Here is a 72089-nt window from a genome sequence, read left to right as displayed (position 1 = left end):
CTAAAAGTGTAACTCAGAAAAGATATTATTGTACTAATGAGACTTCTACTTTTTAATCAATGAATAAATTAAAGCATTTTCAAAAGCATGCCAGCCTCATTAATTAGTTCCATTAAAATATAAAAGATGAGTACATACATTTGCCTCACTTTGAGCTTGCATCTCTTTACCTTAAATATCCTACCATGTATTATTACAGGCTTGGCTGGAAATAACATCTATTATTAATATTCCTTGACACCTCTCATTAGAAGATCCTGCATTCAACTGTTTACAATTTATCTCAATTCTAACTATTTGGGCTGGTATTTTCTCAGTGAGCATTTTAGAGAATTTCAGCCAAAGCATTTCTGCTTTTGCCAAGAATGAGATAAGGGAAAATAAAGTATTTTAGAATTTTATTAGAAATGCTAGCAACTGCTTCTTGACCATTAAAACCCCAAAATTAATCCATTCCAAAAAATACATTTTGAAAAGATTTGACATCTAAGAGAAGGCTACTTCATCCCGTCCCTATTAAAATCCATCAGTGGTTAGGAGGTTATAATCTATTCTGTTTTTCACAAACCAATTTATGCAAAGCTGGATGAAGTCTTTGATCTTCATTCCTTGATTGCACCAAACTAAAAGAAAGAAAGAATGACCATGGGGATACTGCTGACTATCCACTCAGGAACAACTCTCACTATAGGCTCCCTCTTTTACAAGGTTAGGAGCTCCATTTGCTTGTGACAAAGCTCCTATTTCCCCATGCAGAGGGTGACAGAGCACTGGGTAGCTTCTCCTAGCTGAAGTGAGGGAGATCTCTTTGGATTTAGCTATTTCAGCACTTTGAATCAACTGATACCTCCAGTAGATATTAGGATAATGCCTCAGGACAGAATCGCTACATATTCAGGTCTCTCTTCAGAAGCTAGACAATCACTCAAACCAAACACCTATACGCTATTTTCTGAAATGTCTTTGGATGGCCATCACTCAAAAATGAGGAAATGCTAAATTTAAGCTTGTCTCTGTAGCCGTAAGTCATTCCTCTTTTTGTAAGAATTATTTTAGTCTATTTTCCCCATAGGGCCAATTTCATCCAGTGCACAGCAGGAATCACATTGACTAAATGAGCAACAACTCAATAATTCCTCCTTCTGTCACTGTTCATTACTGGTCTAGAGCCTTATTTTTTGCATACTATTTAGACCAAGTCCTAAACCCACCACTGTTTCTGTGTTTGCCACTGCAGTATCAGACCATTTCCAAGACAGTTATTGACTTACTTTCAGTTTCCCTGTGAGATATAGGGGTTTAATATTTGCATTTAGTAGTGGCAAACTAAGGCAGAGTCTTATTTTGTGTGGGGCATAAGTTGAAGGAAGAGTTCTAAAGTAAAAGCCAAATGAGTACAGGAGGAAAGAAAGCCCTATATGTTTAGCTACTGATGACACTCACAAACTGGAGAATTGAATCCATGTCTAACACCACATTTCTACACACAACTAATTGAACCTGCAAAGATGTGGGCCCTGTTCTCTGAAAACACAAGATGCCAATAACACTTGTGCACCAAGGATAAAAGTCTGGTTTGCAAAACTTTAGCAGTTTATGAGGACACATGCTCACTTGTAACAATGAAATGTATTGATGTTACTAAGAGGCAGAATACAGATTATTGCACACGATCTACTACAGCCTCATAGACAGTGGTCTGCCAGCAAACATGCATGAGGCTATTTACCAACCAAGCCCTCAGCTATGCTCCCACCCAAATGGGCACTGGAGTGGTTTGGTCAAAACACTGAGCAACTTGTTCTAGCTCTATCTGCACATTCTAATTCAGGTCATTTTTGAAGGCTGCCCTGGCTGTTAGGACAAGTCTTGCTGCAGCTCCAGAGCCCCTCCTGGCCCATGCAGAAGCACAAGCTGCAGGCAGGGCTGGAGCAGCTGTGCTTTTCATGAGAGGCAATTCCATTAAACTAACAGCTGTGAACGGAGCAAGAATTTACTTTAGTGTGACTCTATTTTCTGTGATTTTATCTACTTATCTTTACTGAATAAAGCAATTTAAGTCTGATTTTATTGTCTCATCGGTCAGACTTAACAGGTGTCCCAGTTGCAAGAGTTACCAATAGATGTGCATTTCCTCTGAAACAGCAGGAATGACTTCAGACCTTTTTGCTTCTATATCAAACAAAGGGATTCTTTAGAAAGGAAGAATCAACAAACAAATGCTTGCTTATTACAGCATTAACATTAGACATTAATCAATAGGCATGGCAAACCCAGGCCATTGTTATTGTAAAGGTAGAAAGTGCATAAAATGGAATTTCTCAGAGCAAGCATATAAAACTCTTTCCTTGTGATACTAAGCCCTAGTCTGTGTGGGCTGACAGTACCACCACATTTACTGCATGCTGACAGCTGAGTTAAGAAGTGTAACACTATGATACAGAGGTGTCAAGATTGCTGAAATTAATACTGGGATGTGTGGTGTTCAGCTTGTTGACTCAGCTGACTTAGGTGTGTTAGAGAAGCAGTATCATATGACAGCAGAGGCACTGCAATTTAGCATAAAGTAAAGCTATTTCATTTTGGAAAGATTTCTGTTGCTTTCTTAGAAAATGTATATTTTATACGAGACTTTTAGCTGAAGATATCAGCTTCCTGCACAGGCATATGTCTGTTATTACAGACGGGGAAAATGTAGCAGAGATGGAGCTACTCAGAAGGAGAGCAGCCAAGTGAATGATTGAGGATTCTGAATTACAATGCTCTACCCCCATTCCCCTGCTCTAACCAAGAGACAGTAAGCCTTAGAAGACAAAGGCTTTTTACTGTTGCAGTAAGTGGTATCTGTTCAGAGCTCCTCCCTGTCACTGAGCTGAACAAGAAGATGACAAAGAACCAGGCTATAAGAATAGATTCCAGAACCACCTTTATTGAGAGCATATGCCTACTGCTTGTTATTATGCACCAGAGCTAATGACAACACTCCCATTAGCTGCTCAAGGACACACTAAGTCATTGTGCAAGTTCTGTATTCAGGGACTCCATGGAATAGGATTCAACTGGAGCAACCAAGAAAACATTGCACAATAGCAAGCGTTTAGGGATGTGCTCTGCTACCATCAGACTGTTGTACCACGCTTACTAATGGAAACTGGGAGAAATTTTGAAGAACTGGAACCACTCTGCAAAACTGCCACTCTCTTACTAGATGGAGAAAACACATTTCACTAAGAAACTCTTAGAATTGCCTCTGAAAAACATCCTTCTGTCATTCTCATTTTCTAAGATGAGCTTGAGTCAAGAATGTAACCATCTAAGGAAAAGATGAGTAGGGCTTGCTCCCACAAAAATTAGGGGGCTACACAGCCTGATCAGGTACATCAGAAATGACAACAGACTTGTTAAACACAGACACATTAACACAGGATGGTTTTTCAGTTAATCTGACATAAGAAGATAAGCGATCAATTTGTTTCTGCTTTATACAGCTAAATACATTATACCATTATACCTTTATATCTATCTATGGCTAGATTTACATATCCCTATCTATATTTAGGTCCAGCTTGGATTTTACTTCTTGGTTTAAAAATATTTCACTGAGCTACCAGTTACAGCAAAAGGATAATTACCAAAAAACCTCAAACATCTGAGGCAGCCACATGTTCAAGCCCATCAGAACATGCATACAGATACTTATTTGCCAGGCTCTGCAACAGTCACATTATGGTTTTAAGGTTGACAGTCATTACAGTCATGTTACCTGAACATCTTGCTTTTTACTAAAGTTTCCATGCACAAGCAATATTAACATCTGTTTTAAGGATCTCTGCTGGAAATGTAGCTTCACACAGCCAAATTGCCTATGCTTCCACTGAGGAAATGGCTATTTATTTTATGCAGCCATCTGGGCTCTAAATAGTATGTTTTGTCATTTGTGGTCTTGTTTTCCAGAATTTCTTGTATGAAATTTGATTCCTTCATAACTTATTTCTTCTGTAAATTACTTTTTTTTTTTAGTAATCAAACTTGTGAATGAATGTTTCATAAGACACTTACAACATCAGTTTCAATTCATAAATATTTTGTATCCAGAGCCAAACCCTAATTGCAACAGCTTTGATGGCCTACATTTATTTTATGTGGAATCATATGTAAAAATAATCTTTACAAAACCCTCTCCCAGTCAGATGAATGACATATGTTGTTACAGAATTTAACACTTCAGGATGATACTGGTCAAGTTGTTCGCAAGATTTGAACATAGACCCTTCAGTCTCAGAGCCCAGGCCCCACCTTTTTAAACAAAGGGACTGACAGTAACAACTATCTGCAAAAATAGGTATTAACAAACCTCCAACTACACTTTACTATTTTTGCTTGGATTATGATAGAAATGCAAATACTTTCCCTCCTCAGATTTCCCCTTAATAGATTTCAGCCTCAGTGCTACATGTCACAATCCAGAAAGTATCAGATATCTTAGAAGGCCACTTATGGAAATGATAAGAAATCCTGAAACACAGATGAGAACAGCTGACTTTCCCAATCCCTGTTTGCTGTAGTCACAAACTGGTTTGTATTACACCACAGAGCTCACTGACTGACACCAGGGAACCAAGAACAGGACTTTGGGCATCCTCAAATCTACACAGATGCTCACCAAACATTGGGAGGAACACAAATTACACCACAAACAAAGAGACTATAGGGAAGCACATGGCTAAGCTAGACAATATAAGCTCATTCAGTTTACTTTCCTCCTCCTAGTCTAATCACCAAGCAGAACAAGCAGCCTGTTCTCTCCCTTCTTCACCAGCTATGCTATATCCACTCCTATAAATCCTAAACATAGGTTTCAAACTTCAGATGACAGAGAAGAGCATACTGCTATCAACTCCCTAGAACTGACAGGTTTGTTCCACTTACCTTGACCATCACTTTTTATTTCTTGTCTTCCTTAAAACCTCTGCATAATCCATACTGCTTCGGGTCTCCTATCTTGTTTACCTTCTTTTCACTCAGGTGCAGGTGGCCTAATCATCAGGTTCATCATCTTCACCTGGATCAGCCCTTAAATGGTAAATGGCTGCTGGCAAATGTTTTCCATGCAGCAATTTCAGTCTCCACCCCCAAGCTATTTCTTCAAACCTCTTCTTTCAAGAAAACTTTCACATAACCATATACCTTCAAAGACAAGGTACCAAGGATTAATACAGAAAACCCGAAGTATGTTATATTCAAACAGAATGCAAAAACGAAGAATGCATTGAGTAACTTAAGATTATACTTAGTATCCAGAAATTCCACAGAAGTCCTTAGATCAGTACTGGCCTTCTCTGAAGCTGTCATGGGGTTTCTTTTTCTACAAAGCACCACTCAGTTTCAAAGTGTACTCTTCTAATCTATCAAACTGCGACCAGGATGGAAGGAAGAGGCTACCACAAACCCAGGGAAATGTATTAATAGTAGCTTTGCCTTACACTGCTGCCAACAGGTCCACAGCATTTGTAAAGAGACAGTAAAATCTGAAAGGAGACAGAACCCTTTTCAGCTGGTTGTCTGAATTAATCAGGAAATAATTATTCTTTCCTCTGAGGCTAAACTCAGATAGACTGGCAGGATTCTCCCCTTGCTCAGCAGAAGTAAATATGAGTAAAACAGGTCTGAGGAGCTTTGCCACTTTAGAAACCTTGGCTGTAGAGGAAGCTCTACCTCCCTTCAATTTAGCCTGTGACATAAACCACAGGTCTCTTAAGTGCCTGAGTCCTTTCATTTAACTGGAGTCATTTTGCTCAGGAAGGTGACAGCTAGGAGGAGGTTAATGTTCAGTGAGCATCTGCGTAGATGGTCTAGTTCACACACTAGAAGACAATTAACAGCTAGGTGCAATGTGAAAGGCACTGGTTGGAGATATATATGACACCTGGTTCAGGCAAGTGCTATTCCCATTCACTGGGAAGCATGAGCAAATTCTCCTAAAATAAAGTAGTGGAGGAGCAAAGACAAGATTCTCTAGCTGACTGCATCTGTAACTTGAGGCCAGGACTAGAAAACAACTTCCCTACCCTGTAATGCCGAGTAAAACCAAATTTTCTTACCAGTTATAGAGGCATATTAAAGCAGTTTGACCACATGATGTACTAAAAATAATTATGGTCTACCCCTCTTATTCACAGCAGTCATTATATTGCTATCTCTAAAACAGGCTTAATAACAAGGTGGAGATCGAACAGGAAAGAAAAAGTTGTATACCTGCCTCACCAGTCACTGTTTCCTATATGACCAGGATACTGATGCGCAGAGAACTGAGTAATGGAGAGAGAATGAAAGTGCAGAAGGTCGTGCTTAAACAAGAGGGGACTGACGTCTGTGCTTACACTACACAAAAGCAGCAGTCTCCTAAGTAAGGTAAATGCATTCAAGGTGGTATAAAAGAAAAAAAAAGAAGAAAATATTTTTATACCATTAATAAAATCAAAAAGAACTAAACCCAGTGTTTATTCCATTATTATTTCATCCTTTGTAAGTTTTTGGTTTTGTGTATGTTTTATTATAAGGTACGTAATATATTCATGCAGTAGCAGGGGCACATGGCTAAAAATATACAGATAGGGGCACATGATAAAAAAGTCTGGAAACCCAAAGGACTGGTCCTGTAGGTAGCACATCATCAACTCTAAAACTAGAAGTAGTGTTGAAACAGCAAAACAGATAGAGCTGATCAATGTTAGAGTAACTTCTGCTTGCACTACTAACACTAGGACCTGAACATCCTGCCCTGAACATCAGCCCATACGGAGATCACAGTAAAATGGACAACTCTCTGGATGATAAAGATACAACCACAAAACAAGGAAAACTCAGTTTCTTGTTATGCTTCTTGCTGCTGTTCCAAATAATTGCATAAATCTGAGATTCATGCTGTAATGACTCTAACCTGTCAAGATGAGCTACAGATGATGTTTTAAACTTACCACAGTATTTCATGCAGACTTTGCAAATTCTAAGTATGTCACAGCATGAAGCAAAGAGAAAACCAATTGTTCTAAGAAAAAAGTTTGTTGAAGAATATAAAAATTGTTGCAGTTGACTATACTTTGGGTTTATCCCTGCATTCTTACAGGAATATATTGCCTAATTGATAGACCATAACAGTTGATTTAGAGCTGTTAGATGTATTATATAAATATGTGGTTAAGAGCTCTTTAATGCCCACCAGTGTCACTGCAGGCCATATCAGCTGCTTTGGGGCTGTCAGCCTAGTTCGTCACAATTTATTTTAGTTTGAACAAAATCTCAACTACTGCATAGTTGCCAAAGCACAATTTAAACTGATGGTTTGGTGCCATAGCTGAGCACTGTTTGAGCATGGGAGGTGAAATACTGAAGCAACTAGGAAGAACAGGCATCACTATCATCAGACAAATCACAGGGGACTCAAATTCAAAGTTAATAACAGAGATGCTTGCCATGTGTTTACAGAGGACAAACAATGAGAAAAGATAGGATGGGAGACATTATTTCTCTGTTTAGCTCTGTACTCAGCTACCTTAAAAACGTATAAGGGATCATTAATGCAACATTTATAGTTAAAAAGCAAAATTTGCTTGTTATCCCACCTTCCCAGCTCAACTGCCTGCTGCCAGAATGCTGGGAAAAGGGGTGCAGCCCAGCTCATCCATTGCAGCAATAAGTTTGGATTTAACCAGCACATTGAGAGCTTCCAGCACAGGAACTCAGTGGAGAGTGATGCCACCTTCTCCTGTCTCTTGGCCTTTTAGCACATAACATTAACTCTCCTCTGCCCTGTAAGGACAGACAAGTGGTTGAGAAGGTCAGATATAGGCACATACTTTTACAGGTAAGAAATGTATGGAGTTCAGGAAGTAAATTTCAATTGTTTTAAAATGTGGGCAAAAGCTAATACAGATGCTCAGAAACCCAGCTAGCTGTCTGTCTCTACCAGTCTCTCTGTTCAGAATGTGATTCTCTGTAATCATGTCAAAGAGACTTTTGCTAAGTACTGAGGGAAAAGTGGCTTCCCTTGGTGAGGGGAGGAAAATGCCTGTTGCTGCAAGCTATCCGTCATCTTAAAGTCCAAGATGTACTAAAGCTCCCTAAATTTTTATTCCCAATAGAGCCAGATAAGACCAGTGTTTTCTTGACAGGCACTCCTCCCATGTCAAAATCTACTTCCCAGTACAGTTTTGCAGACATCCACCTGCCTGCTAAGTTGGATAATAAATAACTGCCCATTGTGTCTTTATTGGAAAAATATTTTTTTCTTGCTGCTTTTTTCTTTTTCCTTGCACATTTGGGGAAAGATGCCCTTCCCCCACCCCCCACCCCTCCAGCTCGGAAATAGCCATTTTGAAGTAAGACCTTAAAATTGATGATTTTGAAAGTTTTCCCTATTGCCATGCTGTTCTGCTCCTGCATTCCTGTGGTGCCAACAGATGAAGTTGTAAGCCTGCTCGCCTCCCTGCATCTAATCCTGATACTACTCAGCAGCAGGGAAGGTGGGCAAATGTTCACTAGCAGTTGTTGGCAAAGAAACACAGCAGGATTTAAACTGGATGATGCCACTGCATGTGTAAAACAACCATTTGAGCAAATGCTTCTAGTAGCATCCTCAACCAGTAAAACAGAATTTGCTGTTAACCTTTTGCTTCCTACCTAGCTGCACTGATGAGTTTCGATTAATTGTAGTCATGCTTCATTTAAAAACAAAAACCAAAACCAAAATAAATAAAACCACAATAAAACCAAAACAAGCTATTGATAAAAACATACAATAAATGCTTGCAGCAGTTCCTGCGACAGGCTTTCAGGCTGGTCATACATGGTCACATACAACAAAAATAAATTGCAAAAGCCAAATGAAAGTAAGATTCTATTGCATTCTGGTAAAACGCTCCATGTCTTTTTCACAAGGTTATTTTTCCCATGATCTCCCTTCTCTTCCTTTCCAGCTTGCACAGCCTGGTCTTTAGTTGATGTACCCCAGCCCCAGATGTTTCACGGTTTAAAGCATAGTTGTTTTATAGCATTCTAGGACTGTTATGAATGAGGAAGACCATAACAGTGATTTGTCATGCTTATCCACTATTTAAAAGCTAGATCTCAATCACCTACTGTGTCATCAAAATAACTGGTCAGCACCATCCCGATAACTGTTTTCCCCCAGGCTCTCAGGTTTCCTTGCTTCTGATAACTGTTCATATAGACCGTGAGAGCTCCCCCTCCTTCAAACTGAACTCTATCATTCCTTAAAGCTATCAGTTTTGCATCTGAAAAAAAAAAAAAACAACCTAGAAATATCAGCTAACAATGCACCCAATGTTAGGAACAGGAATTAACTTTTTCCTGCCCTTCCTTGAAGAACATGGGAAAAGATGCATCACATAGCCAACCACAATTCTTATATGCTTAGCTACTGCAATTTGCAAGGACATGTTTAATTGAAGAAATTGCTTTTCAATAATACCTACCTGGAGCATTTAACTGAAGCAGGGCTCCCGGAACAAGTAATGTACGCAGAAGCATTTTGTATGCATATTATCTCCTCAGATCTCCTAGCTGTCCAGCAACTACTAAGCACAGGATGTTTGTTATCTGTACTCTTTTTGTTGCGTTAGTTCCTCCATCCCACATTTAGATCATGTGTATTAGTGCTGGATCAAGTACCTCAACTAAGGAAATGGTAAAAGCTTGGAAAGCCAGTAAAAAGCTTAACAGGAGGCTGTGCAGAAGTGCAGTGCTAAATGGCAAGCCAAGCAGATGCATCAGAAAATTCCTTTTCTAAAAGTTCTTTTATCAGTTCACTTCAACTCAGCTGATGAGCTGCACTAGATGGAATATTGAACAGCTCCAGCCTTACAGACTCAAAAAATCATATACTTGAAAATCAGGGGGATGGGATGCAGCAGGATGGTAACACTCGTAGCCATGCTCCCTCTTAGAGGGCAGCTTTTTGTAGAATTGCCATCATCCTCCCCACATTGCCTGAGTGCCACTTGACACTACCAAACCCACAAAGCTACCAGGATAGCGACGGTGGTGGATATTACAGAGACAGGGCTGCTGTAGAGTGAAGCTCTATTCCACTTACCTGTACACAGAACACACACACATGCTCAAAAGATTTATCTTCTTGGATGGGAGATATACATAGGATAGTGGATTCTGTGAAGAGACAGTGTAGTAAGAAACATGCCTTTTGGGAAGACACTTGGAAACGGTACAGTGGAATGCAGAAGGAGAGTACAGCTGTGGACAGTTTTTCACTTTCATGTAGCAAAAACATTTTTTATTCCTTCCAATTTTTTGTGATAACAAAAATGTTTTGGAGCACAAAGATCAGAAGCAAAACTGAGCTTGACAGAGCCAGCCGCTCCACTGGGACCTGGCAGGAGAGCATGAAACACTTCCTCCAGGGAGACCTTTGCATTTCATTTTAGCCATGCATCCAAGCTTAGGTCGGCAAAGGATCAGAAGAACCATAAAGTTTCAAAATTGCATCCTTTACACGGAGACAAGCTGGGAAAATATTTGTTGAGCAATGAAGTACATTCTCCTTCTGTATCTGCACAATCTTGCATTGCATGAATCTCAGCTGGGTAAAATAGGCCTCAGAACTGAACCTCAAGCCTTCAAAAAACATGAGGCAAATCCCCAGTCACAGGGATTTTGCTCAAATACAAATCTGTATTTGGGTCTGGATTCTTGAGCTTTATGGTTCAAGTCTGTTCTCTCACTATAACTCTGAAGTTTGGGTTTATTCTATTGTGTTTATTTTTTCAGTTCAATTCTCATGACTTTGAAAGCTTTCTAAAGGTCAGACCAAAAGAAGTACCAGATATTGCCACAATTGCCTGCAGTGCAATGCTAGCATTTCATATTGCTTTAAAGCTTTCCAAAACCATCTCTTAGTTTTACAGACTGTGGTTACAGGTGCGAGTTAGGTTTCAGAAGGAACAGAAAATGAGACAAACCTTTTGGCATCAGACATGGTGCAGGCTCCGGGTGGTGTGATGAAAGAGCTGTACTACTGCCGAAGCACTACCACAGCTCCTGGCTCTAGAGTAGCAGCATCCGCTCTCAGACACAGCTATTGTGCATTGGGGTGGGTTGTTTAGCCTTGTATTTATTTAATCTTTGTGAAGATAAAGCGGGATGCTCCACTGAGAGCTCTTCTGTTTCAATGTGTATCAGTTCAATAGGAGGGAGAACAGATCTAAAGCCACCAGCAACAGTTTGTATACTTTGCAAGTCTTCTAAAGCCTTGGCACCATATGCTGTATTATGTTGTCTTTTTTCCTGAGTGACCATTGCTCTGTTGTACACTATCTGCCTTTCTGTGACTTGATGAACCACATTGTAAAAGGTAGAAATCAGTAACACTCTCCAGAAACCAAAACCACTGAGGGAAAAAGATTTTCCTGCAGCACCATCTTGTGGTCCCTGATTTTAGTACTGAAGGTGTCTCTATGTGGGACTGAGGGTGGAAGGTTTCTGCTTTGTGGACTTGGGAACAGCACCCAGCTGTGAGCAGCTTCTCTCAGTATCCACAAAGGCACTGTGAGAAGCCTTATAAGAATGCTTGTGCCTTCTTGCAGCTGACCTGGGGCCCTAATTGAGATCTTTGAAGGGATGGAAAGGACAAAGGAAAATTGAGTTTGGCTCAGCAACATGCAGTTTGGTAGAGAAGATACACACCAGCAGTTTAAGCACTGGGGAGACTACATGCTCCAGGTAGATGTGGGGTAATGCCATGCTCAAATTGTTCTGTAGTATGCTAAAGTGCAAGATTAAGGAAAATAAACCAAATATTATGAAAGGGATCTGGATCAAAACATCCACATTTATGTGAATCTCGGTACAGTTAGCATCACAAACAGGCCTGTGAATGAATATCTGTGATTTGATCCCAAGGTGATAATCTTGACCTGCAATCATAGTGAAACACCTATTACAACATCTGAGGCACAGACAGCAGTTATTTATGCAGTACGCATGCCTGACAGCTGTTGATTCAAGGAACTGTCTAGCTACTATAGAAATTAAAATTTAAAATCAGAGCTTTTGTCTTCTCCAACTGAAAAGCAAGACTTCCAGCTTTTTAGAATATCTTTATAACAAAACTGCTACATGGAAAAGGGACAGGGCCCAAGTCCACGCACAATGCTCTTGACTACTGTCTCACTAGGGGAAATATAAACTCTCGCTTTTCCTTCTCCTCTTACAGTGCATATATTTTGCTTATGCTCATCGTGTTCTGGTGCTGCCAGATACAGTTACTGCAGATGCATTGATTGCTTACTGTTAAATACCGTTGTTTTACCAGTATGCATCCCTTTGTCAGAAGGTTATGTGACACTGAAAGCAGTTGTGCTGTCAATGACACGGAAACAGAAGGAATTTATTACCCTTCAAATCAAAATCATGAAGCACCATATGAAAGCCTAACTTTCTCCAGAGCACAAAACTCTCTCCATAATCACTATCAGCCATGAGGATCTGTGTGGTTTATAACATGCACATTTCAGTTGTGACAGTGCCCCTAAATTCATGTAGCAGGAAACTGGTTTTATCTGTGTCAAAATGTCTATATGCATACTTCACCATTCCTAAAAATAGTATCAAGGAACAGTAAATACATATCAGACTTGGAAGGCAAACAGAGCCCTATTCAGCTTCCATCATTCTGCTGCTCCACATTAAAAACATCATAATACATGTGCTTCCAAAATTATAACCAAATTATTTGTCATGCTACTGTCAATGGTTGCAATATCAGGCTTTAAAGCTCCTGCATATAGCTATGTCTGATCATCAGTAAGTATTCCAACAACTATATGAGACTGCCCATGTGCATATCCCACCCATATTATGCTTGGATTTTAAGTGATGCTATTTTTGGGGACTGATGAAGCAAAGAAAAAAATTCATTTAATGGGGAATCCTGGAAGTACACAGAGCTTCAAAGAGTCACTCATTTTATTTAAGCTCCACCTTAGGAGCACAGCTCCATTCCTCCCAGTTGTAGCTCTTGGAAATTCCGCTACATGGAGTTCAGAGACCCAAAGAAAAATTACCAGTGATTGCATTATTATGGGCAACACTGATTTCAACTGACATTCTTTTAGATGCTCATTTTTATTTTGCATCCATCTGCTGAGAACTGTTACATGTTTGTTTCTGTTATTTTTGTTACACTACAGGGAAACTGAGAGAAATTGCATTTGGAAATCACCTACCTTGGGAGGCAGGCCATTCAAAGCTCACAAAGTCTTGAGGTGCAGTGATATACCATGTAGAGAAACAGTGCCAGAGAAAACACTAACAGTTTCCTTGAGTACTTTGTATTTTTGCCAGATGTACCTTTAAAGCAACTGCCCAACAATGGGATTCCCAAGTCCTCTGCAGCCTGGTAGCGAATTAGCCATTCTCCTCAGCAAGAGCAGCACTACTGTGCTATGGCGCCATCCAATACAGATGAGTGAAACAGTAAGATTGCCACTTGCTACCAATTTAATGAATGACAACATTCTCCTCTTAATCCAGATACTATTCTAAGACTGACCACTAAATGGAAACAGGCAATTAACTGGTATTTTTATCTCCCTCCACTGTGATGTTGTATCAATTAGACAAAATAGGCTTTATTATTCAAGACTTTCACGAGCAGTTTTGCTTTTCAGTGTTATTAGCTTTTTTTGTACAGGAGATAAAGAATAAACATACAAGAATTAAAAATTAAGACCTTCTCTTGCAAAAATCAATAGTGTTATCAAGGGTTGACAACATTGTATTACTTTGATACTAAGCCAAAACATCTTTCTTACGACATACTCAAGTAATCCTGTTGTCCTGCTTGAGATCTTCAAGATCAGCTGGATGTTCCTCTACAACAAAGTGGATAAAAACCCCTATTACCAAACATCATTGTAACTACGTTTAGTGACATTTTACATTTTTGTCAAATAAATACTCTTCCCAAAATATTTTCTTATTGTATAATGACCTCATTGACATTTTCTTATTTCATTGTTGTCTTTAGTAGGCCATAGTTTGGCACGTTCATGTGAAGCAAATAGCATTTCACACTCAGATTACATTTATTTCAGTAGTCAACTGCTTTTCAGCATTGAGGAAGAATGCCAAGATGTAGAGCTGTGCAAGTATGTCAGCTGTAAAATATCCCTATCTCTACAGAAGGACAGATCTCTTACTGGCTGTAAATGGATCTGCATCTCCTGAATGTGGCAAAACTTTGCTTTTCCACTTTCTGATGAGACACAGTTTGCACATAGGAAAAGGAACACTGAAATGGCAGAGGACTCAAGTCTAGGACTGTAATATTGCCCATGGCTTGCTCTGCTGTCATTCATCATCCTGGGTCAGCAATCAATCAGTACTTCTCCCACAACACCAACTGAAGGTGGTCCCTGATAAACAGTGCCTTTTGATAAAGCCTACTGGACTGGGAGGCAACAGGCATTTAGTAATGCATACATTTAATATTCTATACAGAACTGATAGAAGAATCCTAAACTGAAAGAATGGAAAAAACCTCCAAGGTTAGTTTACCTTTTTGTTTTTGTTGCTGTTCTTATGGTCCTTATTTCTTAAGTCAATCTTGTAGAAGGCCACGAAGCTCTTCAGTATGTGCTCTTCCCTTCACAAATTTCACTACTCTGCTGTTTGCCCATCGTAAATGATTGAGACATTGGCTGCAACATATTAAAACAGCTGAAACTGGCTGACTTCCAAAAAAGGACTTTAGAGGAGATCACCTAGATTTTAGCTGTGAAATCGTAGCTCAATGAAAAAACCCACAAAGCTACAGTTGATTACAAGGGCCATCACAAGATTTCACCTCTAGAACATGGGCAGATTAAAGCTAGAGAAAAGCTTATTGAAATGCTTTTCCATCTCTTACATTTTCATCATGAATTTCAGCTCACCTTCCAATTCATATAATGCAACCATGACCAGAAATTTCCCCAGTAACTACTAAAGCAAATTCTACGGCCTGCTTCCCACAGCTGTACTAGGAATTCGGCCAAAGGAAATGAAGACTTCTCTAAGTCTCATTTTTTAAAAGACCTACGTAACCTTATTCAAATACAGCATTAGTGATGTGCACCTGCATTTTCCTAACCTTCAGTATCTTAACCGACCCACCACTGCATGCTAATGAAGACTAACACAACAGAAAAAACTTAGTGTAGCACAGTTACAGACGTAGCAAAAGCACCAGAGAGCCCAGCTCAAGAAAAGAGATGTTATGTTGACAGCACACAAGAGAAGCTGCCAACTTCAGGGAATGCGCATGTGCGGACTGCTTTCTGCACAAAAGATACCATTGGAAGGAGACAAATACACAACTCATCAGTGGGGTGCGGAATTAACAAAGCCTCAGTAACCCAAGAAATTACTAGTGCTGATCAAGTATGGCAAGGCGAGGAGTACTCCACTCTTGATCAATTTTACAGGAATTCCATGCCTCTACATGTCCTTAATCTGGCCATGTTACGGAATTACCTCTGCTATCCTAGTCCTGAGCATCTCTTAACAAACAGCCAACAGCCACCCCTAACACAAGTGCCTGTAAAAACTTTCCAGTTGCCCAAGTTTGGCCTCTCTCCCTTCATCTTTTATATATATATATATATATATATATATATATATATATATATATATACACACACACATACACACACAAATGAATATAGATAAAATTAATTTAGAAAAAATATATTATTTTATATGTATATTTTATATTATTATGTACTTTAAATGTATATAATTCATATACATTTATATTAAAATTATGTATTTTATATAAATTCAGATAAATACAAATACAGGATCCTATGGGAAACCTTGGAATTTGCTCTAGAAGAAGCACAGTGAAACTAATCAATTATCCCTCTTGTTTATTGATAACTCTAGAGAACAATTTTTACTTTTGTGTACATCCACTGCAGTACAGTTTTGGCATCATATGTAGCACCCTCTCAACGAGAACTGTACAACACTGAAGTTAAAAGAATTTCCATCCAGGGAGAAGGTTTGAGGCTCATTAAAGGAATGCTTTTCAAAGCCATATCATCTATCAGCTGTCTCTAAAACTCGTAAAACTCGAAAGTTACACTCTTATAGGACTGGTCCTTTCCTCGAATTCAAATATATGGTGTTGCAAATTAAAACCATTCAGCATCTGGTTAATCACTGCATTGAAAAGACAAAGCAAAACCCAAGTCATAGCAGAACAGCAATATTGCTAATTTCCATAGCTATGAAAAAAACCACAGAAATGATAATTTAAACATTAATGTGAATTCTCTCAAAACGAACACATATTAATTCATTTTCCAGAAAATTTATGATAATTTCATGTTAATTCTTTGCCTCCTGTTTTCAGAGTCACTGATGACTCAGTGCAGCTATCTGTATGCTGAACATCAGCTGTTGAGCACAGCGTAAGATGTAATGTGGAGATTTTCACAGCAGGTTTTGTCTAAATGTGGAACTCCACAGCAAATAGCCATCTGCTAGTCAGCCACATTAGTAAAGTCTATGTGTGTGCGTGTACGTGTATGTATATGTTCCCACACAGACTACTAATGCCTTAGCAAAGCAAAAGTTCAACAGGAGAAAAAAATCTTTACAAAAAAGACGTATTTATATATAGCTTGTATAATATATGTCATATTTACCAAGCTACAGCATTAGTTATTCAATATCAACTACCACCTTAGAAAAACAAAGCACAATTTCAGTTCAATAATTTTGATGTTGTGGAGCTTACATTTTTCCATTATCATAACATATACACATGCCAAAACTCTTCACAACATCAAACACGTAACTCCATTGCACTCACAGGCTGTAATGTGCCCCATACATTGAAAAAGATGCACTGCACATTAGAAGCATCAGAGATAGTTAATTCGCTTTTCTCCCAGGCATGCTCCCAGCCCACCTCTTGTACTCTTTTTAGGCCTACTAGTTTGTTCATTCCTTCTGTGTCTTACTGCATAACTCCAGGTCTATTCCACAATGACACATTTCTACTGACTGTTCTTTACAAACTGCTTTTCCACATTCATTTCTTCCCTGTTACCTTTTGGGTAACTCATTCCTTGTGCATGTCACTTTGAAGAAGTGCCTTAGAAGGCAGTGGTTAAAGGACCATTTTTGTCTCCCTCCTCCCTATGATTTTTGAGGGCTAAGACAAGGGGCAGAATGTTTTCTCACTGGTTTGTTTAAATGTACATTACAACACAAAATTGACTTTTCCTCAAAACTTCCTTTTTTTTTTTTTCTCATTTTTCTCTTTTTTTCTCTGATGTTCTGGGTTTTCTTTACACTCAGGACACAGTGTCCTACAAACGTATTCTGTTTGAACAGGTTGGGCTGCATGCAGTGTTGTGAGCTGCCCAACAGCTTGATTTGCTCTTAACTCTCATTTGCCAACTTTTTTGCCCACACCTGCCAGTTGCTGGTGTTGCTTTCAAACAGAAGAAAATGGAAAACAGCTTCCACTAACACGGATATACTAGCCTTTGGTGGGAAACAGGGGCAGAAAGTGGTGGAAAATATAGGAGAGTCAAGGGAGCAAAAGCCAAGTCTTCCATACCTCAGGATATTGGCCTTCATGGTTTACATGCAACTTCTCAATCCAGGGAAGTAAGATTAAGTCTAATTCCTTTATAACTGGGTCTTTAGAAAGAGTACTGGGGCAGTAACAAGCTTTTTTTCTTAAGCCTAACTGATGCTGTTTCATGTAGCTTCAAAATCAAAGGACTCGATTATGTTTGCACATTAGTTTCTTGCCTTTTTTTTTCCCCGTCTTTTATCCCCTGACTTCAAATACATCAGTTATCCATATTTTCTGTGTTTAGCAGCAGTACATTAGAAATTTGATCTGGTCGTGCTCTCATGCTTACCATTTCTGCAAAATGGCACAGCAACAGAGTGGTAGACACCCCATAATTATAAATCCTCCTGCCACAAGCGCAATCAGTCGAAATGTCAGTTGCATATCTGTAGAGTCAGCAGAGGCTTGCATTAGATGAGAATCATTCCATATATACCGGATGTGAATCATTCCAATATATACCAGATATATATTGACATATAGATGACAGAGATTAACCTCGAAAACAGATATGCATATATCTCACCCAACAACACAACGAAAAAAAGCAGGTCTTAGAAATGAGCTCAGGTGAGAAAGATCAAGTCTCAAATTTGACACATTTGAACAGCCCAAGTTTGCTTAGTTTCAGAAGCAACTAGGTTTTCAGTGAGCCCTGGGCATAGGGGTGGGGGGATAACACAGTCCTTCAGAAACTTCTTTGCATACTTAGGAACAGAGACAAAATTGTGCAAATGAATGCTATCTACCTACTTCAGTTCACAACTTTTGCAGCATTTTCTTAAAGCTTTTTATTCCTAGTGAAATTCAAGATAAAACTCCCAGATGAGAACCGTTTGAATATGCAGCCTGTGACCATGTTACAGAAACACAAGTGCCATGAGTTTAATATCTGCTAAGCACTTCTGTTTTGTCAACAGATTGCTACGAGACAAACAGCATGTGCTCCAAGGGCAGTAAATGTCTGTACTTTCTTTGGACATATGTTGTACATACAGGAGCACTCTAGTAGCTAATTAATCTATGAGCAAATAATTCTGTAAAATAGTCAGCCCTTGATATTTATGTCCAAACAATAAAAGCTTAACTGGAATGAGGAATCAAGTAGTCACAACTGAATAAGCATGTTTAATTTTAACATGTGCTTGAGTGTGTGCCCTTCAAATGAGCAGAAGAGCTGTAATTTTCACTGTACAGCTTTCCTTCTTGCTATAGTACAGCCCCTGGGAAACCTGTTGCAGCTGAACCTGCTTGAGCAGGGAGGATTGGACTGTATGTTCTTGAGAGGTCCCTTCAACACCAATAATTCTGTGCCTAATAAAGGGCCTCTAACTTCCTTGTATTTTTCAGTTTGCTGAAGCAACTTCACTGTGAAAAGCAACTGTCTCTACCAAGCTGTATAAACAGGAAAAATGTTAAGATTTGATACATCCCTTACAGTGAAGCAGAAATTACCACAGTTATGTGCAAAGGTAGGACATACAAAAAGTTTGCTGCATTCTTTCATCTGAGACAGAAGAAAACCCATGTACACCAAACCTATGCTCAAACTAAAAAAAAAAAAACAAGGTAAAATACTATGTTAAGGCGCTAGAATTTGAGAACAGAGCCACAAAAAGTGTTAGCTGTAAGAGTTTTCTGCAGATCTTGGTTGATCAACCTTCTTCCTGAAGCAAGGTTACCAACAAAATGAGGTCAAGTTGTGCCTTTGCCTAGCCAGGTCTTGGAAAACCCTCCAAGGATGGAGACTCCAGAACCTTTCTTATTACTTCTGATTGTTCTAGAGTTGCACTACTTTCCTGAAGAATTTTTTCCCCCACCTAATGTCCAAGCTAAATTTCCCAAAAAACAATTAGCGGTAATTCCCGCTTATCATCTGGTTCTACCAAGCATCTGTGGCTTGCTCATCTTAGAAACTGCATTATTAAACAGGCTTCAGTACCTATTAAGCAACCAATTAGCCTCCTCTTCCCCAAATTAAATACATCCAATTCCCCCACCTTTTCTTGATAGCACTTTCACAGAGCCACTACTACTTTGAATTAATCCCCCCTTTCCACAAATAGTCTTCATTCTTTACACTAACATATTTTACTAGGTTTATTTGCATCACATTCTTTGCTTGTGCTGGGGTTGACAAGATATCCAGCTAATTCTTTGAATCAATTATTTTCTGTCTTAATATACATGCTCAGAAATAAATGCAAGCTTACACTTACACTGAAGAGAGCGGCGACGTGAGAAACTTAAGGGAGAAACAGAAATGAAAAATCACATTGTCTGACCAGAAGCAGCATTTGGCTATGAGGTAGTTACCTACAGAAGTATACTTACTGTCTTTGAATGGCATATAACAAATTGGTTCATAGCTGGTTTGGAAAGGACAACAGTTATTTTCCAAGCATTTGGTTGTGTTAAGGCCAGCTCCTACAGGACAAGGAATTAAGGTTTGTCCTTCTCTGTGACGGCATGCTTTAAAGAAAAAGAAATAATACGTAAGATCTCTATTCTAGGAGCAATGCTCAGAGGGAAGTTAACATTTTCATGACCCTAGTATGTTTTCATAAGATAAATCTGCCTGAAAAAAAATTATCATTGATTTTCATGTATGCTTTTTCCCCAGAACTAATCTTTATATTAAATTTAACAGGAAAGCTAAAATGTCTTCCAAAATCCTCTGTAATTTGCTCTTCTTATGAAACATTTACAAACCCCAGTCTAAGCATCATTGTACAGCTTTTTTGTATTTAGGTTTGCAAAATCAGTAGGAGAGACAAGCAATTTTCTGACAGGACTGTTTAATTAAAAAAAAAAATCTTAAATTTGTTTTTTGATTTTTTTTTTTAAGGGGCCAGCAAGCATAGGATACATTGCAGCAAACCATCTCTGGTCGACACTAATTGCATGTTTCTATAGGCACCTGAAAATCAGCTTGTAGGACCAAATGCCCAAGATATTTAATCAGTTACTGATGGTCTCAAACCTATCACCCTGTATAGCAGATGGTTTTTCACTCTCCCAGCCTTTGCCTTTACTATTTGGGTGGTGTGGCTGGAGCATTTGCTGGTGAAGACCAGTACAAAAAAAGTCATTGAGTACCTTAGCTTTCCCCATGTCCTGAATAATCACATCTCCCATTTCCTTCTGGAGAGGGCCCACATTTTCCCCTCATCTTCCTTTCATCTGTAGAAGCTTTTCTTGTTGCCCTTGACATCCCTGGCAGATTTAATTCTATCAAGGCTTCAGCTTTCCTAACATGATCCCTGGCTGACTGGACAATTTCTCTATACTCTTCTCAGGCTACCTTTGTTTCACCCTCTGTAGGCTTCCCTTCTGTGCTGCACTTTGTCCAGGAGCTCCCTGTTTATCCATGCAGGCCTCCTGGTATTCTTTCCCACAACCTCCTTTGTTGGTATGCATCATTCCTGATGTTAGAGGCAATCCTTGAATATTAACCAGCTTTCTCAAGCTCCCTGTCCCTTACCAGGGCTTTATCCCATGGTACTCTACCACACAGATCCCTTAAGAGACCAAAGCCTGATCTCCCAAAGACCAGTTTAGACAGCTTGCTATGCACCCTCCTTACCACCCTGAAGATCGCAAACTCCACCATATCTCCGCTTCTCCTTTCTATCTGTGATCCGATTACAGATCTTGCAATCTTTATACATGCCAAACCCTTTCTCTATTCGAAGATATCTTTCTTACTGATATTAGCAAATCCGCATTGCATTTTCTGTCTCAATTTTATGAAATAATGTAGTTCTTGGCATTTAACTTCAGTAGTCCAGTCTAAGCTGGACTGGAGCCTTCCCTAGCCAACAGTGAGCACCATGGTGCAGAATCCTTCTCTCATTTAGGATGTGCCGAATTGCTCTTTTTGTCCTATGTGTATGTGGGAAGACTAGAGAAGTAGTTTAGATCAAAGGTGGATCCTACAGCAAACTGTCCAGCATTTCTAGTGCAATTACATCACTGACAAAGAAGGGATTTGTAGGAGGGTAGTAAAGCAGCAGAAGCAAAATTTAATTGCTCCAAAGGACCATGTAACAATACCGTTTTGAAGAGATCTAGTGAGTTCTACAGTATCAGATTGGGGGTTTTAAAAACATTAAATGCTGCCAGGTAGAATTGGAAGGGTGAACTAGAAGCAAGACACAAGAAAGGGAAAGGGACAAGAGAAACAATGCTGCAGTGATGAAGTGACACTTACTCACTGGCCTGAAGAATCTTAAGAAAGGCTCAAATGCATCTTTCAGTTTCGTAAGTACATGGGGTGCCACTTCACTCTTTTCTAACGCATGCTGAGGTGGTGGTGCAAAGCCTGAAAGCTCATAAGGATTAGCTCATTACCATCAAAATATCCATAATTAATTAAATGCAATGACATTTTCATACTCATTATCTTTCATTATGAAGGCATTTATAGTCATTATAAATCATGACTACAGAAGGCTAGCAAGGTTAAGCATAGATGTCTTTTTGTTGCATTCACTTCTATTACTTCAAATTGCTTCATGAACCACAATGAGTAAAGAACTAAAGCTATGAAACTTTGATTAAAGAATCCATTCAGATAGAAACTGTCAAAGTAAAAAGCCCTACTGTTCACATACAAGGTGCAGGTTACATGAAAACCATATTGTACCTATAGAGGTATTTCTCTTACATAGGCAAGCAGAGATTTTAGCCTTTGCTTTAAAGATCATTCTCCAATTGAAACACAAAACATTGGGAAAGGTAGCTTTAATCAGATACAGCCAAACGTGCTTCTATACCAACATCTTGTTTCAGACAGCAATCTACAACATTTAGGTAAGAGCAAAACATCCCTGAATATAGAGGTACCGGAGTATTTTCCCAAACCCTGGTGATCTGTGGCTCTGGGATGGCTCAATTGCCTTTTATTTTTACTTTCAGAAAAAAAATGGCCTTAGTAAACCTTGCTGCCTCACTATCTCTTTTTCATTAAACCAAAAGTGCAAATCACAGTGGGACTCCACTGGCAATCAACCATTGCACAATGAGGGAAAAAGAAACCAAGAAACCCAGTATTCCTATTTGCTTGCCTTTTTTTCTCTCAATGAGAAACTTACACCATCACAACTTTAACAGATTTCAGTGATGAAGATTACTGAAAGCCATTTCACGGTTTAATAGCTCCCGCAAACAGAAGTGAGATCATGGCCTAACTAAAAACTAACGGTGTTGAGCAACTTCAGTCTTTGGATTATTCTTCAGCTAGCAGCGTCAGGAGCATGAATTCTCTATCCTGGGGCACAAATTGCCTCTGCTGTGCCATACAAAACTGCCTTGGGGAAAAAAAAAAGGCATCAGAATAGGAAGAATTTAATCTATGTCAAATAGAGAATCTGAAACTCGGTGTAACAGAAATGTGACCAGCAAAGTTCACACTTTCACAGTCCCCCTGTAATCAAGAGAGGAACAGAAAATTTTAAAGATTTTGTAATGATTTCTCAGGAAGTTCATAAGATGAGGTATCGCACAATCAGTTAGGTAAGAATCATGTGAAAATATTACCACAGTTGTCTTGCACATGATTCTAAGTTTAAAGTGATAAAAGCCCCACACACAGGTTTGATGGAACACTGACAATCAGCATCAGCTGCACCACATACTTATGAATCACATTTATACCTACATTAGAGCTCACACATAAACACACCCCATGAAAATATTTCGCTTTGCAGCAACCCAGAGCCTTTCACCAAGATCTGAAAAGGTAGTCTCTGAAGTCTGGTTTCTCAATGCATAAAGGATCAACTGCAAGCTTAATGTGTGGGCTGATCCTTTACACACATGTCAGATGACCAAATTTAGCTTCTGGTGTGAGCGCAATTTATCAGCCCAAAATCTTTGCTAACACTTTCAAGCCACCTGCTGCAGTAAGCAAATACATCAAAATCCAACAGATTGAAAGAACACCCTTAACTGTATGTGAGAGATAAAAAAAAAAAGAAGAGGGAAAACCCAGAAGAACCTATAATCAAAGGTAAAATAAAAGGAAGATACACGGCCAGGGATCAAAAAAGCAGCATGTGTTTCTCATACAGATGCACAAAGAGGGAAACAGACACTGTAGCTGGATAAAAGAAAACCATGCTTTGCTGTATTTAAGTGTCAGGACTGATCAATCCCATCTGAAGTAATTAACTAATATTTTTCAGTATTTTCCAATCATTACCAAAAGAAGAATATTGTAAACTTCTTGCTACTAAAATTAGTTGCTGCTTCTGTGAAAATGCATTTCCCCTTGCAATACTCACTTGAATTGATGTTATAAAGCAGTATCAGTACCATATAGTTCCACGCTAAACCGGTGCAAATTAGCAGCATTACTGCAATAAAACCAACAGTAATAATGAGGTTATGCATTAAAAAAATTATTGCTCTTAACTTCTTACTCATGGATTAGATAATGCCAACAGACTGCTGTACAGAGCAGGACTCCCTTCTTTTGCACTAAGGAGGCCAAACCCAGTTAAATCTTTTTTTTGCAAAAAGTGATTTTAAGGAAATTACTCATAAGAGCTTAAAGGAAACATCCGGTTAGGAGACAGCAGCCAAAAAACCCTCTCTCTGAAATGTCTGAGATATAAACACCTGGCACCCTAAAAATATCAATTTCAGCTAAAAAATTTAATTCAGGTTTTATGAACAGAATCAAAATTGAAGAACTAAAAACTGTTAGAAGCTTACAACTGAATTCTAGTTTAGCTTGTCGAAATAGAAATCAGAACATATGAGATTCTCTGGGTAAGAGTTTATAAAGGTGGTTCAAAGTGATATTATGGATAAAAACTTTTAGAAATTCCCAGTATATGCACAGTAATTTAACAGCAGGTTTAAACTGGGATTTTGGTTTTTTTACCTCCAACCAACCCCCAAAGATTGCTTTGCCAGATGCTATATTCCACTTTGCCTGCTGCTCCTGCTGTTACCTCTAGAAAGATCTTCTTTTTATTATTATCATGCGTATTTAGTTAAGACAGTTTAAACCTAGAGATTATTTTGCTAGTATTGGTGAAGGAGAGCAACCCCACTTTCTGAAGTGCTACACAAGGAAAAAGATGACATTTTACAAAGGTATTAGTCTTTAAGGGGTCTGATTCCTCTCACTCCTGATAACTGAGGAAAACTTTCCTGCCATTAGAAGGTACCTGTTCTCCAAAGCAAGATACAGACACATTCTGTCCCACAGAGCAACTTTGCTTTGGTAAGTAAATGTGAAATGATTTCTGTCCTCTTAAGAAACAATATTTGCCAAGACACCTATTAACATCTAATGCCATACAGGACAACACCTAATGGGAGAAATAAAACAAGGGAGATAAAGAGACAATTAAAGTTTTCCCCATTACATACTACTTTTGCTGTTGTCTCTGCTACTGTTGGAACAGGAAGACTACAGCTATCCAGAATACTACAACTACAGACTTGTTCCGCAGAACATGGAATCAAAGCTCATCACAATGAGCTCCCTGTTACTATGACGCAGCTCAGAATCAACAGTACAGATGTGATAAATGCATCAACAACCAGACCAGAAAAAAGCTGTACAGAGTTTCAAATAAATCAGCCCCCCTTCCTTCCCAAGATAGTTAAGTCTCTTAATCTTTTAATTCACTAAATTTAAACTAAGTTTATGCTATTACCTATCACATTTCAGTGTGCAAACACTATTCAGTTGTGCAGGCCAGGCAGCAGATACCTCAGGACATGAAAATACACTCACTCCTCAGAACAAGATTCGGTTAAGAGATCTTAACTTAGCTTCCCAATAATTTATTAAACATTAAATAATTAGGTAATGGGATCACCCCACAGGCTCACCAAATATCACCACAACCTAACACAAAGCTGTAATATTTCCATTCCTTTTCTTGAGGCTCTTTGCACAACCTAGGAACAAGGTTTTACAAATACAGAAACCTAAAGTAAACTCAGATGCCCTAAAAAACAGCAGTTCTCCTAGAACTGCCTAGAACAACTTCTGTTTCAGAAAGGAAGTATCCTATAAGAGCCATTTGATCTGATAAGAAACCTTAACAAAAGGCTATTTTTTTGCTATGCATTCACTATATATTCACATGTAAATGTTGTGGTTGGTTTTTTTTTTCTTTGAATAGTGAATTTAAAGGGTGATTCCTTTTAACCTAATTTGCATGCAGCATTAGCTCACCAATATAACGTGTCCTCAATTTGTTTCATTCTATATGCAGACTAGACACAGCCACTCTCAACAGCACCAGTAAGAAGATACTTAGAAACGTGCCTCATACAGAACAAACATTCTTCATTTTCTGAAGCATATGATTTCACATACAAGTAAGATCTCCCATATTGCTTCCTCTCTTGGAACACTGCATATAGTGTGATGTATTTTTGATACACAAATACAGGACATTTCAGACTGCCAAGACTCTAAGAAAATTGGCCCCCACATTGACCACTCGATTTTCTTTTTATTACCTTTTGGACTGGTTACTCTCCTTGTTTTAACTAGTCTATGCCTAAGGCTCAGCTTAAGTCCACTAGCCAAAAAAAGAAAGCACATCAAGTAACCCAAATCTCCCTAAACGATTCTGTTACATCCTTTCTGCAGCAGAGTCGAGTTCTTGGTCCTTTATACAGACTATGTTAATGGGATTTTTTTTTCTTTGCTTTAAATTAACTGCTTCCATGGGAAATTGGTTTCTTCTATTCTGTGCAAAAAAAAAAATTAAGAAACTCTTGTTCTACTGAACCCTGAGCAGAAACACAAACCAATCACCTATGGGTAAGTTCTTCCCTGTGAGGGTGGTGAGGCAGTGGCATAGGCTGCCTGGAAAAGCTGTGCCTGCCCCATCCCTGGCAGCATTCAAGGCCAGATTGGACAGGACTTGGAGCAACCTGCTGCAGTGGAATTGTCCCTGCCTGTGGCAGGGGGCTGGAACAGGATGACCTTTAAGATCCCTTCCAACCCAAACCATTCTGTGATTGCTGATCTTCTTTATTACCCACTTCTATATAGCACTCAAAGCACACAAAAATTACTACTTTGAAGTCTACTGCAAAGAAACTTTCAGCAACATGAAGTGGTAACTATTTTTATTTATGGATTAGTAGAAATTATTTACCTTCATCACAAACTGCTCAAGATTGATGACCTCCATAATCATGAAAGCAGGACACGTGGGATACATTTTGAAAAACTGTTAAAAGCAGTAAAGAAGATCCATCCCTTCATGCATGCCAAAGATCCAGAGTCTGCTGCAGCAGACTCAAACTGTCGAAAATTAAAGAGGTATTATAGTACCACACTTAAGCCTAGTCAAACTCTGGGAAGGAGAACTTTGCAGATCAAACTGGAATCTATTCCGAACCCAACTCTGAAGAACTAACCCCACTGCTCATAACATAGATAAAGCTGACTTACACTGTCAAGGCATTAAAAGCTCTAGTCACCCTGACTATTATGGATGTGAACACAGACGGAAAAGACCTTGACTAGCATCACTTAGGATGAAAACCAAAGTACTGATCTTTAAAGTACCCACCAAAAATAGCATCATCATCTCCCCCCATCAGGTATTCCACTAAAAATCTTACTGCTTCTGGAAATATACAAAATCTTAAAAAATACACAGCATAACAAAATTTGAGATCCACCTTTCCTCTTGCAGATTAATACCAAATGCCACTTACCGTAATTATACGGCAGGGTTCCTGAAGTGACTGAGGAACTCTCACTGGAACCTAATTAATCTATTGCCTTTTAATGTCAACACTGGAGGGTTCTGCAGGGAAACATACTGTAGTTCAGGAAAACAAGTTATTTTTCACAATAAGTCCTCCCACAAAGAACACACAGCCCATGCTTAGTGTCATACAGTGCTCAATTTTGTTTCTGGATTGTTGAAAACAAGCATGGTGTATGGTACTTAATATTATAGACACAAATGGCTGAAAAAGCTGATATAGAGCTAAGTAATTTAAATAAGTTCTATATTCAAGAAACTAAACTTAGTTGCTTCTTGAGCTCATGAATGTTCATAGAGATTTTTATCTATGTTCCAAAGCTGTATACAAAGATTATTTATTTTCCCCCTTGCCAAGGTTTTATACCAACTCTGAAAAATCTTAACTTCCCACCTTCACTGACAAAAACACATTTAGTACAGAAAGAAAACACAAACTTCCTATTTCTGTAAGTATTTGCTAATTTATAAGCTTTGAGCTTAACACTACTGAATTTAGACTTTGGCATCATCCACAAATACCTCTCAATCTTTTGAAAGTACTTTATTTTAAAAATAATTTTAATTCATTAGACCATACTTTATAAGTTACCAATAGGATGAACCTGAACTTAAGCATCAGACATTTGTTGCACTTTCAAGTTTTGTAACAACATGACTTTTCAAAATAAGATTGTACATTTAGATTCACAGTTTAATTTGTTGAAATTTAATAACATTTAAAACCACTGCAATATGAACTGAAAGGGATACATGTTAAGCACACAAATACTGAAGGTCATAACCCCAAAATGCGTTTGAAAATGGAATGCAGCGAATGAGTCAGACTAGTTTAGTAACTTCACATTTTAACCTAGTTAGCACCTTAGTAAACTCAACCACTGAATGTGAGAAATACAGTGCACGTAGTGTGACAACTCAACAGGTACTGTAGCATTTCATCATGAGATTGTGTTTTCTTGAGCGTTATGTGCCATAGTTTTGAAAACTGGTAATATTTTAAAAGCCTTCTGAAATGTGTAAATAAACAATGGCTGCCATTAAAGTCTAAATAAAGAAATACTTTTTTCTACTTTCTGTAAGTTGAGATTTTTAAAAGCAATCATTTATAAGGATTGCATCAACATCAGTTAGCAGAGGAAGATCAAACTTTATTGAAACTGCTTGCATACAAAATATATTGCACTATAACCAAACAAATGTCAACATAAAATCCGATCTGTTGTAGCTAATATGTACAGAGAATATTGCCCAAGAGCAGTTACATTACAAGGTCAATCTACCTTGGTTAATTATCTACAGTATTTTAAACCAAACAGCTTACAGATGATGTGTGCAAGGTACCAATTTCTGTTTTCAAATACTATACATTCCCAAAATAAATAACTAGAAATCAACATTAATGTTTGGCAATACTTTTTAAGACATTTTTATATTTGTTAAATCATGTGCAGTTCTTTGCCATTTTTAGTATGCTCACCTGTATGCAAGAAAAAAAAAGAATGAAAAAACCAAAGAAACAAAACTCACAAAATACATCAGATCAAGTTTGTACAAGTCTGTACATAAACAGCGGCTCTCCTTCTGGAGCAATCTGAATAAAAATGGATTAAAATAAAGGTCCTTATACAGTTTTGCTCAGTAAGTTAATGTATGATCCAAAATAAAAGAAAGCACAGCTTCCCCCACCACTTCCCAGGTGTACAACTGTACTTTGGATCAAATACCATGACACCTTAGAATGGGCTGGTAATTCAGACCTTGTACCTCAAAATATGATGACTTTTTTTTCTACCTCCAGTATCTCCAACTACTGTATCTGTACTTTCCAGGGCATTACACGTGGTCATTTTCTTCCTACCTCTCCTGAGATGGCCCCTGAACTAAAATAAGCAATTCAAAAAAATCTGGGAGGATGAAAAACATCAGTGCTTTGAACTGGTCATCTGGCCAAATAGCAGGCACACATTACTAGCTTGTGAACACATTACACTTGTTCCCTCAGTAACAATGAGTTTTCTTTTTTTTTTTTTTAGTTTTCCACAGTGGAAAGGGGTTTTTTATTATTTTTTAAGAAAAAAAGAGAAAAGCTCCTGTACTGCCTACAAAGGAAAAAAATTACAACCTTTTTTCAATAACACTATTTGCCAAATCTTCAGTGCAAAATAAACTTCCTATTCTTATAACTGCCTAACTCAATGTTTATGCAAGGAAAAATTATGGAAAGCATGCACTTGTCTATAAAGTACTAACGTCTGACAAGGATTGCTACATATATTTTACATTTAGTGTTACCAACTCATCTTCCCTGATTTCTGCATCCAAATATAATATTCCTACCTGCCAAGATATAAAAAAGGCACAGATCATACAACTTTTTTGCTAATGAAAATGACAATTGTTACATCACACATATTTCAGGGTCCACTAAAATATTGAAAAAGGTGGACCAGAATGTGAACTGACACAGGACATAAAACGACATAGCATTTCATGAAGAACTTGTAAGTTAGATTGAAAACAGAAGCCAATTTGATTACTGCAAACACTATTTATTCTGAAAATTGAAATTGAGCAGTGAATTTGACCCGATGTGTTAAAACAGTACAACTGAACAGAAAGTTTACCAATGCACAGCTCAGTATTTTTAAAACAAACAAAAAAGAATCTTTCATTGTTTGAACTGCAATATGTACTTGAAAGCGATTTTCAGAAATTCAGATATTTTTATGCAAATATTTGAATAACTTCTTATTCTGAAAAGAACTGCATACTGTTGATGTTAAAAAAGGCTAACAGAGAACATATGTTCATTTCATGCCCTGCGCCATCTTGCCTACTATTTGTCTTTGGCCTAACAAGTTTCTCTAACATGGAATAGGAATTACTGAAACAGTATAGGAAATGTGACTTCAGGATTCTGCAGTTTAGGGGACGCCATTCACCAGCGGCTGTTGACCATCTGCGCTGTCCGTTTTCTCTTTCTTCTGATTACGTTCTTTACCCGTGCGCAGCCGACTACCTTCATTGGAGGTATTCTGTAATGTTTTAGTGTGGACACTCCTTTCATTATTGCAGTCAATTCTGATCTGGAACAAGTTAGAGTTACATAAAGCCCCCTCTTCCTTTCATCTACCCCTTCTGCGTTTGCTACCTGAGCAGCCTGGGAGCAGCACTATTCATTAGTCAAGAGGCATAACTAGTAGTGCACTCTTACGGCTGTGCAGAATGTATCCAGCTGAAACGGAGAGTGCACCAATTCTTCTCTGCTCAAAACTGCCACATACTTCACCTAAAAAAAACCCCAAAAACTTCCTGTCTACCTTGCCTTGGGAGCTAAATTTTTTTTCCCTGTGCATCTGCGCAAGATGAAGAATTAACAGCAGATGAACTTGCTACTTGTCCTATACATTTTTCTAGGGGACAAAACCAATGTCAAAAAAAACCCCAAAACAAACCCAAACACAACAAAAACCCCCAAACCAAAACCATAGAAAAGCTGCCATTAAACAATACTAACACCCCCCCCCCCCAAAAGTAAATCTGTTCAGCCACCTTATGAATCTGAAATTTAATCCACCCCAAAAAACTTCTGCGGCTTTTTTTAAGTGGTTGTAGAAAAATTCAAAAGAATATTTTGAAAGCAAAATTTTTATGTTTGGAAAGGGGAGTAAGCCTTAATTCCTTATTCTCCACTGTCTACTGCAAACAGAAGTTCATTACTAATTGGCTATAAATGTTGTGCGACCATAAAAATTTTCTTTTTGCATATTACTTGTTTGCATTTCAGATGCATATTCAGGTACTACACCTTCAGGCTCAGGCTGGAAAATTAAGCATTTGGTCACTTGTTCCATTTTTTTATCTCCTCTTTTCTTAAACAGGCTTTCTAAAACCAGACCAAAAGTCATCTCCACCTCCCTTTGGAACCATGACTCCCAGTACCACACAGAAGGTAGCAGCTTACAGTTACTTATTATTTCTTCCTCCCAACATAACTCATCCTATGCAGCTAAAATTGGTAGGTTTGTACACATTATCATTGAAGCAAGAACAGTTTCCACGTGGGGAAACTTTAAATATATACATAAAATATCATCCTGAATAAATATATGCAACAAAACGTACTTGCATTAAGAATTCTCCTTCCTCAGATATATAGGCAACATAAAAACACAAAAAACACAAAGAAATAAAAGCTAAAACCAAAAAGCTAGTAAGAACAAAGACTGAAATCAAACTGGCTAGTAAATCCTTAGGACTCCGAGTTCTAAACCAAAGAGCTAAGATCACATCACAAAGCTGCATCATTACACAGCCTGATATGCTCAAATTCCTAGATGTAAGTTACAAAAATGACACAGAACTCTTGTAGATCTGATCAGGGAATTAGGGAATAAGGAACCACAAGGCTACTGTGTCAGCTAGGTCTTTGAAGATTCTAATGTCAGCATAGGACACATGCATTTTTTAACACTGCAGATATCCAGTAAGAGAAGAATTACCTCAAGAGATCCATCTGTGGTTCTCCCTTTTGCATCTCTGGAGTTACGCTGACGATTATCTGATCGTGACTGTTCATCATTTCCTGTAAGAAGAATTAACTTACTAAGTTGCTTGACAAGGGCGTATCTTATTCTACTTAAGATTTATGCAAGCATAATATGGAATGACTTGAAAATTTTCACGCTAAGGAGCATTAAATATTCTTAACATAACAGTTCTGAAACTATGGGCCAAGAATCATTACCAAAATGTTCTCAGGTGTAACCAAAGGAGACAAATCCAAGTGTTTAAAACCACCACAGTGTAAAAGTGACTATCTACTGACCTCTCAAAATCGTTAACCACAGAAAAGAACACAGTCAATTTCAGTAAGGTTTAACGTGTTCACACGGTTTCTAACGGCTTCTTTGCTCTCTCAATTCCACATTACCTTTTTTTTAGAAAAGGTCTTACTGAAAAAAACATTTCAAGAAATAAGCAGAGTTGTAGACAATCTTTGAACAAGTAAGTGTAATATATTTTCACATTATGTAACGTATGTATTAAGCTTGCTTATTCTCACATCTTACTTTTGCATGATGCTTTCCACTGAACACAAATTACAACCTTATGCTATCCTGTTGCATGAAAATCAAATACAAGATGATTGGAATACAGACAGATGAACTAGTAACACATCAGAAAAATGTTTTATACGTCCACTGACAAACTACAACTTGGTTTCTTGACCTCTATGTGTGAAGGCACAGCCCACAAACTTGAGACAAGATGCATATTAGGAAAGCAAAAGATTAAGAATGCTATCCAAATTTATATTTGGAAGAGTGGCTTTACATAATCTATAAAGAGACACTGGTATGGAATGCCTCCTCAGCAATTCTGCATATGACACCAAACTGTGGGAAGTTGTTTGATACACAGAAGGTCAGGGCCACTAATCACAAGGACCTCAACAAGCTGAAGGAATGGGTCGACAGAAGACTCATTAGCTTTATAGATGAATCCCAAGTCCCATAGCTTCAACAAGATAACTCCAGGCAACAGCACACACTGTGGATTGATTGTATGCAATAGCTCCACAAAAAAGGAACTGTCCTGGTGGACAACTTGAGTAAGATAAGAGCATGCTGTTGCAACAATGACAGCCAACTAATGGATTGTGTTAGAGTGTGGCCAGAAGGTCAAAAGGGGTTATTTCCCTCTGTTAACATTCAACACATCTGAAACTAAATACTCAATTTGAGAAATTGACAAAGTGGTGAGAAATCGAAGCAGCCACTGGGACAGAGCAGACTACAAAACAGGAGTGACTTTGTGTATGGATTCCAACACTGACCTCTTCTTCAAAATGAGGTCTACATTTACCTTTGAATCCTCCACGCCCCCTCCCTCCTTGCCCTCTTGCACCACCTCCACGTCTCCGTCCATCTCCTCTACGAAGGTAGTTGTCTCGCTCTTCTTCTGCTGGGGCTGCTGACCAATCGCTAAGTTCATCTCTGTGATCAGATTCTGTTTCAGAAGCATTTGATGCTTCAGAATTAGTTCCTATCAAGAGGATAAAAAAAAAATCCAAACATGCCAGTGTAGCTTAGCATGAAAATACTAGAGTAGATTGAAAAAAAGTATGCATTTAAAAAACTACTTTTTTTTCGTTAATACACGGTTCTGAGATTTTATTTTGCCTCCCAACCTCTATATCACAGATAACACGGAAATTTGTGTTATATATATAACTTCAAAAAAAAAAAATCAAGACAGATATAAGTAAAAGAAGTGTGTTTAAGGTTAAATAATCTTGCCCTATGTTTATAGTTACTTTGTGTTATCAGCCTATCAATATATTATTGGTATGTATTAAGTCTTGTAAAGCGTAAGGCTCATAGCCTAAACTTCGTCGTATTTCTAAAACCTAGGTCTGAATATAACCTGTCCTGTCTGCCCTCACCACAATTCCTCTATCAAAAGAAAAAGTTCCATCATGAAACAGGCTGTAACACACTGCAAAAGCAGAAAACAAAGTCAGAATGCTAGAAATGTAACAAATTCAAAGTAAAAGTCCATTACAGTTTTTCCAGTTAATAGATCACCTTCACTCATAAAAACTGGGTCTTTTCCCAAATGCATGCCCCCCCCCATAACTCTGTTATTAGCCAGGTGAGCTCTCATCTTCTAAAAACAGCAAAATGGCTTCAGCAAAGACATTAATTTTATTATGTAGCTGTCTTATTAAGCTCATGCCTCAGGCCTTTCAGTCAGGACAAACACCAGCTGACCTATGTTATAGACAGCAGTAACAGATTGCTCTAAAGAAGCACAATCCTGAAAGCCATTCATTAATGAATTATACAGGGTTTTACAGAGGAACACTATTTCAGTGACTATGCCCTTCCAGTAAAAACATACAAGTTCATTTTAATATGAGAAAAACAGTTTTCCTGCACATAGAGCTACATAGCACCACTTACAAACATTTACATTAAGATAGTCTCTTATAGGCTCAATTGAAAACTGTAGCTTTATAATTAAGACCTGTTCAAAACCGATAAAAATCCTTGTCTTAAGAGTTCATAATGCAGAAGACATAAGCATGCTGTAAGAGACAGGAACTGCATGGTAATAAGCATAGATGACATATAAGCACTACATTTTACTAAGAATATTATCTGTAGCATAAATATCTATGTAATCTTCAAATATTAATACTCAAGTCAACTACCAAGACTTGCGCAGTTCACTGACTGTTATCCACTGCTGTTGTTCCATGTGGGCACCAGAAATACTGCCAGGAGCAGTCAGAAGAGTATCAAGAATTGTTACAGAGGCCTAGGAATGGTGGTAAGGGATTCAAGCACAGGCATTTCCTCATCAATCCTACTCAAAGAGTAGGGGTTTGAAAAGGCCACACAAATCTGGTGAATCATGGAATGGTTACAGGACCCCTGTAACACAACCAGGGGTTGACCTATTTAGACTGTGGGACTTTTGAGAAACCTGGCCTACGGAGGTCTGATGTGGTCCATCTGTCAGACTGGACCGAGAGCAGCCCCAAGGAAAAAGACTTGAGATGATTGATGAGAAGCTCAATATGAGCTTGCAGTACATGCTTGCAGCTCAGAAAGCTGACTGTATGCTGGGCTGCATCAAAAGAAATGAGGGAAGTGATGCTCTCCATTCTCATTAGACCCCACCTGTAGTACTGTGTGCAGTTGTGGTGCCTCCCAACATAAGAGGGGCATCGACCTGCTTGAACAAGTCCAGAGGCCATAAAAATGATCAGAGGAGCACCTCTGCTATGGAGACAGGCTGAGAGAGAGCTGTGCTTGTTCAGTCTGGAGAGAAGGCAGCTCCAGGGAGACATTACAGCAGCCTCCCAGTACCTAAAGGAGGCCCTACAGGAAAACTGGAGAGGAGCTTTTGACAAGGGAGAATGGCTTTAAACTGACAGTGTAGATTTAGATTAGGTATTAGGAAGAAGGTCTTTACTGTGAGGGTGGTGTGGCCCTGGCAGAGGTTGCCTGGAAAAGCTGTGGCTGCCCCATTCACTGCAGTGTTCAAGGCCAGGCTGGACAGGGCTTGGAGCAATCTGGTCTAGTGGAAGGTGTCCCCACCCATGGCGGGCATTTGGAACTTGTCCTGGGCTCAGCAGTAGCAGTCATTTTTTTCCTTCTTCCTAGCTGCTGCAAAGCTGTGTTTTTGACTTTCAGCCTGAGAATGCTGATAACACTGATGTTTTTAGTTATTGCTAAGTAATGTTTACTCTGACCAAGGTGAACTTTAAAGGTCCTTCCCAACCCATATCATTCTATTATTCAGTATTAACTGAACTTGTTTTAACAGCTCTGTTTCCAAGTTCAGCCTTTTTTCAAGAAATGAGAAGTCCAATAGGCTGCTTTTAAAACTGTCAGTGTACTTCCAGTTACCTACCTGAAGCATAACCTGGACCACGTCTGCTATGCCCCCTGTTTCTGTAAGGTCGACTACCACGTCCAAGTCCTGGACCATCATCAGCCATGTACCCTTTTTCCTTATCTGTACGATTTGGTAGTGGCCTAGAAGTAGCTCCAATCTGTCGAAGCTGCTCATCAATTTGCAATCTTTCCAAACGCAGCTGGTCCACTTCCTACACAAACACAAGCATAGCAAGTCATGCATAACCACTACTTAATCATCTAAATGCGCAGACATGCAGTTTTCAAAGAGCACTTATATGTTGATATGATCTACTTAATACATCAGTAGCTTGGCTTTGAGAATAATCAGTTTATGGAAAAAAAAACAAACCAACAAAACAAACCAAAACAACCCACAACTTTCAAATGTTCAAATATTTTGCTATCAATATAACTGGCAAAGTTGGCAAGTTTAGGTTTGTTTATAATAGATCTATCAAGAAACATCATTTAGAGTTCAGGAGATACAGTTAACTAGACTTCAGTATTAAATTTATGAAATCTTTAGGCTTAAGTTAAACATTATTTAACCAGAGAAATGAACACAACTTTATTTCTGAAGACAGTAATATCATCCATTTATAGCATTCTATCCATGGCATAATTTAAACTGTCTAGATTCCAACACAAGCACGCAACAAATATCAAAGTTATTAAACAATTAAGATGTAGTTTATTAAACTGCTGTTTAATAAAAAGGCTAGAGGCTACACTGCTGTTAAATTCTACTAAATTATAATAAATAATATAATGAGTAATATTAGTAATGTGAGGAAGCATAGAGAGCAAAGTGCTTTAATTCTGCCATAGAAGAACAGCCAGCACACAAAATTGTTCCCACTCACAACCACTAAAGGAAATAGACACAAACAACAATTATTCAGTTACACATATTCAGAAAGTATTCTTCTCAGTCTGAGATGCTGTCTAGCTAACACCAAAAAGTGGCAACCACTTCTTTTTTTCCCCTTAGCCATTTATGGAATTTTCAACAGGACGTTGGAAGGGACCTCTTGAGATCACATTGTCCAGCCAGGACTTTCACAAGATCCCGTGGCACTCAGGGCTGCATCTCATCAGGCCCTGCTTGTGTATATCCCTTCTTGTGTATATCCCTTTTTGTGTTATTAATCTACATGTTCCCTAGCTCAATCCTCCTTTAGTAAGTATGTCTTTATTAGTCCAGACCCTCTCAATGATTTAAGGGGCCTGCTATTCTGTAGGATAAATTTTAACAATTAAAAAAAGTGAAGGACAAGGTACTGAATGCTATTCTTTGTGACCAAGTTCCCGACTCCATTCAGCAGCAGGCCTGCGTTTTCTCTAATCGCTCTTTTGCTGCCAATATACCTGCAGAAGCCCTTCCTGTTGCCCTTCACATCCCTTGCCATATTCAACTCCAGATGGACTTTGACTTTCCCAAACTCATCCCTGCAAATTCAGATTGTGTCTTTATGTTTCTCCCGGGTCACCTGTCCTTACTTCCACTTCTTGTATGCTTCCTTTTTGTATATGAATTTTGCCACAAGCTCCTTGATCTTCCATGCAGGCCTCCTGTTACTTTTGTGTGACTGCCAGCATATCAAGATGGACTATTCTTGAACTTGGGAGTTCAAGCTAGCTCTCCTGGGCCTGTTATTCTTTCCAGGAATGCATGTCATATGATTCTTCCAAGCAGATCCCTGAACAGGCCAGTCTACTTCCCTGAAGTCTGGGGCTGTGATCCTGGTATTAGTTTTTCTCCTTCCTCTCAGAATCTCACTACATTAAGAGTTGCTCCAGACAAGTCTGCTTTATTCTTTCACAGAAAAAAAGAAAGACAAACACCAATTTGATATTGATGCCTTATTCTGTATCTTACAGAAAGTTTCTTTAGTAAACTTTGCTTGGAGTCAGTTCCACTTCCTGTCAGTGAGCTGGAGGACATGATTCTGAAACTGAACCACAGGGCAAGAGGCCACTGAGATGATTAAAATTCTGTGTGTGTATATATGTTAACTGAGATTAGAATGCCAGGATAAAAACCTCTGAAATCATAATCTATTCTCCAGTTGTTATACAGACTGATGAACACTTATATCTGCCTTTCTGTTCAGAAAAGTTACAAGGACAATACTAAGAAAAAGTGACCCTAATTGACAGTGAAATTAAGAACCTAAAAAAAAATATAATAAAAAATGCTGGGCTATTAAGCACTTTCCACTCATGTCATTGCCCATCTAACTACTGACTCATATGCAAGTACTCATTTAAGGCAGCTGAAGAAGTTAAACCAGAAATATCTTCCAAAATAATAACGAGCATGCAAGAAATGTGCTTGATATTCAGTAACAGTTTTCAAATGGTCCTTCTGGGCCTCCATTACCCGATAGCTGCAGAGCTGCTTTATATCTTCTCCAAAACACTGATAAATCCAAGGACTTTGCAAGCAGGATTAAAAGGTATAGTTAGTGAGCAGGAAACAAAAGTAATTTCTTCTTCTAGCTGCTCTGATATCTGTTGTGAAAAGTTTCCTTTAGCTATGTACAGAAAGTTTAGCATTCTCAAAGATTGACTTACAGCTACAGCACAGACAGGACATGTATCAAGTTAATGGTTTGGAGGTTTCAAAAGAAATGAAAGAATATATTTAAAAGAACTCCAAGTAGTCCTTACTATTACCATCTGGCCCTGCCATCAAAGATGGGATACCTGGCCATAATAACTATAATCAAAAGTAACTGTAAGCAATAATGTGGAATATTTTTTGCTCCCCACACAAAAGACAAGTACTGCTGACTACTAGAGAAGTGATAAAGCCTAGAGGCAAACGCAGCTTATAAAGCCGAATTGCCTCTAAAACATCCACAAGTATGAAATGTCAATTAACTACAGAAAAAGAAATTTAGGGTTTTCAAATAAAATGCCCACTGTACACAAGATCTCTGCATAGAACACCGTTTGCTTTGCAGTTGCATGAGAATTTAACTATTTCTTGCATATAAAGTTGTCAGCAGTTTTAGATAGATTTTTTTCATATTCCATTTTGCATTCTGATAAAAACTGTGTTTCCCCCATACTGCACATAAATTATTCTTTTAATAGAAGGTGACTTCTACAAGAAGCCTTTTACAGTGAAAACCTGCTGAGGCCTAAACAGATTTTGGTCATCATCTTGTTACCATATTAAGCATTAATAGAAAAAGTTCAGTGGCAAAGTCATTTTCCTCACCTTTAAATAATTAAGATGATAATCCAGAAGAACAGTTGCATTAGTGATGCTGTCCTTGGTTCCCACAAACACAAATGGTACCATTCCCTAAAACACAGCAACAGCAGCCTTATGGTTATTAAGCATCAAATATAAATGAGAATCTAACATTACTATAAAACTTCAAAACAATTCTTACAACATGGATAAGCATAAATTAAAATAAATGAGGCAACAGTATATTTAAATTTCAATGTTGGCTCCATCACGTAAATTAATTCCCTTTATGCAAAGAGCTTTTTTTTAAATACGAAAACTTAAGATCATGTGCATTACAATACCAACAATTCTAATAAATTTTAAGAGGGGCAATTCAAAAGATTTCAGGTTTCCTCCCTTCAAAATTAACACCACCTTTGTTGATCACACTCCTGCCCTCTCATACCAGGTTCTTTCAATCTATGTCAGTAAAGAAACCTTTGATTTTTTTAAAAAGCAAAATCAATACCAATCCTTCTTGAAGATATCTCAATTTGTAAAAGGCAAACAAAAAATATTTAAGAAAGAGTTAGTACTTCAGATAGCAATTACTAAGTTACATTTCTTTTACCTTTCAAGCATTTTGTAGAGCTAGAAATCCTAATGCTCAAAATTAACACTTGGAGAAAAAAAATCTAAAGACTTAGATGGGCAAAGCATGCCAAGATACATACCTAAAAGGGCCCCCCTAAGTGCAGAAAACAACTTTAAACAGATACAAGGATAATTTCCAAACCAAAACTCCCAACACTAAAATAGGTCTGTGCAGCCTTTCAGAGGTGTGATTGCAGCCCACATGGACTCAGTGAGCCAGCTTCAAACTACTCGATTCTTGTACCAGCTGCACCCTCACCATATCAGTATAAGCTTCACTGTGGACTGCAAAAGTCAACCTGAAAGCCTCAAACACAGCAGCCTTAATCTTAACTGTACACACACCCTTGACAGGACTGCATTCCAAAGGAGAGTTAATTACCAAGAGTGGACTGAGACACAAACATCTTAAAAAAAATAAATGCACAGTATGCTGATGTTCCCCAAGAGTGGCACGTTTGTAATTTGATTCTTTTTCTCCCCTCTTTCTTTCACATACAAAACACTTGCTAGATCTTACACATTTGCATTAAACAACAAAGAAGAAAAAAAACATTACGCAGTCCTATAATCGTAAGAAGCCTCAACAGTAACTTTCATGAGCATTATAAACACTTTTGGCCACAGGCACTGTTGATTGAAATGTTTTATTATCTGGGGAAATTTAAGTTTTATAAATATTTAATACAACCTGATAAACAGCAATTAAATTACTACTGAACTGGCATTAACTAGTATGTAGAATCAATTTTTAGAAGATCACAAGACTATTGACTTGAAAAGGGATTTAAGGAAATGGCATTTAACAGTGGATTCTAGGTATAGCAATGCCAACTACGAAGAATATGAGCTGGTAACAAAGTCAAGCAATTTTAGCCATACAAAAGCATCAAAGTGCTTATTTGTTGAACTTCATTTCTGTCATGAAAGCAAAAGTACCAATCTTCAACCTGGTTTCAGTGGTGAAGGCTGAGCAGACCTTACATGAATAAGAAATAAAAATGTATACTACTCTAACAAGCAGTACCTATCATTTTAAAAAGATGAAAAAACCTAAAGAGCCTGTTATAAAATTATGGGATTTATGAAATTGCACCTGAAATTTATGGGTGGTATTAAAAATCTCAGTCATATGAAAAAGAACCCAATGCTGTATTAAAATTTCAAACTTAACTACTGTTCTTTTTTTGTAAAGAAGAGCTGCTAATATCAAAGTTAACACATGGGAGGATTAATGTACACTTATTTCAAATATGAAATACAAATAAACTTACAACAACTAATTCTTAACTGCCAAGATTTGATCTCAGGTTTCTGTGTTGCTCCTGGCATGACATAACTAACAGGTGAAGCTGTACAAGCAATGCCAGTGTTAGCAGTGTCATTAACAGGGAAAACAGAGGTGTGAATGCAGAACTTGCCAGGTAAAAAAAAAAAGCCTTTCAAGTTTATCCTTAAAAGCAGAGTTTTGGATTGAAGAACATCAAATAATAAGCTATTTCAAGCCTGAAGAAAAAAAGAAAACCTAACATACTAATTGAAGCCATGACTATTTGTTCTTTTATCCTTCTATTACTCTGTAGTCTAACACATTAAAATGTTGAAAGTTTTGGCCTGCAGCAATAATAGCACCTTCTCGCTTATTAAGCTAGTTCAAGAATTTTATGCTGCAAAAATTTATCATCAGTAATTAAATATGACATAGCATTGAATCCTTTAAATCTAAACATTGACCATTTTATTTTTTCAAATAGATTTGAAACAAGTAGTAAAAAAAAAAAATCCAAAATTTAATTGCTTAGCCATCATTTACAGAAAGGTGGAAATTCTAGGTCTTCCATAAGTTTTACAGTGATAAAAGAGTAAGTAAATAAGCAAGAACATAAGGGTTCCAGAAAAGCATTTAATGTCTTATTCAAAGTAGCAAAGGCTTCTTATTTGGCACATATTTAGATTTCCAGGTAAAATAATGGCAATTCAGTTTTCTTTAAGCACATTTCACATTTGAAATTGCAAGAAATCTTTTTGCATTGAGATATTGATAGCTTCATGTGTGAATCTCTCCTTGCAAACCTGCAACCTTTCCCCTCAACACAGCTCCACATAGAAGTGCCTCCAATTACAAGGTTCAAGACTTCGTAAGCTGACAACCCTCCTGTGCAAACCTGGAGCTTCACATTGATCATGCTTGATTTTATTTCGGTTTACATTTTTATAGGCTACTGTAAATTCAGACAATACTTAAAAAAAAATAAGGGTTTATACATAATGTACACGCTTCTAATTACATTATGAGAAATTACTAATAAATTAAAACAGGTAAAATCTTAAGAGATCAAGCTCAAAACAATGAGTGAAAACACTAAGTTCCTACATACTGATTTATAGGTTAACAAGCCCTGGCAAAGTGTCACTGCTTGTAACAGGAATAAAATGAAATCTCTAAGAAGATGCATCAACCAAAATATTTCTGAAAGCGTTTTTCAGAACCAGGTAACAAGCCAAATTTATATAAAAATGCCCCTCAACATTAATAAGGAAATATAGATTCCATCAGAAAAAATCACACATTAATCAAAACTTTATCTTACTACTATGAAGGCACAAGGAAGAATTAAGTTTATCACTGCATAGACTATAACAACCAATGAACACCTACAGAAATCACATTAACTGAAAAACATACCTCTTCTTGTGGAATATTTTTATCATTTTCAGCCTCAATTCTCACTCTTACAACACCAGATTTGTCCACTATCTCCTGAATCAGTTTTCCATTTTTTCCTATTACTTTTCCTACAGAGAAAAAAAACCAAACAGATATAACATTACACATTTAAAGTTTTCCCTCCAAACCTGAGAGCATTACTGTTCTCTAAGTAAACAAGAGTAATGAGTACCAGTGCAAGAACTTGTCAAAAATGACTTAATACTCCACAACAAATATTTAGTTAATGAGCCATGAACTAAAACGTCCAAGTTTGTGGTCTTAACTTTGGTAATGTTCCAAAGCAACCACTGCAGCATACAGGAAGAGAGGTACTTTATTATGAAAGTTTAAATGGGTATATTTTGTCTCTTTTTCAAAGCTCCCGTAGGAGAAGAAAGGAAATTCAACCACAAATGCCTTACCTTTGTATATAACTGAAATTAGGTTATTGATTATAAAAACATTAAGTATCCTATATAATTTGGTTTTGCTTTGGTAGGTTTAAAGTAACTTTAGTGATTTACAAATAAACATTGCTGACTGCACTTAAAAAAAAAACCAACCCAAAATCCACCAATTCCAAAACCCCTTTTACAATAACAGAATCAACCAGGTTGGCAAAGATCTTTAAGATCATTAAGTGTGACCATTACTCCAGGACTGCCAAGTCCACCACTAAACCATGTCATTAACTGTGCTTACATTTGCTGTAACTACCTTTTGGGTAGAGAACAAAGCAAAACTGAGTTCGTTCACAAAAAATTTAGTTGAATCAGGTGAAGTTAATGTTAATTTTGTTCCAAAAAAATGTTAATTTTGTGTTCCAATTTTTCTACCATGAATTTTTAAAACTTATTTTGTAAAAAACATGACAAAAAGATGGCAAAAACATTCTTCATCGATGATAAAGGCTGGTCTGACACTCAAAAACTTCTTCAAGTACTTTATTCCATTACACTTTGCTGTAAAATGTAACAGCAGCTTTCTAAGAAATATAAAAAAGCATTGGTAGTGATTTTAAATAAATAAATAAAAACAGAAGAAAATCCTGCATAGGTTTTAGTTAGCATTTGGCAACATATATAAAATACTAAAAAGTAGTAAAGGACAGGATGTGAATGTTCTCAGCCTATGTTTCAGGTTATTAATTTCCAGGCAGCCTTGAAAAAAGGCTGCGTCTTGGGTAGTGGGTTTTATTTTTTCTTTTTTGTTGATGTTTGGTTTAAAATTTTTTAAAGAATAATTAAGTAGAAAAAGCCAGATGCATTCTCTTTATACAAAGATTCAGCTTATCAATACTGTATTAAAAGAAAAAAAGGCTTCTGCCTTTTTAAAGCAAATTATTAGTTTTCTGGTTAATTATTAGGAGTTTAAAAAAGCAAATTATCTAACATAGTTTATTTTGGATCGAACATATGGTTCAGCCAGTTTCATATTCTAAAGGATCTAGGCCAAGAAGCATAGTTCTAATGAAACAGAAATAACTGCAAAGTTCTAAACAGAAAACAAAGAAATTAAAACCTCTAGTTAAGCAGAAATAAGTTGCCATCATTATTTTATCACCAGTACCATCAGGGGGGAGTGAAGAAGGGAAAACTACCGATTTTAAATCGGCTTCAGAACTGAAGTAATTCAAAATATATTATTAAAATGCAAGACTGAAGATTCATCTGCTGTACAGCCGAACTAATATCTGGACATCTTCGGAGGAAGTAATTTAATTCTCTGGCTCAATGCAGAATCTTTTCTACCTGGTATTTAAACATCATCACATTGCTTCTAGTTTAAGATATCCCTGAACTGCAAATCAGAAGGTAATTTCTTACAATGTACTGAAGGCAGATGTGTCCGTAAGAACTCTGCATGAAGCTGGAAAACAAAGCAACAGAGCCCCACACCCTAACACTTTGTACCACCAAGAACCTTCTCACAATGAGAACTTCTTCAAACTTGTACCCTGCCACCATTCTAAAAGAAAAACCAGTTCTCAGAAAGCGTTTTTCCCTACTATCACACAGCCTCCAGAACTGACATACCTACTAAATTCCTTGGAACTTGTATGACGTCTTCAGCAAATTCAAGGTAACTTCTTGCCTTTTTCACTGCATCTTGATCCTAAAATAGACAGATATATGACAGAAACAAGATGCATTTTCCCAAGTGTGGTTTTTCTGAAGAGCTAAAGAAGGTAACTTACCTCTCCATAAATATGGAATGTGCAAGTATCCTCATCAAGATCAATGGCAGTTACTCCAGGGACTTTTCTGGCTTGCTGAATATTAGCACCGTGAGTGCCAATGGCCAGACCCATCAGGTCTTCACGTACAACAAACTGTTCATGAAATCGTGATGCAAGTTGTCTAGAGCTCTGATGAAAAAGATAATGTTAGCTTACTTTAATTTTTAATAAACTGGAGAGAAAAATCAACATAAATTTAGAGCCACTTCTTTTATCAGGTACTTAACCTAATTTTATTTTAATCAATCCTTTAACAGCACTTACTTATTTTCACTTCAAGAGCACTGAAGTTTCTTCTTCACAAGTCCTAATATCACCTTTTCAACATTAACATAAGGCTAGCCTCCAGCTGCACTGACACCTCTGTATTTTGAATTGCCACAGAGTATCTACAGGTTTTAAGTGTTACTAGGTAAGACAACATTCATGTAAGTTAATAAAATAGTAGCTGTGTTAATTATTCAAGCAAACCTAATGATCTTTGCAAAAAAACCCAAAACAACCAACCCTGCACCCATTTCAACAGGTAGTGGGAAACATCAGTAACTCAATCACTGGACACAAAAACTACATAAAAAAACATCGCAACTGTGGGTATTTACTGCACTTAAAAAATAAAATGAAGAATCCATGCCTATGCAAAACAAATGAAATTTACAGTGTTACTGCAACAGTGCTTGAATTTAGGGAACAAGTATGTTAAGAATTTCATCCAGGAATCACACTTGTACCAAGACAGAAGGGTCAATCTGAGAATTTAAGATTTGTCACATAATAGATTACCACAGTTAGAAATTCAATAGCAAGTAAACCAGAAAGAGTATTTTATAAAAAAGGAATAATTTAAAAACAAAGATCTGTTATCTTTCTAGAGCAAAGATCTACAATCCTACACGATTCTGCATCACAAAGCTGTAACTACTGTGAAGACATATACAAGCACACATTAAATTAGTAGTTTCACCTCAGCAATGTAATCCAGCAGAGGTTGAGAAAACATCAGGAAAGTGCCCACAATAAGCCCTATTCTGTCCCAGCTAAACTGCTACTGTTACCTGACCTGCTCCTGCTTAAAGTTGTTGATAAATATCCTGTGCTAAATCACAGTCACAGAGAACTGGCTACAGTAAATAACAGTGCAAGTATCCAAGTGTCATGAAATGCTTCATATAGACAGAGAGCTCTATCAAGTACTTTATTAACTAGATTACAGACAACTCAGAAAGCAAACATTATTTTAAATGCTCACAGATCCACATTCTAATAGATCTGAATCTAATAGGTTTGGATTGGCATGCAAATGCCAGTTTACCAGTTGACACCTGCTATAGACTGCACACACGCGAGTGGAGAACAGGCTGATCAAGTCAATGACTGGTTAACACTGTCATCTACAATATGTAGAAAAGATGAAGCTACATCATCACTGGGGACTTTGGCTGTGATAGTCAACCTGTAGTTACATTACTTATAGAAAAGCTAATATTTTAGTGCAAGTTACGCAGTACTACAAGATAGGTCTTTAAACATAAGAAATAAATTACTCTGCTTACTTCCAATAAATTAGTTACAAACAACTATGTAAATAATGTATCCCTACCTACTTAGAGACCAGGACTGAACTTCATTTAAACAGAATAAAATACAAACCAGAATGCAAAAGTACACTTGTAAATTCAAGCTTTTTATAGCATGTCAAAAAACAACCCACCACAAGTAAGTCACAGCTACTGGCAAACAAAAACCCATTTGTTATTTTACTTGATACTCTAAAAGCCAGGTTGGAAAACCATGCAAGTCAAGCTAATATGCAGAAAAGAAGGTACAAGATACAACAAATGGAAAGAAGAAAAAAAAAAAAAAAAATCAAGCAAAAAGAAGCTGGTCCAGTGATTATGGCCCAGAAAGTTAAAACTGCTAGAAGGAAAAAAAAAAAAAGGCAGACATAAAAAAAAAGGCAGTATTAAACACAGAAAAGAGATTGATGGAAACAATGAACTATTAATAATAATGCAGTAAAGCCCTAAGCATTCACGAAGTATGTCCTCTGCAGATGGGCTTCTGCTGCCTGTTTGTATGTCAGGGTCTCAAAGAAATCATGAAGTATGACTTTTACTACCTGAAGCTTTTCAGGTTTGGTTGAAATTGACTATGTATTTATTTTAAACGCAGGAAAAAAATGCCAGCATGAAAGATAGCCAGCCAACTTCTGTCATGCAAATTATAATCATATATATTTATCTCATAATCTTCACATAAGTACTGCTCAGGTAGAAACTAAAGTCCAATAATGGTTTTATAGTGAGAACCAAATTAAGTTCTTGAGTCCTTCACAGGAGCAGAAAGGTTCATCCTTACAATGACAGCAAGAATCAAAGATTAGTTTGGGAAAGGAATCAATGACAACAGCTGTTGGTGCATGCATTTGTGGGGGCATGTAAAGAGAATTAGCTCTAAGGAGACTGTTGCTCTTCCCACCCCCAAAATAACACTTTGCACTTCAAGAGGTAAACTACCCACACAATTGTCAGTTCTGGAGGAAGACAGAAGAATGGATTGCTGAAGAGCTACAGTGGAGTGTTCAAAAAGGAACACCGATAAGAAGAAACTGCTCCTTTCTTGGTCTTGAGAAAAATCAGGAACAGATCAAACTTGAATTACAGCTCTGGAATATAGAAAACAATAGACTAAAAAGAGAAAAAAAAAAGAAGAGAGCTTCATGTAACAATGAGTGCACTTACTGGATACAAGAGGCCTGAACTACTACACCACATCCCACTTCAAGTTAGGGCCAAACAGAGGTAACACTTGGGGTGTAGGGGTGGGGAATGAAACCTGGTTCTGAAGTAACAGAACTGCTGTACACCCATGTAAAACAATTAAAATAGTTTGAGCAAGTACTTCTAGCTCTTGACACTGAACCTAAAAAGAAGTTTTCAGAAATGCTATTTTTTCTGATTTGTAGATAGGAGAAAAACCATGAAGAAATGTTAATTCTACTGTACAAAGATCCCCTTATTTCCTAGCCTACACTTTTTCTTTCTTTTTTTTTTTCCCATGGACAAGTATGAGTCAAGCTCCTTGCCAGTCAACACCCACTCTCCAGTCACAGGAATATCAGAAGCTGTATCTGCTGTAAGATGATTTCCTAACATTTTATCTATAGACAAACCCATGCCTTCGAACATTCTACCAACATCAGTCTTAGCCCTTCCATCGTCCATTTTCATTGTGTTGTTCTGCAAGATCCAGTCCTAGTCCCTCTCAGTATTGTGTTATATTCACTCCCATCCATTTTTACAAATGGTAATGAAAAGCTACTGAACACATGGCACTCTTCATGCAACAATGGCTAGCTATTTTATGCTTTGAACTATTGAAGACATACATGTATGTATATATACATGAAGACATGTATACACACACACACACATCTCTTACATATATATGTATTTGTATTTAATCCCCCACAAAATCCTGCCAAATAAAATGCGAGCGGATAAAAATGAGCCTTTGTAAGAACAGGCCCTTTAACAATAAACAACTTCATTAGATTCCATCTTCATCTGCCTCTTTTTAGCACTAACAACAGCATCAGTACATAATTACTTTCACCCTAATGCAAGTCCTAACAGCTAAGAAATGCACAAGTATTTTTTATTTTGTTTGTTTTTTTTTTTTAAACTCAAAATACTTCAAGAAAAATAAGCAACATACCTCCAGCTGCTTGCTTGCTTCTTCATTTCTCAGGATCAGGGATAACTTGGTACGAAGACTTCGAAAGTGCATATCAATCAGCATATTTGCCCGCTTTGTTGTTACATCATTGATTGACTAAATTATTAGTAAGAAGAAAGAAAACACAGAGGTTTACACTGAACTTTTGAAACAAACCACTACCAATGATATGGCTAGACAGTGGTACTTACCAAAATAATAAGCTGGTGGTTTTCAGAATCGTATGTTACAGAAAAAGCTCCAACTGCCTTTTTGAAGTCCTTATGTGCAGACTCTTTGGCACACCTAGAAATAATAATACAAAGCTAAAAATAATAACCACTGCATTTATGGTTCACAGCCAGAAAGATTAATTTATTAATACAAAGAATATAAATATATCCTGTTGTTTTTTAGTACAGATAATATTCTATTATCATTTTATTAATTTTTCTTTCATTTTCACAAGTAGGATTAGAAACATTTCTGAAATTTTCACTGTGTTTAACTATGAAATCCCAAACCAGTTACGCAAGACTACGCTAAAAAGCTGTAACTGTTAAAATCAGCAAGTCCAAAATTCCAAATACACCATTAATCAGAATGATGCGTGACTTCACTGTAACTACTTCAGCAATCTAATGCTAAGTTTTGCTTCACCAGACTTCTGTCCGCTTGCTATAGTGAACTTGATTACAATAACATTAACTTTAGAATCTTAGTATAAACCGAATTCATAGCTTGTTACGTGTTGAGGCAATATATGTACCTCAAAGCAGAAAGTGATATGAAGGTAAAAAGTGGAAGTCAGTATTAATCTGAGTTTTAGAGCTATATTTACAAGAGAACAACATTTCAGATTCTGCAAGAAAATCACCTGTTTCTGTATCTTACTTTGGGAGGTTTGATTATTTTACAATATTCCCACAGCCATCATCAAAATGCATTATGCCTTACAATATAAGACAGTATTTTCTTTTGTTATTAAATATCAACTTGCACAGATTTCCAAATACTCTGTCAATGAAAGAGAGACCACCTGAAATTAATAAAGTTGACAAAGAATGGATGCAAATTAATCTGTGAACATCACTGAAGAGCTGGAAGAATAAAAATCTTACCCTGTACTGCACACAACCCTTAAAACCTTGAAGAAAGTATTCCCTCTCCAGGGTTCTTTGAAAATCATCCTCTCAATTTCTGAATTATGAGCATGTCCATATTTGTATTTTCTACCCTCTTACGTGAAAATTTTAAAAACTAATTTAGAGCAATAAAAAGCTTTTTCTTTTTCCTTCCTGTCTCAGGCTTGAGACGTTACCTTAAATAAACCTTAAGTAAGTTATAAAGAATTACATGTACTTACATTTGCCTTAAATCTTCTGGAACTGCCAGCTTGATTTTATGAAAAGTATCTTTTGTTGCAGGTTTATTGGGGTTCACAGATCTCAAACGCTCAATTGTGACGATTTCATTGTAGGTAGCATCACAGGCTGCATATTCTATTACGTAGAACTGATATAAAAACAATAAAATCATCCAAGCCACACATTTTATGACAAGAGCAAGTATTACACTATTAAGTACAAGGCCCTTTTGTTAACTATGTCAATTTTGAACTTTTCAGGTTGAGGTTAATAGTAATTACAACAGCCCTAATCAAGAAACTCTTTGAAAATGAAGAGGGACAAGTTTAAAACACCATGCACATAAATGCTTAGAAAATAAGATAAAGTATAAGTAAATATAAAATAGATATACATATGCATATTCCTACCTCACCCTTTATCATTCTCACTTTAGCCAACCACCAACAGCAGGGTTCTTTTTCATTTGCCCTGGAATAAACCTAAACAAAATAAATAGATTACATATCTGTAGCATTTTTAGAAGACACTGCAAAAGCTGACATTAATATGATGAGGAGCTCTGCTATAGGAACAAAATCCAGCTAAATATATTCGTACATAAAGTCTCTAAGTACTACTCAGCAAGCACCTAACAGCTGAAATGTCTACTGCAAATACAGGTAGTATGTAGTTATGTGTATAAGATTGTACAAATAAATAATATTGTGCCCAGTAACTAATGGGCATTAGTTACTTCAGTCTTGCATACAGTCAGGGGAAAAAAAAATAAATCAGCCTTTTATACCTGTTAATACTTAATCAACAATATTTCTACTTGTTATAGGTCTGATGAGGTCCCAAGAGTGGGTGAAAGTGCAAGGACACATCCACACTTCTTCAGCACGTATATGTGGCACATCCACTCTAAAGAAGTTTAGTGTTTTTCTTAACTTTGAAATAAAAATTAACTTTAAACAGTGTGCAAACAAATTGTAAATCTTTTAAAGTAATTACACGAATCAACTTCATTTTGTAAAGTAAGGAAGTTTCAGGAATGTGCTGCAGTAAAGCCACTCCCACTTTACATACAAGTATTCACATACTCACATGTATTTTCATATTTTACATACATACACCTGTAATACAGATTATCTCATTCAGCTTGATATTTTGGTAATAGAGGCTTTACTGACTTGTAGCTGAAGAACTGCAGCATGGCCTCTATTTCTAGACTAATTCGGTTCTGATAAAGAACTGATCTGTAATCAAGCCCTGATCATGTTCGTAAATCAGCACAGAGGTCACAGCACATGGAATTCCACAATGGCTGTAGGTCATAATCTTTTTGTTGACATGCTTGACATTGTGTGTTATGTAGTACTTGGAATCAAAAAAGGTGACATCACATAACATGGAAGCAAACCTTCCTCTGGCCTGGCTGACCATTTTTCATCCAGTGTTCTCTCACTTCCCAGCACAAATTTTGTAAAAGGATCAAACATACCTCTACTTCATCACTTTCGTTTATGTCTTTATTATAGCCCGCAGGTGGTGGAAACCTCACATCATGGAATGGTATTTGTCTCTCTGGTTGCCAGCTACAAATAAAAATACAGTGAATGGCCTTTAACATTTTTACCTTCTTTGTAAACAGATATTAAATATTTTCAATCCATTCATTTTATGTTTTTAAATTCTGTGGCATTTTTGTGCCTCTATGTATTAAAGTTCCAATGCATACATGAGGAAAAATGCACCAAAATTACCATTATGCACCTTAAGTGAATCCCTCATGCTACCTACACTGTTATGAAACCTGACAGCAGCAGTTTTTACTCTATTTACATTTACAGGTTTAACCTCAACATACGTTAAAAACCATTTCTTAACACATTTGGGCACTTCCTTCAAAACAAGCCTGTTTCTTCTTTTTTTCATGGACCTACTATATGCTATGAAAACTTGATCATGATTCAGCCTGAACAGAGTATTAGTTTTCAGTTTCTTTAACAGAGACTGCATAAACTGAGCATAACAAGAAAAGATTATCTTTAAAGAAAACAGAATATAATTTCCCAACTACAACAGATGATGCTATAATAAAGAACTCACAACAAAAAGTGGATAGCAATGTATTCTTTCCTTCCTGAAGGAAATGAAGCCTGAACTAAACGGTATAATGGAAGGTTGACTTTTTATGCCCTGGAATGATGGGAAAGGAACATAATTTCATTTCTAACTTAGACAACAGGTATTTATTATCTCTTACCTATAGAACAAATTCTGTAATAACAAAATCTATTATATCTAAAATAAGACATCAACATGAGAGAGGCAGTCATGTACCACTGCTGGTTTATTTGCACATGGGTTGTCTTCATGTAAATTCAATAATATGCCTATCATGCCAACATAACCCATGTTACTATATTTTGTACTTAAATATATTTGAATTATTAAAAACAGTTATACAGAAATGTCACAACATAGTAAATATCAAACATAATTCTAAAACATGCTAGCAGCAAGCTTGGATTATCTAAAAGATACTACTTTACATTATTAAGTTACATTTGGGTTAATTAAAGGCAAGGTCAATACTCGACATTTATAGGTATAACAGAAGCAATACACTTACTTGTTTTCAAATGCAACTGTTATGGAATCTTCATGCACATCCTTTACAAATGCCTGTGTAGAAAAAAAGGCATAATTATGGTAGGTTTACAGATATTAAAAAAAATTAAACCTGTACAACACCTTCCTTTTACAGATACTGATTAAACTTAAAATTTAAGTATGCTTTCAAGTCAGCCTTTTAAATTTTGCAACAGACTTATATAAAACTGATGGCCGATAACCACCTTGGTTTCATGACTGCCAGCATACTGACTGTCTGAACTCAGTATGCTGACAGACAGACAGAACATCCGAGCTATACATGAATTCTTCCTACTATTTACAAGTAACGAGAAATAAAGGTTAAAATGATTGACTCTGTATAAGTACTTAAAAAAAAAAAGCACACATTAAAAATCCTGTCTTTACCTCAAAGTAAATGTGAGCATCACACTAACAAAATTCCCTATTCCCATTCCATACAGCCATTTCACCAGCAGCTTTCCCCTTATTTACTTCATCACACTTCACTTCTGCAGTGCACAAACTTCAGATAAATGCCCTGCAGCCTTCCCTCACTTTTCTTCTGCGGGACAGATAGAGTTGTGCCAAGTCTCCCATGCAACCAAAGTGGATACAAAACTAAGATTCAATACAAAGAAGGCTTTTTCTGCCTTATGTTCTCACCTGAGGTTTAACCAATTTTCAGCTTTGAGCCCAAAATGTCACAAAATGTCATTCCCCCCCCATTTACAGAACAGCAAGATCAACACCCAAAAATCTTCAGGATTTATCAATGAAAATATTTTTTACAGCCTCAAATAATAGAGGTCACAGGGAAACCAGGGATTAAAAGATTAGTTTGGGTGGGGTTTTTTTGTTTCTTTTTAAAAAAAAATGTCTATGAAGTTCTAAAATAATAAAAATTGAAGTACTAAATAATCCACCAGTATTTGTCCATCTGTAGTATATCCTTGCAATACAGGTAGATAAAAGCCCATGAGCAAGACTGAGTATAAAGGTTTGTTCTACCAATGGAGATCCGTCTCAACAGATTGAAAAATTCCCAGTAAATTGAAACCAATTTTGCAATAGCTACTGCTTCTGAAGAAGCATTAGTTAATGAACTGTGGAACACTTATCTCTCCTTGCATTTCAAGTTTCCAAGACAGTTAACAGCTCTTGTATCTTACAAGAAGTTAACAGTTTCTTTCTTGTATGGAATCTAAACAAAAGGTTTTAAAAAGTCTTTCAGTATTATTCCTTTAAAAAGTACTACAACATATTTCCTGAGTTGCAGCAGTATCTTGGTAGCAAAGGAAAGCAATACTTGATGACATACAGAGCTCCCAAGAACTGGTCATACTAAAGATCAGCAGTAGTTGTACAGTTGTGTCATTACTAAAAGACATTCATCACAAGAAAGAAGTGCAAAACTAGTTAATAATCACAAAACAACTAATGCCACCTTGAAGTCAAAGCAAAGCCACAACAACAATAGCAAACCATGGTTTTATACCTTGCTCACCTCTCAATACTGTAAGAATAAGGTGACTGGAAAGTTTATTACTGCTAGCAACCGAAGGAGATTTGAAACACTCTTTAATAGTATTTACATACTTACATATTTCAAAATCCCAAGATATTCCCTTCCAAGAGGATTACAAGCATAGTTGTTATTTTAATTGACATGATACAAAACAGATTTAAGACCACATCTTGGGATGATGATGATAGTAGTGCAGAAATGCTATTTACATGAAAAGGCAACAGAACACCCAGTTGATCATTATGGTTACTGAACACATAATGTTTCATATTGCTGTGTGTTCCATAATCAGAACTAGATACACACTTGACAAGTACTATGGTAGTCCTGACTCATTTCACAACATTACACACATCACCTGCAAAGGCTCCACCCACATTTCTTCCAGCATTTGCCATGTGCAGCTCTGAAGCACCTATCCTTACAGAGGCAGCAGAAATTGATGCCTTTAATATCTCAAAAGGACTATAATCACTACCAAGTATTTTGACGACTCCTTCATGCCAAAGACTGGAAAAGGATAGGACTTTGTATTATTAGTAACACCGGAGGCAGGCAAAAGCAGAGACTGTTTTATAAAGTAAATCCAATAGAAATTACACCAAGAAGGAACACTTCATGGCCTTAAAGAAAACAGGTAAAAGTAACACAAAGCTATGCCCTGAGAAAGACTTCGTTGACACATTTTCTCATGAATTTTCTCATAGTCATAAAACAGAAAAAACAAAAACACACAGAAAAAAACAACCAAAAAACCCCACAACTACCCCCCAAAAAACCCACAACCAAATAAAAAACAACACTTCTGCTATGAAAGATCTGTAAATATTATAGAAAATGACAGAAAAATACACCAAGTCATCTTGAGTAGAATCCTAGTGAATACAGCAATATAACTAGCTAGTGTTAATAATACCAAAACTTACCATTATTAAGTAAACTAGATGGTGATACAAATAAATCTAAGTTATCAAGTTAAAGACTAGCCTAGGAACTGTAAAAAGTCTAGTACTTAAGTTATCTGGAAAAAGTAAAATTTGGGACACATTGCTAGATGAAAAGAGTATTAAACTATGCTCTCTTTAAAACTGATCTTCAACATTGCTTTGGTCACAACACAGAAACCTGAAGGATCCTGAATCAGGAACATTAAGGATGACGGTTGACCATACACAGGTAGCAGCAATACAGACATTGCTAGAGAAAATTATAAAACTGCTGTAATTTCCTTATGACAAATTCAGAACCCTCAACCACAGAAACAGATGGAGTACCTGATTTTCACTCCAGCTTGGCCAAAAAAGTTGATGTCATAACACTGCTGTTTGCCTTTTAATTTCCAGTCAAAATAATGAAAAAAAAAAAATCACTGTAATAACTACAAAGTGAACCATGCATTGCCAGGTAACTGATTTCCAGCGTGCAATATACACAATACTTCTGCCTCCCTCCATCTGAGAGTTACACTTAAAAAACAATTAACCAGACAAAATATACTAACAGCCTAAATACTTGGCTGTCTAGCCCCATCTACCCATAGAAAGGTGGTTTTCCTGGTCCTCCAATTTCTTGTGACACGGAAAAACATCAGATACTTAACTCATCAGTTTTTCATAGTCTGCGTCATAGCAGCATGTCAATTTTCCTCCAGCATAAACATATATGTAGAAAGTAAAACATACTTGGCCTCAGAAGTACAAATAAAAAATGTTTTGAAACATTTATAAGCTTTCATGAAAAAAATTAATACTTAACAATTAATGCCTTTGGAAAACCAAAATACAACCTTATCAGAACTTCTGTTTTCTTTATTCTGTAATATGTGTAAAATTATATACAATGCTAAAAATGAGACTTTTAACACTATAAGCAGAATGCACAGACATAGGACAAGGCAGCCCTTGTGTCAGTAAAGCCAAAGAAGTAGCACTGATTTCACACAGAATTATGAAAAGTACAACAAGCATTCATAGGTCATTTCTGAAACAGAGTATAAGATAGGTTTGAAAATTCAAACATTAAAGTGCATATATGCGAGTTTGAAATGCACACCCAAAAAGGGACAGAACACTGGCTATGGTGAATGTGAAATAGATGAAAAGCATTAAAGCATAAATGAGAAGTATTAAAAACACAGTGAAACTAAATGGAAGTAAAATGAGGGAATGGGACAGTGAAAGGCGATAGCAGCTATCACTATCACTAATAGCAGAGATACCAAAAAAGAGCACACAAAAAGAAATCTGAATCTATGACAAAAAAGTTTGCTTGCACTTCTGTGAACAGAAGCGCATATTGCAATGGCTAAGGTTGATTCTCCTTCACTAGTGGGGGGGAATACTAATAAAAAAAATTTAAAAAAAAATCACATGCTGTAATTTTTCTAAATTTGACTTTCAAATAAGCCATTAACTTCTCTCTCCATGCTTCAGGCATAAGTAAAAAGTTTACAATACAGTAACGGAATGTCATTTCTCAAACACATGATCATTCCCATTCTAAAGGCTTACATGCAGAAGATATGGGCTCAATTTTACAAGTTTTTTGATACAAAGTAAGAATTTCTGGAAACACCAGTATATTTGGTTGTTGGATTTTTTTGTGCTAAATGGAATGACAGATACTTCAAAGGAACAAATAAAGGCTCTAACTGCCATGAATTCTGCTGCTTTAGTCTGCTCACATCAGATGTGAGCACTGTCTACCATTTTAATAAAGGAGGATAATTAACTGTAAGAAGTGAAGGTAGAGAAAATATGCTTTTTAAGATTTAAAAAATGTTGATGCAAATGTGCATTTAGTGTTAGTGTGACAGCTATGTTACATTTCATACCTGTTGGAAGGAGAAAGTCAAAGGGGAACTCATGTGGCTAATCAAATCTGAGAAAGGCAGGCCATACAAAGAAATAGGGAAGGAAGAAAGAGTCACAGAATGGTAATGGAACAGGCTATCATCCTCAGAGGACTGAGCTTGTGAACATACAAAGAAACTGGAGATATTTTTGTAGTCTTGTATGGAAAAGTGAAAGGAAAGAAAAAAAAATTATATGGAATGCAACAGGAGGCCAAAGGAACTGTAGAACTAGAGAAAATTAATGATTTTGTCAATTGTTGCTTCTGTGAAGAAGAAGAAAAAGAAAAGTGAAGTACCTATAAAACCAAGGAAAAAACAGCAAAGTGCTGAAACTACCAGGGTAAGAAGTAGAAGATTTTTAACATTATAGAGCAAGTAGTGGCAAAAACTGGTCACAGAGAACATACAGGTATCAACAGCAAACATCACTCCAACCTGTCTGCGTCATGAACAGGATGATTTCCATTATTTAGCAGAGGATACAAGAGAGAATCACTCCCAAACTGGAGAAGAAAAATCAGTCCCATCCTGTAACAGCATCCAGTATGTCCCCTTTTCCAGGGAAATATCTAAACTAGTTGTGGAAAGATGAGACAAAGGACTGCCTATTAGTCCTCCAAGAATGATGCAAGAACTTCAAAAACCAATTTACTACACCTGTGTAAGAAAAGATGTGAAAAATATATGCCCAAATAGTGCACATCTTCAAGATTCAGCTACTTTACTTGTGAACTGTTAAAAGGCAGTTCCCTCCCCGCAGGATTCACATTTGGTGGTTTGCTGGACCTTCTTAAAATGAAGAAGGGAATCTACCCCTTTCCTTCCAAGAATTCTGGGCCCAGCAACATATCAAATCATGACTAAGCATCTCTAGGTAGATTGTCCATTATCCCTGAATCATGCTCATTGACTGCACTGCACTTATCATGGAATAATTCATCTTAGCCAATGAGAAAAAAAAGTCATGAAAGTACAATACATTCACCAAGAGATATTTTAATTCCATTCAGAAAGAGCTGAATTGCTCCACTACAGCAATCACACCAACACACTCCAGTACTCTGTGAAATGTAGTGCACCTGACCAGTATGACATTTTAATTCAACCCTTCTATCCTCAAGACATCTCCTAGGTTTTTGTGTGGAACATGATCCCTCTAGCTGTACCTCTGAATGTGCTCTGGATCAGGTCCCACAAGTAACACAAGCAGAGAAAAGACTGTTTTATTACTCTCAGTAGGGCTTAAGTGACAACTAGGCACCAGTTTTGTACTGTCAAGATCAAGATGCTGCTGGGAACACTCAAAACCAAAACTAAGTGCTTACAGACTTGCATTTATAAAGCTCTCAAAGAGAGCTACAAGGAAGATACAAAAACCTCAAGTGGTGACTGGGTGCCTACTTTTGCCATTTAGTCCCTTTATGACTCCAGCAAGCTCATACTCCTTCACCCTCTGTGTCTTAATATTAAGATAGATGCATGTTTTTCCAAAACATTTACATATTCTGATGAAAATCTTGAGAATTATCCAAAGCCAAAAAAAAATTATCACAACTTATTTGCAAACCATGAGATTGAATAAATGAATTGGTTTGCTTTTGGCTTGTTTGCAGTGTTACTGCTGTACAACATTTCTCACATGGCTGCTTAAACTTTTTAACTTAAAAAAATTAAATCATCTTACAATTAAATCCACACTTGACATCATCACACACCTCTTGTTTAGCCAAGTCAACTGATTCATTTTGTAAACAAATTTCCCATCCTCAAGATGGGCATAGAACTCCCAAGAAAATATTTCAATAAATTATTTAATAGCAGAGTGATACTCGGACACCACGATGAAAAATAACCTGTGCTCAATACTCAAGTAAATTAGGCTAGACAATAATTTCTGATTTATACTGAGCAATCTTACAGGAAGGTTTAAAAAAAACCCCACAACCCAAACAAAACAAAAAAAAAATAAAAAAACTCCAAAATTTCTTTAATAATAATAAAAAAATCATGTTTAAATTTCTTAAAGTTAAAAGGCAAGCGTAATATGCAACTTGGAAGCAACATTTGTATTAAAACCTGGATATACTAAATCATAATTAATGAAAAAGCTCCCATGAACGTACCCTCAAATGAAATTTTCACCTACACCACAACCAGAAATGTTGGTACGTTACAAACAAAAGGGCTGCAGGACCCCAAAAATAGAAATTTAACCAAAAAAGTTATAGAAGCTTTCAACTCTTGTGGGTTTCTTTGATAATTTTTTTTTACTATAAAATGCACAATTTTTATCATCATCAATTTTGCGTGATTGTGTAAGTACTCCCATATAATTTGATACAAGCTTCATTATAAGTTCTCTTGTGCAACCTTTTTATGCCTTCTGTTTCTGAGCAAATACTTTGTCTTTAATAATATAGGAATGATTTTTTTGAAGTCCTAAACAATGTAATACCAGGAAACAATACACAGATGTATAACTTCGGCCACAACACTGCAAACCCACAGGATGCTTATTTACCATATTTATAGACTTGCTTCATACATACATTAAAAAAATAAAGGAAAAAAGAAAAAAAATATTTTCAGAAAGGGTATTATCACATGTATTTTAAGAATAAGCTTCCAAGAGGTATTGTTTTCTTCAAAGCACTGTGAACTGTTGGAACTGTATCATTTGGATCGCAACCTGCCTTACCACCCTAACATCAGAGTGTGAAATTCTACCTGTTACTTCATTGCTAACATAAATATTGGATGCCGCACAATAGCTAGGCCCAATTTTTAAAGTACCAGGAACATTTAAACTATGGTAGACTTGCAGAAACCAATCCATGACTATTTCTGGTACGTTCATAACATGTCAATGACAGTAGGCCCAAACAAACTGTGTTCAAGTTTTATTTTCCTGTGAACAGGGTAAACCCACAAAATCATACCCTATCAATACGCTGATGAGTAGAAACCAACTCATGCAAAGCCACATGAATACTACTCATTATTAACAAAAACATTAAGCACCCAGCATATACAGTAAAGGCTCAGTGATGGCTTTATTCAGGACCAGCAACAAGGGCTTAGGAAGAAACATGGAATGCCATTAAGTAGTTTCAGTAAGAAGTACGTTTCATAATTAAATGTATTTAGCAACTCAGCACATATATATATTTGATCAAGCAAGGTATTCTTTAATATCAGTAGGCAGTACCCTCTGCCATGGCACTACACGAAGGAATCCACGACAGCGTCTTATCATGAACGTGTACTTAACAAGCCTCCCTCCCCCTTCCCCCACCTTAAACGCCGTGCACTATCAGTGCGGCTCTCCTGAAAACCTAAGAGAAAGACTTTCCTTAAGTAGCGACAAAAGCTGAGGATTTAGCAATTAATGCTCCATCCCCAGCCCTGATCCTCGCTTCAGCGTCAAGGAGGCGGCGGCCCAGGGCTCTCCTAGCCTCCCGTCGCACACCGGCGGCGCCAGGGCCTCCCCTTCCCACAATAGGGGGAAGGCCCAAGGCCTTCTCAGCCGCCGGGGCCCTCTCTCGTCTTCCCTCTCCCTCCTCACCGGGCCTCAAGCTCCTCCAGCCCTGGCGTGGCGGCTGCCCTCGGCTCCTCTTACCCCAGAGGCCCGGCTCCCTCCCCAGACACGGAGAGGACCCAGCCGAGGCCTCCACCCCTGCCCTACTCTTCCTCCTCCTCCTCCTCCTCCTCTTCTTCCTGCCCCGGGGCCTCCGCTTTCCCTCAGAGCGGGGAGGAGGAGCCGCCACCGCCGCCGCCTCCTCCTCCTCCTCCCGTCCCAGGCCCCACTCCCTCCCCTGAGGCCCAGCCCGACCCAGCCGCGAGCACCCGGTACCTTGTAGAAGGCCCCGTTGGAGCCCCGCACCTCCACCACCAGCTCCTCCATGTTGTGCCGCGGCGCCTCGGTGCGGGAGACCCAGGCCCGGCGCCTCCTCCCTTCCCTTTCTCTCGGCGCAGGAGGGGGAAGAGCAGCAGGAGGAGGAGGGGTGTGTGTGCGGGCGGGTGAGGGGAAGGGGATCTCGGTTCACCGCGAGCGCGAGGGGGTGTGGCTGGCGGGGGGCGGAGGGAAGACCGCGGCGCGGGGGGTGGAGGAGACGCTCTGCTCAAGGGGCAAGGGGCGGCCGAGCCCGGCAGCTGCGGCGCTTCTGAGTGACTCTCCCGCGGGCCAATCAGAGCTCGGGATGTACCCCGCGGGCGGGCCGGGCCGGGGCGCGGCCTGCGGCAGGCCCTTGCTAAGGGCGGTGGTGTCGTTTGTCTGTAAGGCGGCCAGGTCGGGGAGGGTGGTGTTGAGCCTGTGGGGTGAACGGACGGGGCCGGGAAATGGCGCTTGGGACCCTTGGTGTTGCCGGGACACAGGGAGTAGGCGGCGGGAATGATGGGGCCAAGACGGCGTTGGAGCTGCCGGGATGGCTAGGATGAGGCCGCGGCCTGTAGGGTGCTAGCTCAGGTGGCTGAGGGGCGCTGCAATGGATGGCCGCCATGGCAGGAGTAGAAGGCCCAATCACGTAGTGATGTCAACTTGTGTTATGGTCAGGAGTGAAGAATAAAGTGTGAGTTGCTGTGGTAGTTAATGGGTTCTGCACTAGCATGTGGTCTGGCTGTGTGGCCGAGGCTGCTAAGTGCCTCACAGGATGCCATCATGTAAGATGAACAGACCTGTTGACCTGCAAGGCTGATAGGCTCATCCCTCTGCTTCTCCATGTGAGAGTTCAGCTTTGTTCAACAAGATCACCATGTAACACTATTATTTTAACTACAGTTAAAACACTCATGGACATTTTAACTCCTGAGGTTTCATGACAGCAAAGCATAAGATAACTGCAGGTGTGGTTCACCATAGAGTGTGGTGGTGAGTGTTTTAAAGTGCTGTATCTGTGATGGAGCATTTACAACTGGAAGTATACTGTCACAAAAGCTGCTTATTCAGCCTGTCGTTAGACCTGCAAAAACATCAACACTATCTCCCTGTGTGTTGTTTTTTTTTTTCAATCAACTAATATGGAAAAAAAAAAAACCAACCTACTTCTACCATTACTCTCAAAAATCACAGCATATTGCCATGGCTGTGATTTCTCCAAATAAGTGTGTGATGCCCTCTGTATGTAAATCATGGGGTGAAATTCCACACCTACTGATGAATTTTCAAAACTCTTGAAATCAGTAAGCCTATGATTTTGTATTCTTTCTTTTTTTACATCATGCTTCAAACATTGCAAATCAGTGTTTCTCGGTATGCCGCATTTTACATTTAAGCTAAGAAAGGGTGTATGGTATTGTTAGCCACCTGAACTTTTCCTTTCTGTTTATTTTCTTAATGTGTGACAGATTTCAGAGAGTTGCCTGTGGCAATCCCTGTATACTATGTGGTCTTCTGCTTATTTTGATGCTTACTGTATTGCATTCACAGCATTAAAGTAAATTTACTGGTATGACTGCTATGTAGTGTACCTTGAAGGGAAGGTGTTCGATTCTCTTTTCATCAAATGTGGATATGCTTTTAGCAAATTCTTTAGTACAATGAAGGGTCAATTCAATCTAGTGATTCAGATGATGGCCAGCTGTGCTCATAGAACAAGCAGTCATAGGGTTGGCTTGCTTGGGGGTGGCAGAGGGCCCAAGAGGACCGAAGAAGGAAAAAATTAAAGATGAGCAATGACCCAAGATTTGTTTATGAATAAAATCACACCAGAGATGAGATTTTACAGAGTCTCCATAGAGAAGTTCAGCTTTACACCTCTCTTGTAAAGTTACCTCTCTTGTGATTTGTTCGTTAGAAATACTTTTTAAAAAGTAGAAATTGTACAAATGGTTCAAATCAAAATTTCAGCAGTCTACCAGGAGAAATGCTGCCCAACTCTAAAACAAAGTTAGCTGAAGTTGTTCTGTTTCAGTTTGTTCTGATTTTTCTTTTTGGATTCATCATTTGTCATGATAATTCTCTTGTTAATAAAATTGGTTGCTGTCACACAGGCAGATTATCTCTGAGCAGACAGAATATAAAGGTGTCTAATTTAGCTCTGACTCCCAGTGGTGATTTCACCACTTCCCCTAAGCTAAAAGCTGCTATACTGTGTAATCTTCCCTAATGCTTAACTTAAATTTTCCTTGCTGTTGCTTAAATTCAACATTTTTTGTTTTGTCGTGACCAGTGAATGCTCTAATCCTTTTCTACTTAATGAGGAAATTTACATATTTCCAGAGCACACTTTCTAGTTTTTCTGCTGATTTAACTATTAACCTTTCCTCTTATTTTCCGGATTATTTATTAGTTTTGCTATTTTAATTTGAACTATCTTCAGAGTTACCTGTCCATCCCTTCTGAAATGTGTTCGCAAATTAACTAGTTCTTATGTAGACTTAGAGTAAGCTAAGTCCTAGTAAATGTTTATGTATTTCAAATGCATGAGCTAGATCCTAGTAAATATGTCTGTATTTCAAGTGCAATGACATTATAAAAATACATGTCAGTAATTCCATTAGCATCTTTAATATTAAAGGTAAAATGTTTCTTAATTTAAATGTTAGACTTCGTTTCTTATTTATAATCTTAGTGTTCAGTCATACTGTGCAGTGGCTGTAGGATTATAGTAAAACCAAAATTCCCCAGCCCTGTACTCCCCCCAGGTTCTTTCATATTCCAAAACAGTCTCAACTCACCTGTTCCAAGTCTTGCTCTGCTTCTGTTTCTTACTCAGATCTACACTACTTCGTGTTTTGCAGACTGATCCGATAACTGGAAGGTATTTGAGGCACTCTGTATTTGGATACCTCATTTCACTAAAATAAAACAAAAAAAAAAAAACAAAAACCCAACACACCATTTTGACTTTTATTCAGTCAAATGCTTCCTTAAATATTTGTAGAGAATATAAGAAAAAAGTCTCCTCCCATCTTTTTCTCATTAGGAAAGTTGAAGGACAGAAAGCTAAGTTAGTTACTTCTGAGGGCATATCATAGTCCTGTATCCTGATCAGCAGCACCAGATTAGCTAATACTGTTTCCCTAGGATTTGTATTTTGAGTATTCCAGTTCTTTTCTTTGTCTGGTGGTCTTCACCAGGAAATGCTAGCTTGGATTCAGTACATTGAAGGAGTTAAACATTTAAAATGTAGCCATCAACACCAGCCTTTCAGAACAATAGCAACAATCAGAGCTTTTGCCCTCTGTGTACTGAATTGCTTATGAATTGATTTGTGAAAGACCCTTCATATAGCCACCGGGGTTAGAGTGACAGGAGCAAGCGAGTATTTTTCCTCACCTGGTGCTATTTACCTGAAGGCTTGGTCAGGGACTACAAAGAAGAGTTATTCAGGAAACATTCTTTTTTAAAGATGGTAATCCAATTAACTATTGAAGACTCTCAATAGAATTTTATACAATTCTCCTTATTTACACACCCGTTTTGGCCTTCATCTAAATCTTGCCAAGGTTCACAGAGATTTTAATTCAACTTTTCAAATGTTTTCCTGCTGCATCGCTTCAGACAGGAGCCTTTCCTGGATGACTTCTTTTCCCCTACATCTCAGCATGCCATACAGATGATATTTAGACTTCTGCATTTCTATCTAAGCCTGGTAGTCCCAATGTATGTATCTCATTTCTGATACTGTATTTGATACTTAGAAAAAAAGACTTTGCTTTTCATCTGAGATACATAGGATTTGAGTTATTTCATTTAGACCAAACAGTTCTGACTGTTGCCTTGTTAGTTTATAGCGGTAGCCAAAAGTTTCAAAAGGTAGGAGGCTGTCACACTAGTTTAAAGGTGGTCAGATGCGTGTTTCTTGTTGGTTTGCAATACAGTCTCGATAAAGTGCCTATCTGAAACAGTGATGTTGTAATAACTTGGTCAGCCATGGGAAGAAGCAGTTACAATCAATAGAAATATAAAGATGAAAAACTTAGCTAAGGCTGCTTTATGATTAATCAATAATAGCTCAAGGTTGAATATAACCAAAGTATTGCAGTTTTATTAGCTTGTCCTTAACTAAAGTGATGCCCAGAAATTATATATATCGAAATCAGGGTGAAGAACAGCAGGTATTTTCAGAACTTGTGAAGAGAAGCTGAATAAATGAGGAAAGATTTGCAAGTGTTACTGTGTGTGTACAAGAAATCAGATTATGCTGTGCCTGTTCATTCAGTTCTTTGAAAAGTTAATGTGAACTATATCTGGGAGCCCCGAGAAAATACACAAAAAGGTAGTGTTCACATGGAGAGGCAATGAAAGTACAACCATTACACAAGGACAAAACCAAATACTGTTAAATGATTGAAACTAAAAATCCTTCATTACATGTATTGGGCTGGTGGGTAATCTTTGATCTTGTAAAAAGAAGATCCAACTAATCTCTGTGGTTTTTCTGTCAATTACTTAAGTGATACTTGGTTTGACTCGACTGTTGCTTCTGTAAGTCATCAATCTTCCTCCAAATGTATAGTTTTTTGTGTAGTAAATTCAGAATAGATAAGCATCCAAGGTTCATTTTGTCACAGATTCTACTTCAGTGTAGATATATGTTTCCACTAGTGGTTTTCAGTTTCTACCGTATACTGTGTCTTTGTGACCTGAATGTAGAAGGAAGCCTGAGGGATTTAAATCTACTTTGTGCGTGCAGCGCAGAAGCTTCCCAGTTTCACAGAGAAGAGTCAAAGAAGTAAACACTGACATCTAAACTTCATAACATTATTAAACATTGTAACTGACAAAAATAGAATCTTCTAAAAATATGGATTTTTAAAATAGTGCCTGCCATCACGCTGTAGCTCAGTTTGGTCTTCCAAAAATCAACTATCATTGTCATTCAACTCACCTGTGAAACAGTTGTCTTGGCAATGTTTTTCTTACTTACTCCATGTTATGTTTATGTTATTTGCTGAAATAGTGAGTCTCATTTCAAACTAATAGTTATTTGTGCATTCTTCTAGGCCAATATCTGTATATCCTATTGTCAGTCTGCAACTCTCAGTAGCATGTTTACTTTCTTCTTTTTGAATATCAGGAGTGAATTTAAAAACACGCTGTGTAGCATTCTGCTGCCTGATTATCTGGTTTCATCCCCCACAGATTTTGAGTTTCTATCCAATTCTCTTGTAACCCCACAAATGTGTTTATTAGTATATTAAGGCTGCATGTTACTTCATCTGCAGAAGTATACTGACATTGTAAACAGTCTATGTTATAGACACTCATGTTCATATGAGTATAAAAGTATATGTTAGTTTCTTCAGCTAATTCTGGTTTTATTAATCATTAACCAAATCACATTTGAGATGAAAGTGAAGAGTTCTTGGATTAAGTGGGTCTTGAAAATGAATGAATTAAAATAAGAAACAATTACAGAATTCTTGGAGTACAGCTGGTTAGAATGCAGTGCAAGAGAAATGTTCTGTTCTTTTCATGTGGTCAGTATTAATAACTGTAAATGTAGAGATGATCCCGTACAGTATGCATGCTGGATGGCATTGTATGAATCCTATATGGTAATCAATACAGTAGCCCTCATTTCGGTTAAGTGAGTTTTAGTATGAACTCATAGCTCTTAATAGTTTATATCTCTGGAAGCTGTAGACCTTATCTATGGTCTTCATGAGTATATTGATGATGTCTTTGAGAACAGATTGGTGCATTAGGAGTTAACTCACCCGGCTTGGCATTGGTTCATAGACTTAAGAGTCATATCCAAAAGTTAATGTTGTCGAAATAGCTGTGCTGCACTTGAGTGTCCTGAGAGTGAGGGAAGTACAGCCCTCTATTTCAGTGGCCATAACTGGAACCTTAGATGACAATTCAGATGGCAGCTGTGCTGTAGACATCTACACTTAGATGAATTTCGCATTATGAGCCTTTACTAACCTGCTCCTATATACTTGTCAAATGGCAGCATTCATCAGCATCAATGCCAAAGATGGAACTTGTGAGTTTATTAGGGCCTACATTTCTAGTCAATCTAGAACATAAAGTAATTTGTACAATAGATAAACATTTCTAGACTACTTCACATCTAATTCTGTAACACAGAAGGCAAGCATATTTTCTAGCACCCATGTTAATCAACTGAACATCAGGTAATGATTGTAGCAGTGCATTCATTTTATTGTTTGTATAAGCAGGCCATAACAATAGGTTTCAGAGAGTGTTTTGTAGGTTGGATTTGTCTCTGGAATGGTTTTAATCAAACTTTTTTTTTCCTGTCATTTTTTTTGATACTTTATAGATTTCAGTAACTGCTTTGAATCAAGTCCATAGGTACGTATAGCATGCCAAAAATAGATTATTCTCAAGCCTCGATTACAATTACCACTTTGGATTTCTGTATCATTTACTACTTAAGTGGTTTACAAGCAATTCTAGACTAAGTCTTCCAAAGTCTCTTGGAAGGAGCATTTCCTGCCCCACTTTACAGAGAGAAAAGTAGCATCAGAGAGGATCAGATCCTGGTCCACAACATTCTGAACACCCACCTCCATGAAGTGCAGGAAGGAGGCTGCTCTGCTGGTAATCTGGCCTTGTAGCCAAGAGAGTGAGGTTTATATAGTTGGAGAAGCAAAAAGAGGCAGAGGAACCTGTATGAGTACATGGAATGGGGAAGGGAATGTATGCAGTAGATAGATAGGTACGTGGTTAATCCTCGTTATGGATGGAGAGCTGAAACAGGCTCTGCAGTGCATACAGATGGCTGTTGTACAAAAGTTGGACAATACCAATTTAAACACTGTTGAACATGAGGGGAGATGAGGGGTGGCCATGAGGGAAGATCATGAGGGGAGACGAGGGGTAGCTGTGAGGGAAGATCATGAGGGGAGAGGATGGTCTGCCATGAGGGAAGATCATGAAGAGAAAGAAGGGGTGGCCATGAGGGAAGATCTTGAGGGGAGAGGAGGGGCAGCCATGTGGGAAGATCTTGAGGGGAGAGGAGGGGCAGCCATGAGGGGAGAGGAGGGGCAGCCTTGAGGGGAGATCGTGATGAGAAAGCAGGGCCAGCCATGAGGGAAGATCGTGGGGGGAGAGGAGGGGCAGCCATGAGGTGAGATCATGAGGGGAGAGGAGGGGCAGCCATGAGGGAAGATCATGAGGGGAGAGGAGGGTCAGCCATGAGGGGAGATCATGAGGGGAGAGGAGGGTCAGCCATGAGGGGAGATCATGAGGTGAGAGGAGGGTCAGCCATGAGGGGAGATCGTGGGGGGAGAGGAGGGTCAGCCATGAGGGGAGATCATGAGGGGAGAGGAGAGGCAACCATGAGGGAAGATCGTGATGAGAAGGCAGGGCCAGCCATGAGGGAAGATTGTGGGGGGAGAGGAGGGTCAGCCATGAGGGGAGATCATGAGGGGAGATGAGGGGTGGCCATGAGGGGTGAAGGGTGGTCATGAGGTGAGGTTGTGAGGGGAGAGGAGGGGTGGCCATGAAGGGTGAAGAGCGGTAGTGAGGGGAAAGGAAGGGAGGCCATGAGGGAAGATCATGAGGGGAGAGGAGGAGTGGCCATGAGCTGATGATAAGGGGAGAGCAAGGTCAGCCATGGGATGTGAGAGGTGGGCAATGAGGGGTGAGGGGCAGTCATGAGGAGAGATCATGAGGGAAGATCATGAGCGGAGAGCATGGGCAGCCATGGGGTGTGAGAGGCAGCCATGAGGGGATAGGAGCAGCAACCATACAGTGTGGGCCACTGTGAGGGGCAGATGAGAGACGGCTATGAGTGGGCATCATGAGGGCTGCACAGCCATAAGGGAAGATCTTGAGGGAAGATCAGTTTGCCCTTAGTGACCTGGTTTAGAGGTGGGCTTGGCAGTCCTGGGGCAACGGTTGGACTTAGTGATCTTAAAGGTCTTTCTCAGCCTAGCTGATTCTATGATGCTTCAATACGGAACTTAGTTCAGAGATTTATGAAGGTTGATTGCTGCCTCTTTGGAACATAATGCAGTTGTAACTGAGGTTAATCTGAAAATGTCACATGACTCTTCCCAATCCATAGCAGAATTCCCAGTGATGTCGGGCAGCAGTAGGTCTGTATTTCAAAGGCTATACATGCCAGTAGATTTAAATGGCCATAGCGTTATTTGTATTTACCTTGATGGGGACTGCTATGGAAGTATGATGTGAAATGTCATAATCCTGACAGACTAGGATATTTAACTTCCTACTATGAGCATATATAACTTAAAAAGATTTATATTTTTCCACTGAATTCTCATATAAAACAGCACTGTAATCTTATACTGTGGCAATAGGTGAAAAGTGTGGAAAAAAAGAAAAAACAAAGGAAGCAGTCATGTAGCTCTGCTTTTGGGATTTGGGACCTTTTTTTTTTTCAGCTAGCAGAACTGACAATTTCATCTCAATGGGTAATGTTTTATCCTTTATTAGTTTGAAAAACAGTCTTTGACAAACCATTCATAGGTTTATATCCTGAACACATTTGGCATAGCTATAGTTTTACCTTTCTTTCTTTTCCCTTGGGTTTCAAAAATCCCTTAATATTAACTTGCATTTTCTGTAGCTTCACAAACTGCAGAAAATAATACTTGAAACCAGATCAGTTTAAGATTGCCTGAACACTGCAAAGTTTTTAGGTGCAATAATGAAGTTTTACCACGAGAGGACCCCCAAAGACAATTTGTATGGTAGTGTACAAAACGAGATGGTACAAATTTGTCTTCAGAATACTGATGTGTGCCATATATTTAACTTTGCTTTACAATAGTTTATACATTTCATTGTAATTTTGAAATAAAACATCATATTAGCTCCTTAAACACTGAGTACAGGCTATATTAGGGCTAATAACATTTCACATAAACCCAGGAACCCTATTTGAACCAAATTAAACACTAACAGAGTGGTGTGGTTTTGACTACGGAACATTATAAAAGTATATGGTATAAAGTGAAGGCCCTGGCTTTATAGCTAGGCAAACCCAGGAGATTGTCCCATTACTCTGTAGAAGAAACAAGAAGTACCTTACAACGGCTCAACCAGATATAATTCCACAGAAAGTGGCAATTAATTATGATTATTCCTACTATTCTGTATCAAGTTGTGCAATCACTTCAGCTCATGTAACAATCAAAGGCTATAGGCCTGTGTTAAACACAAGCACCACTCAAGTATTCTTAAAACCAGTATAAACTTGCTTTATTGAAGTGTCATAGAGAACATTCTCCTCAGATCTCTTAATCTGGGTGTGAAAATATTGATGACATATCTTTGATCTTAGATTTGAATAATTTTTGAGTTTAGATATATCATTACTACAATAATGTCTGCTTTTATTCACAAAGATATATGTAGGTAGATTATCCAGTATTAATCAGTACTCCCTCAATAGCAAAGCACCTGAAAGACTAACATAAATCTCATGCAGATGTATCATCATGTTAATAGGAAGCCAGGTTCTTGTATGTGTAAATATCAATTAAGTATTTGACTCCACTGGCTGTTTATCTGCCACTATGGAAAATACCAGACAGCAAGCAGAAACATTACTGGACCTAATTTAATGCAATTAAAATTATTTTCTTCATAAATGAAGGTATTGTACCTGAACAGAATTCTGCCCAAAATTTATATGCTATATTCACCAATAAGAAAATATAAATTAACTTCAGTACTATTTTGTTCCTGTATTTACATATTCTACTGTAGGCAAAAGCTTGTGAGTGTATGTTCTGTTTTTGAAAATACGTTTTGAAAGGCTTTTGCTTCACCGTCTATGTGACAGGGATTCATAGAATCATAGAATAATTAGGGTTGGAAAGGACCTTAAGATCATCTAGTTCCAACCCCCCTATCGTGGGCAGGGACACCTTATGCTAAATCATATCACCCAAGGCCTCATCCAGCCTGGTCTTGAACACTGCCAGGGATGGAGCATTCAAAACCTCCCTGGGCAACCCATTCCAGTGCCTCACCACCCTAACAGGGAAGAATTTCCTTCTTATATCCAATCTAAACTTCCCCTGTTTAAGTTTTAACCAGTTACCCCTTGTCCTGTCACTACAGTCCCTAATGAAGAGTCCCTCCCCAGCATCCCTATAGCCCCCTTCAGATACTGGAAGGCTGCTATGAGGTCTCCACGCAGCCTTCTCTTCTCCAGGCTGAACAGCCCCAACTTCCTCAGCCTGTCTTCATACGGGAGGTGCTCCAGTCCCCTGATCATCCTCGTGGCCCTTCTCTGGACTTGTTCCAACAGTTCCATGTCCTTTTTATGTTCAGGACACCAGAACTGCACACAATACTCCAAGTGAGGTCTCACAAGAGCAGAGCAGAAGGGCAGGATCACCTCCTTCGACCTGCTGGTCACGCTCCCTTTGATGCAGCTCAGGATACGGTTGGCTTTCTGGGCTGCAAGCACACACTGCCGGCTCATGTAACATGATGGACACAACATGGTGTCTGTTCCCCCGCCCACACCCTACCCTAAACATAAAAAAAATAAATATCATGAGACTAAATAGATGATTTTGTGGTCTTTTAGTTTGTAATTACCATATGTCTTAGCTAAACTCATTTGTCTCCCTGCTTTATACAGCTTCTGCTTTTGTTAACATTTTTGTCAAAACATCTAGTCCTGTACTAAGTTAGATTAGCAATTCACACCTTTATAAAAGATCTGGCACAGCTCCAGTGTTTTGATGTCAGACATGATTATTGATTTGCATTTTAAAGAGGTGTCGTTCACTCAATGCATCATTTTAGCTTTTGTACATGTAACATTTTTCAGAAGAGAGGTAAAGAAGTGTAAATTTGTTTTATGAGTGCTGTCTGAGTCTCTTGGAACAAGACATTGATGAATCTGGGAGTTGATGGAAGAAATGTTTCAACTGTGGCAGGAAAGTTACGGATTTCAGTGAGTGAAAGACATGTTTATTCTAGCAGAGATGTTGTGCCTCTGCACCAGTTGTAGGTGGCTGTTTCTCTGTGGGTTGCCTGAGAGTGTAGGCTACTTGGCATCACCTAGTCTGCATGCAAAACAACAGCTTGGATTGGTGACATATAAAAAATCATCACTAGGAATCACAAGTTGTTTGCTCAATTTGTATTATAAACTATACCATACCACAAATACTGGGGTCCTGTGCTAAGATTTGTTTTGGTGAAGTGCTCTGCTGAACAGAAGTACCCCAGAGCTTTGCTATTGCCTTTGTTGAGGTCAAGATTTCTCCTGACATCTACCACTTCAGTCTTCAGGATCTAAGTTGCACATCTAAGTTGCCTCACATGACCTCCTGATGTGCCTTCAAACCTATATTATTCTATGACTCTATAATAGTGCAGTAATTCTGCATTTCAAGCATGTTCAGATATTCGTGCTATTTGATGAAAC

The 72089-nt window shown here is 38.0% G+C and overlaps 2 protein-coding genes across 4 annotated transcripts; both read right to left on the bottom strand.

Annotated features, from left to right (window-relative positions):
- Window positions 1-13184: 13184 nt before the first annotated feature.
- On the bottom strand, window positions 13185-25080 carry FMR1NB (FMR1 neighbor). Its single transcript, XM_057424094.1, has 7 exons — window positions 25061-25080; window positions 23962-24033; window positions 21888-21998; window positions 20009-20146; window positions 17964-18060; window positions 14596-14738; window positions 13185-13908 (listed from the first exon to the last, which is right to left on the bottom strand). The coding sequence occupies exons 2-6, from the start codon at window positions 24029-24031 to the stop codon at window positions 14639-14641; spliced, it is 516 nt and encodes a 171-aa protein (XP_057280077.1). The 5' UTR covers window positions 24032-24033; window positions 25061-25080; the 3' UTR covers window positions 13185-13908; window positions 14596-14638.
- A 4886-nt stretch (window positions 25081-29966) lies between these two features.
- On the bottom strand, window positions 29967-60789 carry FMR1 (fragile X messenger ribonucleoprotein 1). 3 transcript variants are annotated; one of them, XM_057424090.1, is made up of 15 exons: window positions 60605-60789; window positions 52368-52420; window positions 51234-51327; window positions 50158-50229; window positions 49747-49895; window positions 48593-48686; window positions 48381-48497; window positions 44622-44792; window positions 44461-44539; window positions 42401-42510; window positions 39103-39189; window positions 35866-36061; window positions 33307-33486; window positions 31941-32023; window positions 29967-30524 (listed from the first exon to the last, which is right to left on the bottom strand). In XM_057424090.1, exons 1-15 carry the CDS (start codon window positions 60653-60655, stop codon window positions 30363-30365), a joined length of 1698 nt encoding a protein of 565 aa, XP_057280073.1. In that variant the 5' UTR covers window positions 60656-60789; the 3' UTR covers window positions 29967-30362. The 3 variants fall into 3 exon arrangements, with proteins under 3 accessions (XP_057280073.1, XP_057280074.1, XP_057280075.1); XM_057424091.1 differs by having other exon boundaries at window positions 29967-30473; window positions 60605-60788; XM_057424092.1 differs by having other exon boundaries at window positions 30382-30519; window positions 60605-60788.
- Between the last annotated feature and the right edge of the window lie 11300 nt (window positions 60790-72089).

Source organism: Pezoporus wallicus, unplaced genomic scaffold (genome assembly GCF_028554395.1).
Source record: "Pezoporus wallicus isolate ANWC-B61680 ecotype Strahan unplaced genomic scaffold, APGP_CSIRO_Pwel_v1 contig_8075, whole genome shotgun sequence".
Taxonomy (NCBI): domain Eukaryota; kingdom Metazoa; phylum Chordata; class Aves; order Psittaciformes; family Psittacidae; genus Pezoporus; species Pezoporus wallicus.
Note: the sequence above shows the minus strand (reverse complement) of the source record. Positions and strands in the feature narration are given on the sequence as shown.

Excerpts from the sequence above, each read along its gene's own strand:
- FMR1NB (XM_057424094.1), bottom strand. The coding sequence starts at position 24,031 with ATGCTGCTAATTTGCACCGGTTTAGCGTGGAACTATATGGTACTGATA. Across the intron at positions 20,147-21,887 it reads AAGATTCTTCAGGCCAGTGA|CATGCCGTCACAGAGAAGGA; the intron begins GTAAGTGTCACT and ends TTTTCTTTAAAG. Across the intron at positions 18,061-20,008 it reads TTATATGCCATTCAAAGACA|ATATGCAACTGACATTTCGA; the intron begins GTAAGTATACTT and ends CTGACTCTACAG.
- FMR1 (XM_057424090.1), bottom strand. The coding sequence starts at position 60,655 with ATGGAGGAGCTGGTGGTGGAGGTGCGGGGCTCCAACGGGGCCTTCTAC. Across the intron at positions 52,421-60,604 it reads CCAACGGGGCCTTCTACAAG|GCATTTGTAAAGGATGTGCA; the intron begins GTACCGGGTGCT and ends TTTTCTACACAG. Across the intron at positions 48,687-49,746 it reads CCAGAAGATTTAAGGCAAAT|GTGTGCCAAAGAGTCTGCAC; the intron begins GTAAGTACATGT and ends TATTATTTCTAG.